General features: G+C 36.9%; 1 long non-coding RNA gene across 1 annotated transcript; it reads left to right on the forward strand.

Moving 5' to 3' along the window:
* Positions 1 to 7,156: 7,156 nt before the first annotated feature.
* Positions 7,157 to 48,177, forward strand: LOC132028005 (uncharacterized). Its single transcript, XR_009407309.1, has 4 exons — positions 7,157 to 7,169; positions 36,907 to 37,001; positions 47,518 to 47,673; positions 48,036 to 48,177. It is a non-coding gene; the product is annotated as an uncharacterized LOC132028005 (long non-coding RNA).
* Positions 48,178 to 72,089: the final 23,912 nt, after the last annotated feature.

Below are 72,089 nucleotides of genomic sequence, written 5' to 3' on the forward strand. Positions count from 1 at the left end.
CCTATTGGTGAGTTGTATGGGGGTTTCTGGCCATCTTCTAGACTGTGTTTGAAATGTCCAGCTTACCTTAACAGAACATTTAGCACATCTGTTTTGGAAAGTGTAAATGCAGAATTTAGGTTCTTCTAAGAGCAACTGGCCGACACTTATGGCTTAGATCAGGAAGACCTCAAGAGAGAGCTGACTGGGAAGCTGGCCGAGACTGTGAGTCCACTAGTTGGCCACAACTGACAATAACTGAGATAATTAGGCAGAAACAAGTGGAGATTTTGCCTTTTAGTGTCTGGTAATGAGCCAGACATAACCCCAATCAGGTCCTAAACTAGACAAAAACACCATGCTCCATCATTCAAATGAGGAAGTACAAACATAAGTCTTAATTGTACTCTCATGCTGGTGTTGCTTTTAGAAATTTCAGTGCTCTTTCAGGCGTGCCTGGGTGGCTCAGTTGGTTAAGCAAGTGCTCAGATCATGATCCTGGAGTCCCAGGATTGTCTCCCTGCTCAGCAGAGTCTGTTTTTCCCTCTGACCCTCCCCCTCTCTCAAATAAATAAATAAATAAATAAAATCTTTAAAAAAAAAAAAGTGCTTTCTCTAAATACAATGCCCTAGCTGGGTGGGGGATGGAGTAATTGAGGGATGGGCTTTAAAGAGGGCACCCGATGTGATGAGCACTGGGTGTTGTATGCAACTGATGAATTATTGAACTCTATATCTGAAACTAATGATATAATATATGTTGGCTAATTGAATTTTGAATTTAAAAAAAAAGAAGAAAAATGCAATGCCCTATACTATGGCACTACTTAGTTATTTCTTTCTTTGGGATTAGGAAATTCTGGAAGACTTTCTTTATTCACTCCAACCCCTTAGGCCATCTGCAAAATCATCACCCTAGATTGGTGAAATGCTTGAATCTTTTCAGAGACCACATCACAATCTTGGTAGATGCATTCGCCAAAATGGCAGACCAGCAAGAGCATTTTCTCTGTACTGAACCTCCAGTTCCCCTAGTCATTGTCATATGATTTATTAAGAAAAAGTACCCAGCACTGATATCCTGTCATTGAGCCCATTTCTCCTCATGCTTCCAGCAGTCACTGCTCAAAGTTCTATATCTCTGTATCCATTTGCCTGTCATCTACCATCTTGGACCAATTACTGCTCCAGCTATGTTTTAGATTATTTCCAATGCATTTACTATGCAGACCCAAGGCATAATCTGCTACAGTGTAATTTTCAAAAAGTGTATTGTTCTACCCATTCAGCTAATCACCACATTCATGCCATCAAAGCTTCCCTCTCTTTCCCCCTATATCCTGCCTTCCCAAGAACAAGCCCTCTTGGTTACCTGGATGAGCTGCTCAAGGAAACCTACAGGATCCCTGCTTCTGTTGGACATTTAATGTTTTAGCTTGGCCAGGATGTTCTCCTTTCTCATGGTAAAGACATGAGGTTTTTTTTGTTTTTTCTTTTTTTTAAGGCATTGCTTCTCTTCCATTGTCAATTCACTTTATTAGGTTGGGACTGATCCTCCCCCAGATTTGGTCCAGGAGTGATTCTGTGATCCGGTTGGAGAATCACATTAGTCTAGCCATAGTGCTTGGGCCATGGATAACTACACAATAGAAGACAAGAGGATAAATTCTGAGCTATATTTGAAATTGTTGGGGGGCAGAAAAGCTTCCTTTACAACAGATTTAAACCAGTATTAAAAATCTTGAGCTGTTGTTGACAATTTTGCTACTGTGTGTGGAGAGCCTGCCTAAGGAGAGCCTATCTAAGATTGAAATTAATGCAGAATAAAATAGAATCAATATATGGCTAGATGATATTAATTGAACAATTAATTAAACAATTAATTGAACAATTAATTGGTGTTAATTAACCATACAACTAGTTGTTTAGTCTACAATAGCCATTAGAAGCAGGGTAAATATTTATTATCCCCAATCCAGAAATGAAGTAAAGGAAGCTAAATGTTTTGCCCAAAGTTTCACAGCTAGTGGTAAAGCCGAGACTTGAACCTCAACAATCTGGGTCTAGAACTTGTGTTCATTACCAGTATGTTACAGTGGTAATTAGGTGTCACTAATAAATACATAGACTTCAGAAACAAAGAAAGAGAGAGACCCAGTCATTTGTCTTTAAGCTCCCAAATCTGGTCATGCCTGAAATCATAAACTTCTTGCTTTTTTTTCAATTAAACAAGCAAAGAGATTTCTTTCTCCTTTCAATCCCTTCTTCAGAAGCTGGTTTAAATCTTAAAACTGGAAAACCTGAGTAATCTACTCTCCAGTGGGGAAGGAGCAATATAAAGTTTATGCAAACCTGTATCACACATCCAAGCAGACAGACCACGTGGAAAACACTGGATAGCTTTCCCTAACATATAGGCATTTACATTTGTACTTGTTTGAGGATAATTCATGAGGTCTTTAAGATAATTCACCGAGGGAATCAACCCTTTAGTATACACCCCTCCCAATATGGATACCTGTTTCTTCATGTTATTTTTTATTTCATGCCAAACCTGGCTAACATACACACTGCTCTACATCTAGGACCTATAGCTTCAGCTGGAGAATCCTAGTATATAGTGAAAGTAGTGTTCTGCTGAGCTGGTATGCTGCAATTGTCCTCATATGGAGATTGCCTCTGAATATGCATACCTGTTTTCCTTAGGTCATTCCAAAGAAACTTAGACTGAACCCTGTTTGGCAGAAGGGATCTGAGTCATATGTAGTATCCATTTCAACTCTGTAGCCTTAAATAATCCCAATACATCCACATACCATGAACCTAAAGGTGCCTGACTTGCCCTGAACATGCCATGAACCTAAAGGTGACTGACTTGCCCTTGCTCACTTGTTCTTTTTTCTGTGTCGCTTTGATCCTGTCCTTAACTGACTCCTGATTCTTCAAAACACCTCTTATTTATCCTTCCAAAGAAATGCAATGATTTCTTAATCAGTATTACAAAGTGTATTAACTATAAAGAAAAGATTGGCAAATATTGACAAAGTAGATGATATTAAAATTAGGAACTTTTATTCATCAAAAGCTACCATAGAAGAGTGAAAGGGCAAGGTATAAATAGGAAAAAAATTTGCAATGCTTATAACAAAGTAACCCTACAAATTAATAAGAAAGGTAATGATAGTAAAAAGAACAAGAAACTTGGATAGACATGTCATAGGATATAATATCCAAATTTTCAATAAATATATGAAAAGACACTCAACATCATTAGTTAATAGGGAAGTGAAAATTAAAACTCTAATGAGTTAACATTAGCCAGTGCCCAGAATGGTTAAATTAAAAATATCAGTACTAAAAGTTGATGAGGATTTGGATATCATGTGTTGGTATTGTTCTAGAACTCTCATGCCCTTTAAAAGAAGTATAATTGGTATAATTTTGGGAAAATGATATTACCTACTAAAATTAAACATATGTACCCTCAGTGAACAGGAATTTCAGTCTTAGATATATACTCAACAGAAATAAACACACATAAACATCAAAACTACACTGGAAATTTATAACAATATTACTTCCTATGACTACAAACAGGAATCCAGATGGAATTAGATGGAATCCAGATGGAATTAGAATGGATAAATAAAAAGAAAACATGGTGTGTGTGTGTGGTATGTGTGTGTGTGTGTTTGTGTGTGTGTGTGTATGTGTGTGTGTGTGTGTGTGTGTGTGTGTAGTGGAATACTATTCAACCTTAAAAAAAAGAAAATTCTGCATTTTATGACAACATGAATGGACCTTGAGAACATTATGCTATATGAAGTAAACTAGATACAGAAAGACAAGTACTTTGTAATTTCACTTATATGCAGTATCTAAAATCATCAAATTCATAAAGATGGGAATGGTGTTTACCAGAGGCTGGGTGGAAAAAGAAACAGTGAGTTAATTAATCAACAGGCATAAACTCTAGAGATCTGTTCCACACCATTGTACTTATAGTCAGAAATAATATGCACTTAAAATTTGTTTAAAAGATAGATCTTGTGTTAAGCGTTCTTACCACAATAAAATAATAATAATCAATGGATAAATAATGGGTGGTACATTCATAAAATGGAAGGGAAAGTGACATACTTTATTTCCATTTACACAATATGGAGGGATCTCAAAGATATAATGTTGGCTGAAATAAACTAGACATTAAATAATATAATTGCATGGTTCCATTAATATAACATTCAGAAACTAAATTTCAGAAATTAAAATAGTGGTTACCTTTGAACAGGAATTTCAGTCTTAGACATATACTCAACAGAAATGAGCTGATAGCTCCATCTTGCTCCAGAACACCTCTTGTAATATATATATATTAATATGGCTAACTATTTAGTGGGTAATTCTACCCACTATCCCAAGTGGTGCTCTAGAACACTGACAGGTTCCCCCATCTGTCCACCTGTTTCCCAATCATCCACCAGTGGAAGTGGTGGTCGCTGGCAACTCAAATTTTCCCAAATGTCTCATGTATATAACTTCCTATTTGTTCGTACTGTTTCCTCTGCCTATCATAAAATTCCCCCTTCTCTTCCAGCTGAGAAACCAATACTTGTGATTCAAAACAAAGATGGTACGACCCGAGACCAGAGAAAGAGGCAAAAATGTATTAGAATCAAACCTACCTTTGACTTTTGGCTTGCCACTTTCAAGTTGTATGCACTTGGCTATCATGTAACTTTTTGGCTTTAGTTTCACATCTATGAAATGAGAGTAATGATATTTAGCTCACAGGCTGTTTGGGGGACTATATAAGATGATACGGTAGGAGCTCATTATATATAATTTTTCTTTACTTTCCCTTCCCTTGCAGTATTACTTGCTTTTTGCTATCTACTCCTCTAGGACCTGTTTGGAATAATTTTAAAGCCATTAGCTTAAAAAGTGTATTTAATATAGCTGAACTTGGTACTAAGAGTGAGAGTAAGATGTAATTCACCAAGAAATTACTACTTTGGTTAGCAATAGAAGGTTATTGATTGAAAAAATGATCTAATGTAATTATTTTAGAAAAAGTAAGAAGGCCATTATGTACAGAAAATGGAAGTTTTAGAGAGAGGAAGAACAATTAGGAATCTACAGTAGTCATGCTGATCCAAAGTTATCAATAACTAGCCCACTAGGATGTGTGAAAGGAAATCAGAAAGGAGACATAATACATGAGTCATTAAGATAAAAGAAGTGGGGGTGCCTGGGTGGCTCAGTCATTAAGTGCTTGCCTTTGGCTCAGGTCATGATTCCAGGGTCCTGGGATTGAGCCCCACATCAGGCTCCTGCTTGGCGGGAGGCCTGTTTCTCCCACTCCCACTCTGTCTGCTTGTGTTCTCTCTCTCTAATGGATGGATTAAAATCTTAAAAAAAAAAAGTCTAAAAAAATCAAAGAACCATTTAGAAACATTTTTTCTAATACATATTGTTCATAAAAATAATACAATAAGAAACTATTCTGAAGCTTCATGGTTAGGAATAGTATTTGTTGATTCTGAAAACAAAATTTACCAATGTTTTATCAATATAATTGTATATGCTCCCATTGGATTAGATGAATCACAAATATTCAAAAACAAACCAACCCCCCACACTTTAATAATAGTAAAATTCATCAAATAGATGTCTAGTCACATTAAACATAAGTTTTATGAAACATCCTGATTGTAATTATTAAGAGATGATGAGAATTCTGTTATTATTTTGTCAGAAAAGGATATCTCTCTTGAAAGGAAGAAAATAAGATGCTAGAAAACATGGAATGGAAATTGTTACTACAAAGCAGGAAGACTGCCCATGTTGCAACTATTAGAGAACCATTTTGATGCTCCATGGCTTCAAGTGAGTACTGACTCTATAAAGGGACATAAATCCTGAAAATACACAGAACTTGAAACTTGTTGCTATTATTATGAGCTTGTTTAAATTACAAAGTTTCACTTTGACATTTAAATAGAATCTCTAATATGCGATTTGCTTAAGATATACTTTGTTGCCTATTAACGACTATAAAATAAACTTCTACTATAGCAATGGAATGTAAGTTATAAAGACATTTCTGCACAGCAGAACTAAACTGATTCCTTTAAGGTTAAATGTGAACTGCTTGGAGGAAAAAAAAAAATAAAGGGAAAAGGACATATTAACAAAGAGCCCTAAGGTGGTCTGGGAAGATTTATCACAAAATAGTGTTTCATAGAGCAGATCGTATAGTGATGCTACTGTTATTAAGCACTGAACTAAGATTCCTAAAGAGAGACTAAAAGTTTGTGATATAAAGATTAGGTTACATATTTACAATTGTGGATATATCAAAAACCAGTTTGAAAAAAATGCTTCTAGAAGAATCAGGGCTTGCTAAAAACCAAAACTAATTCTAGAGTTTTCATCAGTGACAGATACGTGGGAGTTGGTTTTAAAGAGAGAGCAATCATACTAGAGAAGATAGATTCAGAAGAAATTTTAAAAAATTCCTTAAGTAAAACCATGTAAAATCACAATAACTATTTAATAGGAACCAATATTCTAAGTATTAAATTCCGGGATATTGCTCATCTGAAAGGAGAATATAGGACATTATTTTTATGCTTACACAAATATTTGGAATATAACTTCATCCCGAACAATATTAGCACCCTGAACATTTGTTATTTGTAATCTTGTGTAATTTCGTTATGGATTTACATTGCCCATTGGGAGTAACCTAAAACCAAGCACCATTCCTGAATAGTTAAGATGTCATATATCAGACTTAGGGAAAGTATAAGGAAACCCAGTCTAGAAACAGGGGAAGAGTGTGGGAAACGAAGCCAGAGGTGAATAATTCCACTTGGAAGAGAGTTGACGAATTATTGACAAACTTGGGGTTTGGTAAATGCAGAACATATTGGATTAAATGATTTCTTATTTTACTCTTACCTCAGAGTTCTGCAATTTTAAGCATCAGAAGATAGGAGTCTTTTCTCGTAGTGAAAATTAATTAATTGATTGATACTGATTCTTTGTATTAATTAAGTTGTAATGTTAGCTGCTCTAATAGTTAAACACCAAATTTCAGTGGCCTAACATAGTGTGTTTATTTCTCATTCTTTCAATAGTCCTGTTTTCTAACTCTGGTTTGGATGCCTTCCGAATATTTTGGGGTGAGTCCAGAATCTGCCCTATTTCTGGGTCCTCCAAGACCTCTTCAATCAGGTAGCAGATAAAAGACTTTACATGAGAAGTTTTTTGTGTGTGTCAGGCTTATTGTGGCTTATATCATTTGTGCACATATTTCACTGGCTAGAACTCAGTCTTTTTTTTTTCTTTCTTTTTAAAAAATTAATATATAATGTACTATTTGCTTCAAGGATACAGGTCTATGAGTCATCAGTCTTAAACAAGTCACAGCACTCACCATAGTATATACCCTCCCCAGTGTCCATAACCCAGCCACCCTGTTCCTCCCCTCCCATTCCCCAGCAACCCTTAGTTTGTTTCCTAGGACTAAGACTCTCTTATGTTTCTCTCCCTCCCATTCCCATCTTGTTTCATTTTTGCCCTCCCTACCTCCCATGAGCCTCCTGCCCTGCTTCTCAAATGCCTAATATTAGAGAGATCATATGATGGTTATATTTCTCTGATTGACCAATTTTGCTTAGCATAATACTCTAGTTGCACCCATGTCATTGTAAAGGCTAAGATTTCATTTTTGATGGCTGCATACTATTCCATTGCATGCATTTTATTTATATATATATATATATATATACACACACACACACATACATACATATGTACATACCACATCTTCTTTATCCATTCATCTGTTAATGGACATCTAGGTTCTTTCCATAGTTTGGCTATTGTAGACATTGCTGCTGTAAACATTCGGGTTCATGTGTGCCCCTTCGGATCACTACTATTTGTATCTTTAGGGTACATACTCAGTAGTGCAATTGACATCATAGGGTAGCTCTATTTTCAACTTTTTGAGGAACCTCTGTACTGTTTTCCAGAGTGGCTGCACCACCTCACATTCCCATTCCTATTTCCTGACTCATTAATTTTAGCCATTTTGACTGGTGTGAGGTGGTAGCTCATTGTAGTTTTGATTTATATTTCCCTGATGCTGAGTGATGTTAAGCACTTTTTCATGTGGCTGTTGGCCATTTGGATGTCTTCTTTGCCAAAATATCTGTTCATGTCTTCTGCCCATTTCTTGATTGGATTATTTATTCTTTGGGTGTTGAGTTTGATAAGTTCTTTTAGATTTTGGATACTAGCCCTTTACCTGATATGTCATTTGCAAATATCTTTTCCATTCTGTCAGTTGTCTTTTGGTTTTGTTGACTGTTTCCTTTGCTGTGCAAAAGCTTTTGATCTTGATGAGGTCCCAATAGTTCATTTTTGCCCTTGTTTCCCTTGGCTTTGGCGACGTTTCTACGAAGAAGTTGCTGCAGGTGAGGTTGCTGCCTGTGTTCTCCTCAAGGATTTTGATGGATTCCTTTCTCACATTGATTTATTTCATCCATTTTGAGTTTATTTTTGTGTGTGGTATAAGGAAATGGTCCAGTTTCAATCTTCTGCATGGGGCCATCGAGTTTTCCTAACACCATTTGTTGAAGGGACTGTCTTATTTTCATTGGACATTCTTTCCTGCTTTGTTGAAGATTAGTTGACCGTAGAATTGAGGGTCCATTTCTGGGCTCTCTGTTCTGTTCCATTGATTTATGAGTCTGTTTTTGTGCCAGTACCATACTGTCTTAATGATTACAGCTTTAATAGGAGCTTGAAGCCTGGAATTGTGATGACACCAACTTTAGTTTTCCTTTTCAACATTCCTCTCTGGCTCTTTGGGGACTTTTTAGGTTCCATTTAAATTTTAGGATTATTTGTTCCATTTCTTTGAAAAAAATTGATAGTATTTTGATAAGGATTGCATTAAATGTGTAGATTGTTTTAGGTAGCATGGACATTTTCACAATACTTTTTCTTCCAATTCATGAGCATGAAACATTTTTCCATTTCTTTGCGTCTTCCTCAATTTCCTTCCTGATTATCGTTTTCTGAGTACAGATTCTTTGTTTCTTAGGTTATGTTTATTCCTAGCTATCTTATGGTTTTGGGTGCAATTGTAAATGGGGTCAACCGCTTAATTTCTCTTTCTTCTGTCTTGCTGTTGGTGTTTAGAAATGAACTGATTTCTGTGCATTTATTTTATATCTGACACTTTACTGAATTCCTGTACAAGTTTTAGCGTGAAATCTTTTGGGTTTTCCACATAAAGTTTCATATCATCTGCAAAGAGTGAGAGTTTGACGACTTCTTTGCCAATTTGGATGCCTTTAATTTCTTTTTGTTATCTGATTGCTGACGCTAGGACTTCTAGTACTATGTTGAAGAGCAGTGGTAATAGTGCACAGCCCTGCTGTGTTCCTGATCTTAGCAGGAAAGCTCTCAGTTTTCCCCCATTGAGAATGAAATTCACTGTGGGTTTCTCATTGATGGCTTTGATGATATTGAGGAATGCACCCTCTATCTCTACACTGTGAAGAGTTTTGATCAAGAAAGGATGCTGTACTTTGTCAAATGTTTTTTCAGCATCTGTTGAGAGTATCATATGGTTCTTGTTCTTTTATTAATGTATTGTATCACATTGATTGATTTGCAGATGTTGAACCAACCTTACAGTCCAGGAATAAATCCCACGTGGTCGTGGTGAATAATCCTTTTAATGTACTGTTAGATCCTACTGGCTAGTATTTTGGTGAGAATATTTGTATCCTTGTGCATCAAGTATATTGTCTGTAGTTCTCCTATTTGATGGGGTCTTTGTCTCGTTTTTGGATCAAGGTAATGCTGGCCTCATAAAATGAGTTTGTAAGTTTTCCTTCCATTTCTATTTTTTGGAACAGTTTCAGGACAATAGGTATTAATTCTTCTTTAAATGTTTGGTAGAATTCTGCTGGAAAGCCATCTGGCCCCAGGCTCTTGTTTGTTGGGAGATTTTTGATGACTGCTTCAAGCTCCTTACTGGTTATGGGTCTGTTCAAGTTTTCGATTTCTTCTTAGTTCAGTTTTGGTAGTTTATATTTCTCTAGGAATGACTCCATTTCTTCCAGATTGTCAAATTTGCTGATGTATAGTTGCTCATAATATGTTCTTATAATTGTTTGTGTTTCTTTGGTGATAGTTGTGATCTTTCCTCTTTCATTCATGATTTTATTAATTTGGGCTCTTTCTCTTTTCTTTTTGATAAGTCTGGCAAGGGGTTTATCAATCTTATTAATTCTTTCAAAGAACCAGCTCCTAGTTTCTTTGATTTGTTCTACTGTTCTTTTGGTTCCTATTTCATTGATTTCTGCTCTGATCTGTATGATTTCTCTTTTCCTACTGGGTTTAGGCTTTCTTTGCTATTCTTTCTCTAACTCCTTTAGGTGTAGAATTAGGTTGTGTACTTGGAACCTTTCTTGTTACTTGAGAAAGGCTTGTATTACTACATACTTTCCTCTAAGGACCACCTTTGCTGTGTCCCAAAGATTTTGAACAATTGTGTGTTTTTTTTTTTTTAAGATTTTATTTATTTATTTGACAGAGAGAGATTACAAGTAGGCAGAGAGGCAGGCAGAGAGAGAGAGGAGGAAGCAGGCTCCCTGCTGAGCAGAGAGCCCGATGCGGGACTTGATCCCAGGACCCTGAGATCATGACCTGAGCCGAAGGCAGCGTCTTAACCCACTGAGCCACCCAGGCGCCCCGAACAATTGTGTTTTTATTTTCATTTGTTTCAGTGAATTTTTTCAATTCTTCTTTAATTTTCTGGTTGACTCATTCATTCTGTGGTAAGATGCTCTTTAGCCTCCCTGTATTTGAGTTCTTTCCAACTCTCTTCTTGTGGTTGAGTTCTATTTTCAGAGCATTGTAGTCTTAAAATATGCAGGGAATGATCCTAATCTTTTGGTACCAGTTGAGACCTGGTTTGGACCCAGGATGTGATCTATTCTGGAGAATGTTCCATGTACACTGGAGAAGAATGTGTATTCTGTTTCTTTGGGATGGAATGTTCTGAATAGATCTGTGATGTCCATGGTCCAGTGTGTCATTTAAAGCCTTTATTTCCTTGTTGATCTTTTGCTTAGATGATCTGTCCATTTCAGTGAGGGGGGTGTTAAAGTTCCACTACTATTGTTGTATTATTTTTGAGGTGTTTCTTTGATTTTGTTATTAATTGGTTTATGTAATTGGCTGCTCCCAGGTTAGGGGCATAGATATTTAAAATTGTTAGATCTTCTTGTTGGACAGACCCTTTGAGTATGATATAGTGTCCTTCCTCATCTCTTATTAAAGTCTTTGGCTTCAAATCTAATTTACATGATATAAGGATTGCCACCCTAGCTTTCTTTTGATGTCCATTAGCATGGAAAATTGTTTTCTGCCCCCTCACTGTAAATCTGGAGGTGTCTTTGGGTCTAAAATGAGTCTCTTACAGACAGTATATCAATGAGTCTTGTTTTTTTAATCCTTTCTGATACCCTATGTCTTTTTATTGGGGCATTTAGCTCATTTACATTCAAATAACTATTGAAAGATATGAATTCAGTGCCATTGTATTGCCTGTAAGGTGACTGTTACTGTACGTTGTCTCTGTGCCTTTCTGGTATGTTACTTTTAGGTTCTTTCTTTGCTTAAAAGACCCCTTTTAATATTTCCTGTGGGGCTGGTTTGGTGTTTGCAAATTCTTTTTTTTTTTTTTTTTAAGATTTTATTTATTTATTTGACAGACAGAGATCGCAAGTAGGCAGAAAGGCAGGCAGAGAGAGAGAGAGAGAGAAGCAGGCTCCCGGCTGTGCAGAGAGCCCGACGTGGGGCTCGATCCCAGGACTCTGGGATCGTGACCTGAGCCGAAGGCTGAGGCTTTAACCCACTGAGCCACCCAGGCGTCCCTGCAAATTCTTTTAGTTTTTGTTTGTCCTGGAGGCTTTTTAATCTCCCCTTCTGTTTTCAATGGCAGTGTAGCTGGATATAATATTCTTGGTTGCATATTTTTCTCATTTAGTGCTCTGAATATATTATGCCAGTCCTTTCTGGCCTGCCAGGTCTCTGTGGATAGATCTGCTGCCAATCTAATATTTCTACCATTGTATGTTACAGACCTCTAGTCCCGAGCTACTTTCAGGGTTTTCTCTTTGTCACTGAGACTTGTAATTTTTACTATTAGATGATGGGGTGTGGACCTATTTATATTGACTTTCAGGAGGGTTCTCTGTGTCTCCTGGATTTTGATGCTTGTTCCCTTAGCCAAATGAGGGTAATTCTTTGCTATAATTTGCTCCAATGTACCTTCTGCCCCTCACTCTATTTCTTCTTCTTCCGAGATCCCAGTAATTCAATATTGTTTTTTCCTATGGTATCACTTATCTCTTGAATTCTCCCCTCGTGGTCCAGTAGTTGTACTCTTTCTGTTTCTCAGATTCTTTATTCTCCACCATTTAGACTTCTATATCACTATTCTCTCTTCTGGCCCATTTATCCTAGCAGTAAGAGCCTCCATTTTGATTGCACCTCATTAATAGCTTTTTAAATTTTTACTTGGTTAGCTTTTAGTTCTTTTATTTTTTTTAAGATTTGATTTATTTTTTATTTGACAGAGAGAGAGATCACAAGTAGGCAGAGAAAGAGGGGAAGCAGGCTCCCTGCTGAGCAGAGAGTTCAATGTGTGGCTCAGTCCCAGGACCCTAAGATCAGGACCTGAGCTGATAGCAGAGGCTTAACCCACTGAGCCAGCCCGGCACCCCCCAGTTCTTTTATTTCTCCAGAAAGAGATTTTATTTCTCCAGAAAGGGATTCTCTATTATCTTCCATGCTTTTTTCAAGCCCAGCTAGCACCTTGATAATTGTCATTCTGAACTCCACATCTGACATCTTATTAATGTCCATATTGATTACAATTCTAGCCATCAGCACTGCTCTTGTTCTTTTTCTTTCTTTCTTTCTTTCTTTTTTTTTTTGAGGTGAGTTTTTCTACCTTGTCATTTTAGCCAGATAAGAGTAGATGAATGAGAGAACAAAATACTAAAAGGGTAGCCACAACCCCAGAAAAATATACACTAACCAAATCGGAAGAGACCTGAAACTGGGAGAAGAAAGGGGGGGGAGTGTGTGTGTGTGTGTGTGTATTTATGACTGGTGTCAGGAACAGAGCCATACACTTGATTTTGGGTGTGTTTTGGTCTGTTAGAATAAACTGCCTCCCAAAACTTTAAAGGAAGAAAAAGTTATGTATATACAAAAATAAGGGTAAACACAATGAAGGGATAGAATATGACTGTAAAGATGAAACTTAAAAAGATTCTTAAAAAGGAATTGGTAAGAAGTTGGTTGAAGAATGAAAAAAAAAAAAAAGGAAAGAATGTGATCAGGTAGGAGACTAGAACAAAGCCATGGGGTGGATTTAGGGTATATTTTGATCTGTTAGAAGAATCTGTATCCCAAAACTTTAAAGAAAAAAAAAACTATACGTATACAAAATATAAGGCTAAATACAATGAAGTATAAATACAATGTATAAAGAATAAATATAATGTACTAAATACAATAATTACATATAGAATATGACTATAACAATGAAAATTAGAAAAGATTTTTAAAAAGGTATTGATATAAAATAGTTAAAAAACATTATCAGAATATTAAAGAAAATGGAATAAGAAAAAATAAAATTTTAAAAATTTAACTTTGAAAGACTAAAGAATCATGGGGAAAAAATGCCATGAATTCCATATGCTGTATTCCTGTATTTCTGAAGTTTTGCAGTTCTCATTGATTGGTGAACTTCGTCTTGGCTGGATGTTCTTGCTCATCTTCTGGGGGAGGGGCCTGTTGCAGTGATTCTCAAATGTCTTTGCCTGAGGCAGAATAGCATTGCCTTTGCCAGGGGCCAGGCTAAGTAATCTGCTTTGGTTTGATCTCAGTAGCTTTTGTTCCCTGAGTGCTTTCTGTACAGCTTTGGAGGATGGGAATGAAGATGGTGGCCTCTCAATCTCTGGCCCCATAGGAGCTGATAGCTCAGGACCCCACTCCTCAGTTTGCCCTCAGAGAAAAACATTCAGTCCCTCCTGTCTCCCTGGTCTCCTGCTGTACTCCGTGCTCACCCAGTGTGTGACTGAGCATTTCTGTCTCTGGCCCACGGCCCTTTTTGGAGTCTCCAAACCCAGCAGATTCCTGCAGCAGAATCTGCAGGTGCAGGAATCTTCCTTCCCAGAGTAGGAAAGAGGTTGTTTCCTCAGATCTGCCAATTTTGGGGTCCCTGCTCCAAGAGTGGTGGCTTGACTGTGCCTTGGATCATGGTTTAAGGTAACCCCAAGGTGAGAGCCCCTCCTTGGCTCCATAACTGCTGGCTGCCCCGCTCAGAAATGTGGGAGCTCTGCCACACTCAGGCACCCCTGGTTTTTCTGTGACCCTGCGGGTGCTGAGACCACACTGTCCCTACAAGGACTCCAACCCTGCTTAGCCTCTGGAGTGATGTCCCTCAGTGGAGCAGACTTCTAAAAGTTCTGATTTTGTGCTCTGCTGCTCTACCACTTGCCAGCATCTGGCCCCTCCCCACCGCGGTCTCTCTTCCCATATGTCACCTCAGATTCACTTCTCCGCATGTCCTACCTTCCAGAAAGTGGTTGATTTTCTGTTCTCAGAATTGCTGCTCTTCTATTTAATCTCCAGTTGAGTTTGTAGGTGTTTGGAATGGTTTGCTATTAGAACTATCTAGCTGCACTCCTGGGACCTGATGATATTAGGTCTCCTACTCTGTCACCATCTTCTCCAGCTAGACCTCAATCTTATCACACATGTAATTGCAACAGAGGATGGGAAATATCATCTCTCTGTGTGGTTGGGCAAAGATATGAGTTTGTGGGCATGTAGATGCTGTCTACCCTACTTTTTGAGGTAGGCAACAATTTTAGAGAATATTGAGTTTCGGCCATAAGTAAGAAAATTTAACAAAGAAAGATCTAGAAAATTTCCTTTGGTCTCTATTGTTGAGTACTCTGTTAAAAGTACTTTTTATTTCTCCTTCAGAACCACTGGCTGGTAATAATATTAAAGTATTTCTTTCAGAACAAGTTTCATGCAATCCATCTGGTCGACAGTGGTGAGAGAACCCAGGTATGGTGGTCTTAAGCTGTGACAAAGATACCATCAGGAACTGCTTCTTCCTAGCCTACTGCATCCTCATATGCTCACTTTATTTTGTGTCATTCAGGATGCAGAACTTAGATCTTCCATATGTACATTAGTGAGAAATCTGGGCTTCATTTGAGCTATTGTAGAGGACAAGGAAGAATGGCTTGCATTCCACAGTTCATATTCTTGCTAGACATCACTGATTTCTTAAGTTATTTCTTAGATATCATGCTCAAAGGGGTTTATTCTCACTGGCCCTTCTCTCATATATCCATCAACTTAGCTCACTTTCTTCCCCTCTCAATTATTCCCCCAAAGCTCAAATTCCTCTGCTTCTATTATAAAGAGTTGATTTTCTCTTCCTTTGAAGTGTTCATGCCAGCTAATACCCAGACTCTCAGGACCCCAGTTACTTCCCTTGGCTTTAAGAAAAGTATTTTCCAAATAAAGATAGCTCTCCCTCAGTAAAAGGAATTTTCACATTCACTCCTAAGATAATACAAATCTCTCCACCTTTACAACGAGTGTATATTTTGTAAAAGCTGAACTTGAACTGACTATGTTTTGGTATACAATTGAGGACCAAAGGGTTGTAATGTCTGGGGCTGAGCACAGCCTTGAATAAAAGATAATTTGTCGATTAGAATTAACCTGTCCACCACTACTTGATATTGCAGCATGGCTGCAGGATAATTAATATAGAGGAATACCCTTCAAAGACATTAGAAGGTCAAAAGTTGTTTTAGTAGTCTTTTGGACTTCACAGTCAATGAGTTACCTGAGGGACATGAGAGGCAACATAACAAAACACTGATCCTAAATTCAGTCCTTGGTTCAGGAATCCACATTGCATTTGGTGCCATGTGGGTACCCTGGAGTTCTTTCAATCTTACTAGGTATAAAAGTTAACTGCTTGTTGGCAGGAAGTAACATTTATGAAGTTGGAGGATGCCCCAGGGAAGGACTTTCTTCAGTTAATCTTTTCAGACACAGCATCAGTTCCCTAAGCATAAAATTTGATACCCAAACTTTGGAAGAACAGAGTTCATGAATATTTATGCCTAAACTTGGATTCTCTTGAGAGTGGTGACTCGTTTGTGTGGGCATGTCTTTAGTTGGTATCATAATCCCATCTCTGGGGTATGCTATGACTCACAAATTAAGGTAGAACCTGGTAGACATAACTCCTGTTTTGTTATTGCATGTGCATATCTGGAGATAGTTGAATTTTCCCGGAGCATTTGCAAATCCTGATCATGGTAGATTCCCAAGCATTAGGAATCACATCTGCTGGGGTGCCTGGGTAACTCAGTGGGTTAAAGGCTCTTCCTTTGGCTCTAGTCATGATCCCAGGGTCCTGGGATCGAGCCCCACATCTGGCTCTCTGCTTAGCAGGGAGCCTGCTTTCCTCTATCTCTCTCTGCCTGCCTCTCTGCCTATTTGTGATCTTTGTCTGTCAAATAAATAAATAAAATCTTTAAAAATTTTTAATTAAAAAAAAAAAAGAAAGAAATCACATCTGTTGTGGTCTAGGACACCGAGCCCAGACTGAACATGCCTAAGTGTTGCTCTATTCAAGGTAGAAACCACTGAGAACATACCACAGGAATTCTTTATTTATGGGTCATAGCACAGACATAGTCACATGGAAAATGCTACATAATGTTAGCTAATGTAGTAGACAGAGCTCCCTCACTCTTTAATAGAGCTTTGCCACTAGACTTGATGCATGAAATATGAGCAGAAGTGATGCATATCATTTTCAGGCAGAGTTAGTGAAAAGGCCATTCGCAATTCTTCATCCTCTTTCCCTCCTGGTCTTGAAGAAGGCCTCAGGTTGAGATGAGAGAGGCAACCCATCAGAGCAATCTGGATCACTGGAAAGTCCTTGTAACGCAGCTGCCCCAGAGCAACTCCTGAACCTGCAGTGAATTTTATATAAAAGGAGAAATTAACTTTTGTTTGAGACTTGACTTTTTTTCCCCTCTTTCTTTTCTTTCCTTAAAGCTGCACAACCCAGACTTTCCTGACTAATATAGCTATTATTGTTGTTATTATTCATAAAGATGCTCTCATTTAACAAGTGCTTAATTTAATTTTTTTGAAATGATGTTTTATAATAAGGAATTTATAATTTGGAGTAATCATTGATTTTTCTTTTTTATATGCTCACCCAGTTACCAGTTCTTTTAGAATTCTCCTTCAAAAGATAGCCCAATCCCAATTTTTAAACCATCTTAATCTTTTATCTGGATTACTACAATAGCCTTTTTTTTCTAGAAAAGGGAAATTTATTAGGTTTTTAATTTCAATTCCAGTATAGTTAACATACAGTGTTATATTAGTTTCAGGTGTGCAGTATTGTAATTCAACAGTATTCTACAGAAAATTCAGGTAAGTGTACTCTTAATCCCCTTCACCTATTTCATCTCTTCCCCCCAACTCCCTTCTGGTAGCCATCCGTTTATTCTCTGTAGTTGGGTCTTTTGGGGGGAGTGGTTTGTCTCTCTCTTTTTTTCCCTTTGTTCATTTCTTTTATTTCTTAAATTCCACATATAAGTGAAATCAGATGGTATTTGTCTTTTCTCTAACTTATTTTGCTTAGTGTTATACTCTCTAACTCCATCCATGTTGTTGCAAATGACAAGATTTCATTCTTTTCTTGTGGCTGAATAATATTATATATATAGACCACATATATATATATACATATATATACACACATATACCATATTTTTATATTTATTATATATATAAATATATATTTATTAAAATATATTAATATATATTTATCATTATATATTATATTATATATTTCTATATATACCATATATAAACCATATTTATATATATACACCATATTTTATAAACACACATGCACACATACCATATTTTCTCTATCCATTCATTGATCAATGGGCACTTGGGCTGTTTCCATAATTTGTCTATCACTACAGTAGCCTCTTAACTAATCTTCTACATTCTACCACGCTGCAATCTCTCAGCACTACCCCCCCCCCCATTCTATGATAAACACAGCAGGTAGGGATCCTTTCAAAAGGTGAGTCAGATTGTGTCACTTCTTTTCAAACTTCCAAAAATTTTCTATTTCACCGACTGTAATACTTAAAGTCTCTACAAATGTCTGCAAGCCCTACCAATAGCTTTTTGGTGAGGTCTATTTTGAGCATCCTATTTAAAATTTAAAACTACCTTCTGTGTTCCCACATATCCCCCACCTATTCTATCTCTCTTCCCTGCTTTATTTTGAGCCCTTGTCACTAGTTGAAAAACTTAGTCATTAATTACTTATTAATTTTATTATTGTCTATCTCCCTCTACTGTAATATAAGCTCCATAGGGTTATGTTGTTTATTGCTCTATTTCTAGCATCTAGAATAGTGCCAGGCATATTTAGCACTCAATAAATATTTTTTAAATGAAGAAATAAAGATTTCTATCGAGTTAGAGCAAAGTAATTTCATTTGCATATTCATTATAAATGAAGAGGGATATGTAATTATTTAAAAAGTGTATGTCCTTGGTTGTTAAAAAAAGGGGCAACTTAAAAACATGTGCCGTTAGGACTGCAGATTAAGTTTCATAATTAATTATCATTGTAGAACCTCATAATGTGTTTTATATCCTTTTGGGATCTCTTAGTAGAGAGAGGAGTTTTATTATAATTTTTTGTGGCCTAATTTGTCATATAAAACTGCTCTAATGAGAGGAGTTATAGATTTTTATTTAAAGCTTTAGTCAGTCATTCTGCTGAAATGTTAAATATATCACTGTTCCTGCTAATATAAATTACATGAGATAAGAAAGATGTTTTCTAATGGGACACAGGTAAATTATGTCAGGAGTTTACATGGACTTTTAAACATTTGTTTGTATTTAATTAAATATAAGAATAATTCAGATATTCTGTTGGGCATAAAACTTTTCCCTTAGTTACTTGTTATTGTGATTAAAAAGTTGTCCTGTTATGCCTACTATGAGAAAGTCAATCCTTAAAAAAATATCAAGCTTATAAATATTAAACAATAAAAGTGATTTAATAGCATTATGTCAAAAATTCTTAATTTTGTATACTGAATTTAATATTGCTCCTTCTCATCTCTTGGTTTTCTAAAATGTATTAGGACATCAAAAAGAGATGCATGGGTAACTTCTTCTTTAGCTCCATGGTTTTCCCAGTAAAATGAGAGTCTGTTGAAAGTCATTGACCGGTGAGCATATTCCTTATGCATTTCATAAAAACTTATAATTACATAGTGTGATTTGGGGTAGAAAAAAGGGAAGAAACTCCGAGTATTGCATTCTTGATAAAAACTCGATGAATTCCAGTGATAGTGTGAATTTGTGCCAGAAATCATGTTACACATTTTAGTTTTTATTACATAGCTTTTTTCATTAATTCCTATAGACTATCCCTAAAATTTGGGTTTGACATAAAAACTGTTGTGTAATATTATTGATTTTTTTAAAAAGATTTTATTTATTTATTTGACAGAGAGAGATCACAAGTAGACAGAGAGGCAGGCAGAGAGAGAGGAGGAAGCAGGCTCCCCACTGAGCAGAGAGCCAGATGTGGGACTCCATCCAGGACCCTGAAATCATGACCTGAGCCGAAGGCAGAGGCTTTAACCCACTGAGCCACCCAGGCGCCCCTGTGTAATATTATTGAGATGTCTTACTGACTGAAAATATTATTAAATAACAAAAGTTAAAGTGCAAAAAAAAAAGAAAAAGAAAAAACTTTCCAAAAATCCTATGTAGGTATTTAAGGCTGTTTCTAGAATTACAGTTTACTTGTACTCTGAGAAGGCTATATCATCACGTAGTACCTACGTATTATTTCCTAGGTACTACAGAATATCATCTGGTAATGTGATGCCATTTCTTTTCCCCTGGAAATAAAATAATAAGATCCCATGAAGCAACTACAAAAATGCATTCAGCTACAAATTTCAAAAACCTTAATAGTAGCCATCTTATTCCATGTAGTTGGGACTCAGAATTGTTTGGGTCACACCAAAAAGTCAATTAAGATTAGAAATTATATATAAAATTATATTTGAAACATGACATAAACATATCTTAAACATTTCATCTTAACTTAATACATGCATGCTCATTAATTTGTGATTTTCTTTGAGTACAAGTCTGCTATGATTTTTTGCTGGCATGAAAAAATAGTCAAAATGTCATGATAGAATAACACAAATTACATCATTTCTGATTTCCAGTTTCTGTTTCTTTAAAGTGAAATAGGAGTTAATGACACTTATTAAGCAACTTGAATGCAGCCTCTTTTGACTTTTAAGACTACCCCCCCTTTAATATTTACAGTTGCCTTGAACACTCTAATTTGAGAGCAACCTTTTAAAAATGACTCACTTTTATTGAGTCTTTACAAGGCATTAAATTTAGTTATAGGTATAAACTGTCCTTTTACATTCATATTTCTTATACTTTGAATTTTACTGTTATAATTTGGTATTTATTTATAATATAATAAAATGAAAAATATTGTATTAAATTTAAGAGTAGTTTATTAAAGCAGTATTTATAATTTAATAAAAATAAATATTTTATTAAATACTGATACTGATAAGCACTTACTCAAGTTGGGGAACACATATATAACTCTTAACTTACAACTCCTCTGGGAGAGTAGAATACTCAGAGGCACTAGAAAGGAACCTTAGAGCAAGATTCATCCAACCGTGGGCTTCAGTGAGTGGGAGTGAGGAGTTAAGTGAGTGTCAGTTAAGAGAGCTACCGTGAGGACTGATTTTATGGAATACTACTGAGGTTTTATATACCAGCTCCATTCCCATATTTAATGCTTCTGAATATCTGACACCCACAGCAACTAATCTTTTCAGAGTGATATTAGTACATTTAATTAATATTAATAAAACTATTCTAGCTCTTGGTAGATGGTCAATGCTATGACTCCCAGTTTTGTATTACGCTTAGGCAAATTTGCTTTCCTTTTTCTCTGTGTCTGCATCCTTACACACTTTTCTAATGCCCATCTGTCACTCCTGGCCACTTTCTCATAAGTTCACATACTAATCTGGGTTCTTGATTGCATATAGATGGTAAGAAGAGGTTAGGAAGAACTTCCCCAAGCAAAAGTATATCACAAGCAAACAAAAATGTTCATCCTGAAGACCGAGAAGAGCTCAAATAACCTCTTAGACCACTTCTCCCATACAGTCTTCAAAAAGGCAAAGGAAGGGACGCCTAGGCAGCCTAGTTGGTTAGGTATCTGCCTTCAGCTCAGGTAATGATCTCAAGATCCTGGGATCGAATCTCGCATTGGGATTGGTGAGGAGCGTACTTTTCCTATCTGCCACTTCCCCTGCTTGTGCTTGCTTGCTCTCTTCTCTGACATATAAATAAAATCTTAAAAAAAAAAAAAAAAGGCTAAGGAAGTTGGCTAATTGAATTTAAATTAAAAAAAAATAAAATAAAAAGGCAAAGGAAGAGATATAAGAAAAGGAGAAACCACCTTCCCAATTAGGAAGAGCCCTGAGGCCATCTGTCACTTATCCATGACAGAGGCAACTTTCCTAAAGAAAAATTGAGTGATGAAAAGCCACATATAGGGACGCCTAGGTGGCTCAGTGAGTTAAGCTGCTGCCTTTGGCTCAGGTCATGATTTCAGGGTCCTGGGATCAAGTCCCACATCGGGCTCCTTCCTCAGCAGGGAGCCTGCTTCTCTCTCTGCCTCTGCCTGCCTCTCTGCCTGCTTGTGCTTGCGCTCTCTCTCTCTCTCTCTGACAAACAAATAAATAAATAATTAAAATCTTAAAAAAAAAAAAAAAAGAAAGAAAGAAAAGAAAAGCCACAAATAGTGCCAAATGTATTCATGGGACTTTAAATGGTGCCTCCCAAAAGAAAGGGTCAGAAGTATGTCTTTGGGGCAGGGAGTAGGATGGAAGCTGGACAGTCAAGACCCCAGGCCAGTTACCTCAGGCAGTGACATAAACTGAAACCAGCTGAGAAAGTACTGTTTTAGTCTTTTCATTTGCTACATTAAAAACTCCTATCACCAGCAATGTTACCTACTTTTGTTTTTACCTTGTCTTCTTTTGGATGTGAAGTACAGCAAGAACTACCTTAAGTTCCCTCAGGTATATAGCCCGTAGTAGCCCATATTTTATTCTCCTCCTGTTGGCCCAAATTATCTTAAAACTCAGGCCTTGGGGTGCTGCTATTTCTTTCAAGGGAGATTGCAGTATATTGGAAATGCCCGTAACTGCACATAATCCTCACCACAGCTCCCATCACCTGGACATGGGCCAAACACCTCCCCAGTGCCTGGAGTTTCCCTCAGAAACATCTGAAATAGGAAGGGACAGTACTTTAACTGAGGTGACACATGGCTATTCTATAAACTGTATGTGTGGCCAACTGAGAGGTTGGGGTAATCTGACTCAAAGGGATTTTTTATATTTGGCTAGCAATTTTGATAAAAACTGAACTTGAATGTTTTTTGGCTGGACTCGCTTACTATAATTTGAAAAAGGCAACTCTTTCTTTGATATTCTATTATTCCCTATTTAATTTCCCTCTCACCTCATCTCCCAGTATATGTGATATGTATATTTGTGCAACTTCCCTGTTCTTTGCAAGCATTTGGCCTTGCTCATTCCAATTGCTGTCTGCAGGAGACAAAGAAATCTCCTTCCTTTCCTTTCCTCATTTTAAAGTATATTCATTGGACATACTTAGCCCAAGTTCCAGAGGGTCAACAGGAATATGAGATTATTACAACAGCTGCTCCCACCCACAAAATTTAGAAAAACAGAAAGCATTCTGTAATTAAACACGAGCAGTGCAGCAGGAACACCTTAAGCTAGGATATGTCAAAAGGATGGTCAGAGGACTTCCTGTATCAGAATCTTCTAGGGAACCGGTCGAAAATACAAATTCATTGTTTGAATCCCTATTATAATAGTTGGAATCTTCCTGGGAGGGTTGAAGCAAGAGTGGCGTTTTCTTATGTTTCCCAGTTGGTTTTTAAACAAACTAAATTTAGGACCCTGAGTTAAGTGCTAATTCCCTTCTATTTAATATGTACACACCAAAAGAGCACTACCCCCAGAACCAATACATTTCACTGTCTAGGTATGCACTGTCCAGTAAAAATGTGGTGCAAGCTACATATGTGATTTTGAATTTTCTAGTAGTTAAATTAAAAGGATATAAAGAAACTGGTGAATTAATTTTAGCAGTGTATTTATTTAAACCACTTTATCCAAATACTACCTTTCAACATGTGACTAATAGAAAAATTAATGAGATATGTCAAATTCTTTTTTTGTATTGAGTTTTGAAATTCATAGTTATTTTATATCAAAGAAAACTCTCAACTTAAACTAGCCACATTTCAAATAGTCCATAGCCATAGATGGTTAGTATGTTCTAGACTGGACATAGCAGGTCTCAACATTGCTGTTACCAGCCATAGACCAAAAGAATATTGGTGTTTTCTGGGGTGAGGGGTGAGACAGAAGAAAAATAAAATAATAAAATATAATAAAATATAAAATCAAATCAAATAAAAATAAAATAAAACATAAAGGTTTTTTGGTTCCAAACCCACCAAGAGACCAATCAGTTTCTGTCAGTTCTTCAGGAGTCTACTTCCAGTGACTGCAAGGTTTGCATCACCATGATACAGGCTTTCCTGAGATCCTCCTCTTCTTTGTTTTCTGAATCCTTATGATATCCCCTAAGGTTCCTATTGTTTTGGCCCATATTCCTGAGTTCAGGGTGACCTGTGCTCAGTAGCCTAGCCCATTGTAAACTGCTTTGCTCCTAGTGGAACCCCTGCTTCCTTTGCTCGTACCACTGTTCTAAGTTCTTCCTAACACTATATGCACAGGAGCTCCTTAAGAAGTCCCTCTGCCATGTCTCATTCTCCACATCTATTTTGTTAGCATTGAAATCCCGCAGTCTGTGATTATTCTTCATACAGAGATGTAATCATTCTATTCGGCCTCCTGTTTTCCTGGTCAAGCAGGGGTTGCTCTATTTTCTCTGGAGTTGCACATTACTCCTTCTGCCTTGGCTGAAGAATAGGGTGAAGAGGAGAACAGATCCTGGAGCGGAGGACACAGAGTGGTTCAGCAATGTGATTGGCATTGCAAAGTCACAAGTTTACATAGTGAGGCTCTGCCTTGAGGCTATCCTGATACTCGAGAACTAAATCTTTGTCTTCTTCACCAAGTCTGTAGTCTACTTGATCCTGTCCTGGTGGAATACCCGTGTTCTTCTTGTGGGGATTTACCTATGAATAATACAATAGCCCTTCAAGTCTGAGGTTCTTGAGTGATCTGACTTCCCAAACTTTAGCTATGTACTCACTTTGGTCATCTTAACTACACCAGATGTTGGTGATCGAAATTAAAAAAAAATTTTTTTTAAAAGATTTTGTTTATTTGACAGACAGAAATCACAAGTAGGCAGAGAGGTAGGAAGAGAGAGAGGGGGAAGCAGGCTCCCTGCTGAGCAGAGAGCCCGATGTGGGGCTCTATCCCAGGACCCTGAAATCATGACCTGAACTGAAGGCAGAGGCTTTAACCCACTGAGCCACCCAGGTGCCCCGGTGATCAGAATTTTAAACTCTGAATTACAGGTTATTAGATTGGGCTTTGGCCTCCTGTCCTCATGTACTCTACTCATGATTGACTCAGGACCATGTGAGCCCCCAAAGATTTATCTTGTAGAGGTTAGAGGCAGACTAAGAGACCATTTTCTGAGACCTGTACGCCAAACCTGAACCTTCAAATTATACTACTTGAGTAAATCGAAAGGCAAGAAAAATGAATACAAAGAAATACATGAACACAGAAACCAAAGGCATTTCTTTCAGAGGCCTAAACTTGAGTTGGTATAAATCTAACCTCCTAAGATTTCTTAGGGCTGCAGTTATGCTGTAGCTAGTCTGCGGAATGAGAGCTGTATGAGAAGGACTCTTCCAATCACTATGCCATGTTAAAGGTTAACATTCCAAGTATGCAGACTCAAAGTAACACCAGGCCACTGCTAGAGTTTTAAAACTGGCCATCACTCCAAAAATGTCACCCAAGGAAAAAAAAAAACAAAGCAAAAAAACAACTTAGTGAAAAATAGGAAGACATCCAGGACAATTTCTGAATATCTTTCTAAGTGGTGGTACCAATGTCCAGATAAACAATGGAAAAGAGAAAGCCATTCTGTGAAGCATGTGACGAGTTTAGTTTTGGCTTGTAGTGTTTGAATTGTGTGTGATGTCCAGGGACAAATGGGTCATAGACTGTTGAATATACTGGTCTGAAGCTCAAATTACAGGGTTCTGGGGTAGGGAAAAAGATGTCTGAGGCAGAAGAAAAAGGTTTGTATTTGAAAGTTGAAGGGCGTTAACTAGTGCAGGAAAGGAAAGGGGAGTGGGTATTGCTACGATGATTCTGATGTGAAAGTCCTCATGAGCTTCTTTTGTGCCTGGGCAGATGTCCTACTTGACTTTTAGTTTTTTTTTTTTTTTTTTTTTTTTTTTTAGGAATATGTCTCATAATGAATTTGAGAACATATTCATCACAATATTGAAATGACAATTAAAAAATTAAAATTTCTAAGTTCCTTTCAAACCTGTCATAATATCTCAAACTATTTTTTAAGAATCTCTGGCTCGAGGGGGGTGCCTGGGTGGCTCAGTGGGTTAAGCGTCTGCCTTCAGCTCAGATCAGGATCCCAGGGTCCTGGGATCGAGCTCTTCATCAGGCTCCCTGCTCAGCCATGTGTCTGCTTCTCCCTCTCCCTTTGCCCCCCTACCTCCCCCTTCTGTGCTTTTTCTCTCCTGCTCTTTCTCTTTATCTCTCGCTCAAGCTCTCTCATTCTCTCTCTCTCTCGAATAAATAAATAAAATCTTTAAATAAAGAAAGAATTTCTGGCTTGATAGCTCTGATTCCACTGAAGGTAACAATTGATATAACCACCTTTGAAGAAATTCTCAAGATTTAGTGTGTTTATCAGCTGCCTGGATGCTTGTTAAGAATATAGATTCAGCAGGTCTAGGAAAAGGCCAAGAGATTTGCATTTTTAATCAACATTCTATAACTGTGATCACCTGAGAAATAATATTGAGTTATTGAGAAATATTGAGTTATTGAGAAATAATATTAAGTATTTGGCTATCTGAGTGATCCCAAGATAGATGTAGAATGGGGTTTCTTTTTTGTTTTGTTTTGTATCCCTTTTTTTAAAAGTTTAATTAATATACAATGTTATATCAGTTTCTGGTGTTCAACATACTGATTTGACAATTCTGTACATTACTCAGTGTTTACCATGGTTAAGTGTAGGCACCATCTATCGCCAATGTTACATCATTTTTACAATACTATCGACTACATTCCATATGCTGTACTTTTTATCTATGTGACTTATTTATTTCATAACTGGACATTTGTACCACTTAATCCTCTTTATCCATTTTGCCCATCTCCCTATCTACCTCCTCACTAGTGTGTTCTCTATATTGAAGATTCTGTTTTTATTTGTTCATTTTTTTTTAATATTACACATGTAAGTAAAGTCATATGGCATTTGTCTTTTTCTGCCTGACTTATTCACTTCATGTAATACCGTCTTAGTGTGTTCATGTTGGCACAAATAACAAGATGTCATCATTTTTATGGCTACATAATATTCCATTATATATACATATATATACACATATATGTATACACATACATATGTACATATACATATGTGTATATGTGTATATATATATACACCATATGTATGTATACATACCATATACATATACCATATACATGTATATGTATATATATACCATATCTTCTTTACTCATTCAACTATTATTGGACAGTTAGGCTGCTTCCATATATTGGCTATTGTAAATAATGGTGCAATAAACATAGGAGTGCACATACCTTTTTGAATTAGTATTTTTTTTCCTTTGAGTTAATATCCAGTAGTGGAATTACTGGGTTATATGGTATTTCTATTTTTAATTTTTTTGAGGAAACTCCATACTGTTTTCCATAGATGCTGCACTAGTTTGCTTTCCCACCAACAGTGCCCAAAGCTTTCCTTTTCTCTACATCCTCACCAACATTTGTTATTTCTTGTCTTTTTGATATTGGCCACAGGACAATTTCTTTTTCTTTTTTTTTTTTTTTTTTTAAGATTTTATTTATTTATTTAACAGAAGGAGAGAGAGAGAGAGCAAGCGAGAGCACAGGCAGAGGGAGTGGCAGGCAGAGGGAGAAGCAGAATCCCCACTGAGCAGGGAGCCCAACGTGGGGCTTGATCCCAGAACTCTGAGATTATGACCTGAGACAAAGGCAGAGGCTTAACTGACTGAGCCACCCAGGAGCCCCCTAGACAGAGTTTCTTAACCTGAAATTCATATACCCCAAGGAACCCATAATTAAAATTTAGAGTGTCCACAAATTTAGAAGGGAAAAAATGCATTTTTATTTTCAGTTATTTCCAACTAAACCTCAGCATTAAAAAAATTGTAAATGTAAGCAAGGAGCCATAGAAATAAGAGTGGTTCCTCTAACCTTATCATCAGTAGAAAACATATATTTTCATATCACATTAGAATTGTTGCAAATATCTTGAAATAATTGTTTATAACCATCACTACTCTGAAATTATGGTAGTTATTAGATTGCCATTAGATCTTATTTGATGAAGAAAAATACATACTACTCTAAAATTAAATTAAAAAAACATTTTGATAACTATGCCTCAATAAAATTTGGTTCTTTCAAGATTTTACATATTTTTAATGCATTTAAAAATTATTATGAGAGAAATTCCATAATTACACTAAAATGTGAAAAAGTGCATGGCACAAAATTTAAGAACCTTAGTGTACAGAAGTCTGCTTATTGAGACATAGTAGAGGTATATTGCTCAATTCTGTGAAGAAGAAAAGTGCACAAGTACTTACACAATAAGAGACTCTTGGCCCAGCCCCCACACCTCATTTTCACCTAAGTATTTCTTCTCATTTTCTCCACATGTCTGATTTGTTTACTACTCCTTAATGATTGAATGACTCTATTTTCCATCAAGGAAAACAGATTTTAATCTCAGATCTCAAGCCCATTATGAACATTAATTAATGCCTGACATCTCTTAATTAAGTAGGTAGAAACTACAATCATTTCATAGATGGGAAAATCGGGTCTAGGCAAGTTTGTTGACTCTATCTTAGGCCATCCAAGGAATTGCTGCTAATTTCTAGAATCATTGATTCTTCTTCTCATATGCAAACTGTTTTTTTACTCATCATATACCAATATGTTGTAGAATCAAACAATGTATTTTGTAAAATATTTCATTGATATAGGTATAGAAATAATCTTAAGGTAGAAACATTTGCTGGTATCAGTCATACTATACCAATACCAATAATTTATTTGTTGGGTTGTTTTTTGAAAACTAATAGATGGGGGCACCTGGGTGGCTCAGTGGGTTAAAGCCTCTGCCTTCGGCTCAGGTCATGATCCCAGGGTTCTTGGATCGAGCCCCACATTGGGCTTTTTGCTCAGCAGGGAGCCTGCTTCCTCCTCTCTCTCTGCCTGCTTCTCTGCCTACTTGTGATCTCTGTCTGTCAAATAAATAAAATCTTAAAAAAAAGAAAACTAATAGATGTCCTGGTAGGAAAGAAAAAGTCCCAACCCCAAAAAACTGTTAAGAACTACTATCCATTTTGTAATGAAACAGTTTGTTTTTTCTTCTGTCTAGAAGTTTAGCAGTAAGAGAAACAGAGAAAAACAAAATGAACATCAGTCAACAAAAAGCATTAACTTGGGGCCCTTGGGCATCCAACTCTTGGATTTGGCTCAGGTCAGGATCTCTTGGGTTATGAGATTGAGCCCCTCATTGGGATCTGTGCTCAGCAGGGAGTTTGCTTGAAGTTTCTCTCCCTCTGCCCTTCCCCTCACCCCAAGTAAGTAAATAAATCATTTTAAAAAATGCATTGACTTAACTTTTGCTCTTAAGACACCACACACTCGGTGAGTAAGGACATTTTTTTTTTGTCTTTTCGTGGTCAATTCTTTTCTTGTGGATTCATGTTGCTTTGATCAATGGTGTTTGCATGTCTGATCTTAATCTAACCTTTTTGTTGTTTGACTAGTCCTTCTGGTTTGACAGGATACTGTAAAAAGTTTGGAGATTCTTTGTGAATCATCTTTTTTTAAGTGATACTTAGTTTTATCTTTTGCTTTCCTAAATTCCTCTTGGCCTGGCAAGGAAGGGAAACAGAAGGACATACAAGTGAAAATGAAGGACACAGGTCAATACATAAATAACTGAGAGAGAAGAGATAGTTTCTCCTTATTAAAAAAAATTCCCTTTTTGTATGTGTAGAGGGAATGAGGTTAAATCTAATATCTTTATTAAAACAAACACCTTAGTGCTAATTATCATAGCCAAAAAACATTGAAGGATGCTAAAATTAGTGGACAAAATTTGAGAAACAGGATATTTGCATGATCTTCAAACTATCTCCCCTAAGACATTTATTAATGACAAGAGAAAGGGAATGATTACATAGAGAAATTTGGCAGATACCAACCACAACATCTCCTGGTATGTACTAAGAAGGGCACAATGCTGTTTCTGTCCTATTCCTGCCCAAAATGCAAAACCTTGATATAAAGCATCAGACAAACCCAAATTGAGGGATATCTGATAAAATAAGTTCTCCAGGACTCTTCCAGAGTGTCAAAGTCATGAAAGTTAAGGAAAGACCAAGGAACTGTGACAGATTGAATACTGAGTAGACATGACAACTAAATGCACTGTGGATCCTGGATTAGATATGGAGCAGAAAATGGACTATAGTAGAAAAATGGTCACCAGTTTAAAATCTATAGTTTAGTCCCAGTAGTGTACCAGTATTAACTACCTGGTTTTGATGACTATACTATAGTATGCAAAATGTTAACATGGAGGAAGCTGGATGAATAATTTGGTCATTTTCTGTCATTCTGAAATTATTTTATTTTAAGATTTTATTTATTTATTTATTTGACAGAGAGAGAGACAGCGAGAGAGGGAACACAAGCAGGGGGAGTGGGAGAGGGAGAAGCAGGTTTCCTGCTGAGCAGGGAGCCCGATGTAGGGCTGGATTCCAGGACCCACTTAATGACTGAGCCACCCAGGTGCCCCTGAAATTATTTTAAATTAAAATTTTAAAAATCAAGAAGTCTTGTGTGGTAGTTTTCTAAATAACTCTCCTTTGGTGATGGGGAAAAAAGAAGATTGTGGTACCCTTGAAATATCTGGGTGTCTCCACAACTTAGTCCTGGGTTAGATAGGCAGTAACGCCTTTTCTGTGCATATACAGTTTGATAACTTTACTTCCTTCATTGCATAGAAGATTATAGCTTTTTCCTCTATGAAGTCCTCTACTTTTTTCTTGAATGGCACTCAAAAAATAGTTATATAAGATGGGAATAATGATTGTTGTCCTGTTTACCGTGCTGAACTTACAGGGTTGTCATAAAGCATAAAAACAGATAAAGGAAATGGAAAGTATTTGCTAAGTCGTAAACATTATATAAATGTAAGATGTTATTTTGATTATTGATGGAAAATTGTCTAAGGTATTCTTATGATTTGTATATACATTGAGTCAGTTTCTCCTCTTGCCTTCCCTGTACTCTAATGATATCCTACTTGTTTATCAGGCTTATGAATTCAAAATTGCCCTTGAAAATGAGAACTGAAGGAGAGGGAGATGGGTATCAGTTACCCATGACTCCAGCTAGCATCTTAAAACATGTTCTTCACTTTTGTACCAGGCTTTTATTTTTTGTTTAAGATTATTTATTTATTTTAAAGAGAATGTGTGTGAGCTGGGGGAAGGGCAGAAGAAGAGAGAGAAAGAGAATCCTCAAGAATCCTCAAGCAGCCCCCCAGCTGAGCACAAAGCCTGACATGGGGCTTGATTCCTGGACCCTGAGATCATGACCTGAGCCAAAATCTAGAGCCTGCTGCTTGACTGGGCCACCCAGGTCTACATGTCCCACACTTTTATTCTCTTCTATGACATATGAAATTGTAGACCAAAAAAGAGGAAATTTTAGAGCAGAATTTATTTTTAAAGGTTTTATTTATTTATTTGCCAGAGAGAGAAAGAGAGAGAGAGAGCGAGTGTACTAGCAGGGACAGCAGCAGACAGACAGAGAAGCAGGCTCCTCATGGAGCCAGAATTCTGACAGATGGACTTGATCCCAGGATCCTGGGATCGTGACCTGAGCTTAAGAGATGCTGAACAGATGCTTAACTGATGCTATACAGACTGAGCCATGCAGGTGTCCCTAGAATCTCTCTCTATATATTTTTTAAGATTTTATTTATTTATTTGACAGAGATCACAAGTAGGCAGAGAGACGGGGAGAGAGAGAGAGGAGGAAGTAGGCACTCTGCTGAGCAGAGAGCCCGATGTGGGGCTCGATCCCAGGATTCTGAGATCATGACCTGAGCTAAAGTCAGAGGTTTAACCCACTGAGCCACCCAGGCGCCCCACTAGAATCTATATTTTAAATATGCATTTCACCCGGTTATTATTGACAGGCAAATTTAGAAGCACTCTTTCTTTATAGATGAATTGAGAGAAAATGACCAAATTTACGTAAAAAATTTATACCCTATCTTTGGTAAATATTGATTTGGGGGATATAGTCTAGAATAGGAAGCAATGATATAAACATTGTGGTATATACTTTATTAGGGGACTAAACAAAGCTGAATCAGGGAGAGTACATCAAAATCAACATATTATCTCTCATGTACTAGGATAGACATTATATATATAAATATTATATATATATATATATATATATATATAAAAGACAAGTGATGATGAGGATGTGGAAAAATTGGAACATTTGTACACTATTGATGGGAGTGTAAAATGGTCCAGCCACTATTGAATGCAGGATGGAGTTCCTCAGAAGAATTAAAAGTATAATCTATTATGACCCAGCAATCCCACTTATTTATCCAAAAGAATTAAAAACAGGATCTCCAAGAGATGTTTTCATTCCTGTGTTCTTTGCAGTTATTCTCAGCAGCCAAGAGGTGAAAACAACCTGAATGTCCATTGATGAATGAGTGGGTAAAGAGAATGTAATACACACACACAAACACACACACATATGCAGAGGACTTTTTTTTCAGCTTTAGAAGAGAAGTAAATAGTATGATATCCTGTAATATGGATAAACCTTAAAAAATTATGCTCACTGAAGTGACTCAGTCACAGGACAAATACTGCAGTATTCCACTCATATAAGGTATCTAAAGTAATCAAACTCAGAGAAACAGAAAGTGGAATGCTGTTTGCCAGGGGACAAAGAAGGGGAAGTGGGAGTTGCTATTCAATCCTGTATTTTCTATTTCCATTTAAATGATAACAATTAGCCACTTTATTGAACTTAAACTCAGAATAATCTTTGACCTATTCTTCAAGATTTTCCCTTCCTTCCTTCTTTTCTTTCTTCCTTCCTACTTTCCCATAATTATTGCCAGGCATTGTATTAGTCATTGACAGTACTAGTGAGAAAGCTGGCACAGCTCCCATCTCTCATGGAGCTTATAATATAGTGGGGAATACATATAATAAACATAATAAATGAATAAATAATTAACCAAGTAATGTGATAAAAATTTACTTAGATAGAGGGGTTGGAGGAGCCAATTCAGCTAGGCCTCCTGAAACTGAGACCCAAAGGATGAGAAAGTCAATGTCAAATTCTGCTAAAAGGTGAGCATTTATAAACATTAAAGTGTTTCATTCTGTAGCAGTCATTTTTAGGAGATGGGAGGCAAGTCCACTGACTGAGCCACCCAGACACCCCTCAGTTACACTTCTTTTTAAAACTATTTTTAGTTGTTGCCCTAGAATTTAAAATATAAATTAACAACTAATCCAAGTCCATTTTTAAATAACATTATACTGCTGTATGGGTAGTATGAATACCTTATAATAACAAAGTAATCCTAATTCCTTCCTCCCATTCCTCCTATCATTGCTGCCATTCATTTCACATATATAAGCAAACATAAGATATATTCATAGGAATACATAATAAAATTCATTGTTACTATTATTATTTTGAATTAACAGTTATCTGCCTAAACATTTAGGAATAAGAATAATGAGAGGCACCTGGGTGGCTCAACTAGTTAAGCAGCCAACCCTTGATAGGTCATGATCTCAAGGTTGTGAGATTGAGCCCTCTGTTGTTGACTCTACCTCAAGCATGGATCTCTACTAAAAAAAAGAAAGAAAGAAAGAATAAGAGAAATGAATTTTTATTTTACCTTCACTTATTTCTTCTTCAGAACTTTTCCTTTCTTTACGTGGATCTGAGATTCTGACCCATATTATTTACCTTCTCTCTAAAAAACTTCTTTTAACATTTCTTGCAAATCAGGTCTACTGACAACATAATATCTTAGTTTTTGTTTGCCTGAGAAAGTGTTTATTTCTCTTTAATATTTGAAGGATAATTTAACAAGGTATAGAATTCTAGGTTGGTGGTTTTTTCCCCTTTGAACACTTAAATAAATATTTTACTCTAGTCTCTTTTTGCTTGTATGGTTTCCAAGAGGTTGGATATAATTCTTATCTTGGCTCCTGTATAGGTAAGGTGTTTTAATGATCTGGCTTTTTTCAGGATTTTTCCTCTATCTCTGATTTTCTATAATCTGACTATGATAGACTAAGTGTAGTGATTGATTGATTGATTTAATACTGCTTGGTATTCTCTGAGCTCTCTAGATCTGTGGTTTTGGGTCTGACATTAATTTGGGAAAATTAATTTGGGGAAATTCTTGATCATTATTGTTTCAAATATTTCTTCTGTTCCTTTCTCTTTCTACTCTTTCTGGTACTCCTATTATGTGTATGTTACACCTTTTGTAGTTAGGTCATAGTCCTTGGATATTCTGTTCCTTCCCCTGCCCTACCCCCACCCCACTCCCCCACCCCCATCTTTGTTCTTTTTCAAAGATTCTGTTGATATAGCCTCTGGCTCAGAGATTCTTTTCCTTAGCTATGTCCAGGGTACTAATCAGTCACCAAAGATGTTCTTCATTTCTGTACAGTGATTTTCATCTCTAGCATTTCCTTTGATCCTTACTTATAATTTCCATCTATCTGTTATATTATCCATCTGTTCTTCTTGCATTCTATCTCCTTTATCCATTAGATCCCTTAGTCTATTAGTCATAATAGTTTTACATCCTCAGTCTGATAATTCTAATATTCCATTGTCTGGTTTTGATATTTGCTCTGTCCCTTCAAATATGCTTTTTGCCTTTTACTTTTATGCCTGGTAATTTTTCTTGATATTTGGACATAATGTACTCGATAAAATGAACTGTTATAAATAGGCCTTTAGTGATGTGGTGTTGAGGTGTGGGCAGAGGAAAAACATTCTATAGTCCTGTGATTAAGTCTCAATCTTTTGGTGAGATTGTGTTTCTGGACTATGAACTTCTCAAGATTTTCTCAGTTTTTAATCAGCCCCCTTAGGTGAGTCAAGACAGCTAGAGTGGGCAGGAGTTGGGTATTTCCCTTCCCATAGGTCAGTTAGGTTCTGCTAATACTCCAACAGACTAAGCTCTGTTCAACTAGTTTCCCCTAAGGGCAGGCTCTGTTTAAAAGAACAGAATGCTCTAGAGTTACTTAAAAATGGTTCTTTTTTCCCTTTCCCTGCCAGAAACACAAGGGGATTTTAATCAGATACTTAGTGTGAGAAACGAGATAAATCTCACAATATTTGTTTTTAACTCTCAGAGTTGTCCATTTTGGGCCTCTAGCAATTTGTCAGTTGCAGTTCAGAGATTCTTTCCTGTTCTTTCAATGGTTCCCAGGCAGTTTCTTCTCTTGAGTTTCTGGCCTACTAAGGAGCTGCGCCCTACATTCACCTGTCTCTCTCATCTTGGGGGCAGCAATTTGCTCTGTGTTCTCTCTTCTCTATATAGCCAAAAAGAGTTGTCAGTTTTTCAGTTTGTTGAGCTTTTTATTGTCATTAAGATGGAGTGGCAACTTCTAAGCTCCTTACATGCAGAATTGGAAATTTGAAGTAAAACCATGTAAATTTTTTAAAAACCAAAAAAGATAAGTGTCAACACAAAGCTTTTGGATTTTTTAGCTTATATATATCATTAGTGACTGAGAAGTTTTGATAAAGTCTGGCTCATTGAATCCAAATTACTTTATGTTTAAGAGGAAATGAGGTGAGTAAATATAAAATGTCATGTGGATAACATAAGAAGCTGTGTTATAAAGGGAAAAAAGAAGGTAGCTGGATGAGAATATGAGTCCATAAAAGTTTTAAATTTATTATGTGAGACCAATTAGAAATAAAACTAATAAAAATGTATAAGTCTTCTACTGATAAAATTATAGAATTTAATAAAAGATATAAAATATCCAAATAAGTAGCTATATCATGTTCACTGATGTGATAACTTGATGTCATATAAAAGTTTCAATGTTCCCTGAATTAATTTATAAATCCAAACAATCTCAATAATAATGCTAATAGATTTTTTGTATGTGGGCTTTGCAAAATGGATTCCAAAATTCATTAAGACAAGCAAATGTATAAGACTGCCAAAATAATCTCTGAAGAAATTGGGAATTGCCTCATTAGTTTTCAAGACACATTATGAAGCTGTATTGATAGAAACAGTTTCGTACTGGTGTAGAAATAGAAATTGGCCTGAGTGGTAGAGGAATTTTATAAACTTAATCAGGCGGTGATCCTAAATGCTGCTACTTTTATCAATATAGTCTCCTTACTGAAGCAAACATCACAATTTCTGACAAGTGGTATGTAGCTAGTGCACTGGCAAATGTTTTCTTCTCTCTGTATCAATCAAGAAGCAATTTGCTTTTGATGGCTGCATAGTATTCCATTGTGTATATAAACCACATCTTCTTTTTTTTTTTTTATTAAAGATTTTATTTTTTTAACAGAGAGATTACAAGTAGGCAGAGAGGGGAGGAAGCAGGCTCCCTGCCGAGCAGAGAGCCCAATGTGGGGCTCGATCCCAGGACCCTGAGATCATGACCTGAGCCGAAGGCAGAGGCTTAACCCACTGAGCCACCCAGGTGCCCCACCACATCTTCTTTATCCATTCATCTGTTGATGGAAATCTAGGTTCTTTCCATAGTTTGGCTATTGTGGACATTGCTGCTAGAAATCTTGCCATTTGCGACAACGTGGATGGAACTAGAGCGTATCATGCTTAGCGAAATAAGTCAAGCGGAGAAAGACAACTATCATATGATCTCCCTGATATGAGAAAGTGGTGATGCAACATGGGGGCTTAAGTGGGTAGGAGAAGAATAAATGAAACAAGATGGGATTGGGAGGGAGACAAACCATAAGAGACTCTTAATCTCACAAAACAAACTGAGGATTGCTGGGGTAGGGGGTTTGGGAGAAGAGGGGTGGGGTTATGGACATTGGGGAGGGTATGTGCTTTGGTGAGTGCTGTAAAGTGTGTAAACCTGGTGATTCACAGACCTGTACCCCTGGGGATAAAAATATATGTTTATAAAAAATAAAAAATTAAAAAAAAAGAAGCAATTTGCTTTCACATGGTCAAATCAACAAAAAATACTCACTTTTTTGCTTTCAGCACTAGCGCTCTCTGTCATAATCCAGACTACAGCATCTATGAAATCTTGCTAAGAGATCTATTGGACAGGATGTAGCAAATTTTTGCACCAGAAGGTAAGAGATAAACCCCATGGAAACTTGGGGGTGGTGGTTCTAGGTCTCTAGAGATTCCAAATGTATTGAGATCTTTCCTTTAAAGTAAAAGTTAAGTTGATCTATCTCCTACCAACTAATGGTAAGAAAGAGATCTAATGCTTTGTGGGCTTCCTTGGGTTCTGGGGCCAGTATGTGCTTCATCTGAATGACTTAATTTGCATATTTACTGAGTTTCACATGGGGCTCAGAGAAAAAGAAGGCTCTGAAACTGGTCTAGGGCACAGTACATGCTCATCTACCAATTAGACCATATGAATTAGCGGGTCTATGGCTTTGAGACCTGTTCAATGAAGCTTCTGGCAAACCTTGTAAGAGAATGACAATGCATGCACATAGAAGGAAAAACCATGCAGATATCCATTGTCTTTTTGAGAAATGGTACCTTTCTTACTACTAGTACCACTTCGTACTAGCTGGGACTAAATACCTAATCATGCATGGGATACCAAGTGACCAGGCAATCAGAGATGACTGTTATGAGCTGGATATTATCTAATCCACAAAGCCCTAAAGCTGAATATGAACAGCAGTACTCCATCATAGTGGTGAGAGACCAAATTCGAAGAAATACGAAATACGTAATTTGCATCAGCTGAGGTTCAGACCCTCATGGCACTTTCTCCTACTGCTCCTTCAACTCACATCTGTGACGTCTTTGGAAGTTCCCTGAGACCAGATGACTGAGGAAGAAGAAATTCAGGCCCAGTTTACAGATGATTCTTCATGATATAGTACCATAGATGGAAGTGAATTACAGCATAATTATGGCCCAGTTCAGGGGTGGTCTGAACAGAGAGTAAGGAAATGAAATACTTTCACTGAGCAGAGCTTCAGGCTGTATATATGCTTACCCACTGTGCCTGAAAGAAGAGATGGCCAGAAGTGTGGATCACATGAATAGTGTGGCTCATGCTTGTTGGTGGATATTCAACAACTTGTGAAATACAAGATCAGAGGATTGGAGACAAAGATATCTGGGCAAGAAGAATGTAGATGTACCCTTTAGAATGAGGACAGAATAGGAAGGTTTGTCACATGTGAATTCCTATGTAAAGTCACAAACTGGAGTCTGGCAATTGCTAGCTAGGCATAATGATTGATTATGTGGATAACTCTTAGCTACTATCTTCAGCCACCCAGCGCTTACTTAAGAACTTACAAACAAAGTGGCCTGATAGCAGGGATGGGAATTATACATGGGCTCAACATCATAATCTTTTTTTTTTTTTAAAGATTTTATTTATTTATCAGAGAGAGAGAGGGAGAGCGAGCGAGCACAGGCAGACAGAATGGCAGACAGAGGCAGAGGGAGAAGCAGGCTTCCTGCCGAGCAAGGAGCTCAAAGTGGGTCTCGATCCCAGGACGCTGGGATCATGACCCGAGCCAAAGGCAGCTGCTTAACCAACTGAGCTACTCAGGCGTCCCTCAACATCATAATCTTACTCTCATCAAAGCTCATCTGCGTACCACGATTGCTGAGTGCTTGACTGGCCAATAGCATAGATCATCACCAAACCTCTGAAATGGCAAAGTTCCCAGGGAAGAGCAGCTAGAAATTTCATAGCAGGTTGATTACCTTAAATATACCCTTATTTGGGATAAATTTGGTTAAATTTCCAAAAGTTACCTTCCCTACCTGAAATCTCTCTGTCAGCAGCACAATCAATGAACCTAGTAATACTATATTCACTATTGCAGTACAAGAGGATTTCTGAAGGTGTAGCCCATGGAAACTTAGGTATCTCCAAGACTCCTTCCAGAAGACTGTGAGATCAAACCTGTATTTTAATAGAACAAAGACATAATTTGTCATTTTTTTCATGTTCATTTATACTGATAGTGCAAAAGCAATAGTTGGCAAAACCTTTGGCCCCTTCGCATACATCAGGAAAGGGGCATCAAATAGGACTAAGAGTCTAAGATAATTCACTATGAGGCACTCCCGGAAAAAAATTTTCACAGAATGTATTGAGGAGGTAGTAAAAATAATTCAGTGTATTAAAACTTGACCCTTTAGGTTATGTCTTCTTAATATTCTGTGTGCCAAACAAGAAGTCTTGCATATAGCACTTCTGCTACATATCAAAATACTATGTTTGTCTTGTGTGATTGTATACGTTGCAAGCTGAACTAGTTGCTTTTTCTCATGGAGACACCATTTTCACTTGAAAGAGCTGGTGACAGACATATTGGGGTTATTCAGATTTGCCTATTGGGCAGATATTTTCTCAAAAATGAATGAAGTGAGCTGGTCACCTCAAGGAAAATAATTGGCAGTCCTTTGTTTCCTATGAAAAAACTGAAGCTTCCAACTAAATTAGAATTTTGGAAAACATCCACCCCGTGAGCTTAAAAGCTTTGTAATAAACATTCAAAAAATGCTATCAATGGTGATATTAATGAATGTGATTTTTTTAAATATTGTATAATGAAATGTGTCACTGTTTGGAAGGTCTGAGTTACTTAGTGAACCAACAGTTTCCAAATGATCAAAGCATGAAGTTACAAAAATCATGCATGGTCAAAATTTGCTTAAAGTGCAAGATAGACCAATAGTTTTAATATAACACAGTATATTAAATAACAAATTCAAATAAAAGGCAAAAGACAAATTGAGAAAACTATTTCCAATACATATTAACACTGTCAGAAGTAAAAAGTACTTTATACTAATGAGTATAACAGATCATTGATCCATCTCTACTTGTTTGGATATAAAAATGAAGATGTTTTAAAAAATTATTGCTTGGAGGTGTGCTGTGTGGAATTTTCTTTTTCATCCCTTAACACTTTCTTAAACAGATTCCGAAACCTTCTAGCCACTTTGTTATCAAACAGGTCCCAAGTAGTTAAAAACCACATCTTCATATCCCCATCTTTAGTACCACCAGAAGCTGTTTCTCTGGCTAGTGGGAATGACTTCAGGAATGGGTGTAAGGGTTTGAGGAAATACTACGAACACTGTACAGTGTCCAAATAATCAAAAATGATTATTTTGAATCCTGTTCTGTGCTCTCTGGTGCTGGGTTTTTTTGTTTTGATTTGTTTTGTTTTTAAGATTTATTTATTTGTTAGGGAGAGAGAAAGAGCAAGCACAAGCAGAGGGAGAAGCAGTCTCCCCACTTAGCAAGGAACCTGATGTGGGACTTGATCCCAGGACTTGATCCCAGGACCCTGGGATCATGACCCAAGCTGAAGGCAGATGCCTAACTGACTGATTCACCCATGCATCCCTCCAGTGTCATGTTTTATCTGGGTTGGCAGATAGGGAGTGTGAGGAGGCTGGGAGAAATAAGGTGGTTTTGGCTGCCTCTTTGTAAACTTTGCAAATATGGGAACGGTCTGGTCACAATTTTTGGTGGCATTTTGATGTTTCTCTTTAGCATGTAGGATGCTTTGCATCTCTGAAACTCAACTTTAAACCTGAGCCTAGATTCTAGATAGTAAGCATCTTATTCTAGAAGAAACGTACTGGGGTTCCCGGGTGTTTCAGTCCGTTAAGTGTCTGACTTTTCATCCCAGCTCAGGTCCTAATCTCAGGGTTGTGAGATTGAGTCCCACATTGGGCTTTGTGCTGAGCATGGAATCTGCTTGAAAGTCTCTCTCTCTCTCCCTCTGCCCCTACCTCCCACCCCGCTTGCATTCTCTCTCTAAAGAAAAAAAATAAAGAAAAATGCTAATGCCACAATAGAAACATGACCAAGAACTTAAACAGAAAATTCATAGGAATATAAATGAACAATAACACTTTTTGTCTAATAACAATTTTACATATTATATTATCATTAAAAATTATAATACCAACATGTTTCAAGGTTGTGATGTGATAGTGCTTTTCATACACTGCTGATGAGACTTTAAACCAGAATAGCAGGTCTAAAGAACAATTTAATGATTTGTGTTGAGAATCACAGATGTCTTCATACTCACTGATCTACAAGTTCTTTTTCCAGTAATGTGCACAAGAAAATGATTTTAGATGCTATCAAAGATATATGAGCAAAAATAATCTCCATGAAATTATGAGAGTAAAACTACAACCATTTAATTAGCCATAAAGAGGAAAATTGTTAAAAATGATGTAACTATACGACTGTAATATTATATAACTATATTAGGGTTTTCCAGAGAAACAGAGAAAATTTTATATACACACATATTCCTCATACCTGATGCTCTTTTTCTCTTTGTAAATATATATATTTGTGTAATAAAATCATATATATGAATATAATAAATTCATTATGAATTATGAATAAATTAATATATGAATTTATTATAGGGATTGGCTCATGCAGTTTTGGGGTAAAGAAGTCCCATGATCTGCCATCTGCAAGACAGAGAATGAAGAAAGTTAGTGGTATGATTCAGTATGAAACCAAAGGCCTGACAACTAGGAGCCTGTAGTGTGAGTCCCAGAGTCTGAAGGTCCAAGACCAAGAGCTGGATTCCCAGCTCAAGGAGAGAGAATTAGCCATTTTAGAGCCTTTTTGTTCTATTCAACCCCCTCAAAAGAGTGGATGATACGGTCAGTGGTCAGGAGACCACAACGTAAGAAATCCTGTTCCAATGACAAATTGGCTTCATGCGTTTGTGGTCTTCCCTGCTCGAGTTTTATTTGGGGTCGGTCACTTTGTACTTACGAAAGGGTGCACAGAGCTTGGAGCAAATGTAGATGAAGCACGTTGACAGGTACAGCCACTCCTGCTCAGAAGTCACCAGGTCCTGCCAGAAGGAAGAGAATGCATCTGTATCTCTAGGATAAGGAGGGTTTTTACAGAGCTGGGTAGATACTAAATGTAATACCCACGCACATTGGTGAGGCCTGATCTTCTTTACTCAGCCTACTGAGTCAAATGCTAATCTCTTCCAGAAACACTCTCACAGACATACCCAGAAATAATATCTTACCAGCTATCTAGGCATCCCTTAGCCTGGTCAAGTTAACACATAAAATTAACCATCACAATAACCAAATAAAAATAATAAAATAATATTATTTTATAATATAAAAATATAAAAATAACGCTTTTAAATAATCTCAGAGTACAATATTAAATAAATTAAGTTGGAATTAAAGAATGAGTGCACATTACGATTCTAAGTTTAGGTTTTAAACAGCATATGTGTATAAAAATGGAGGGACAAAGTTTTATGATCGTATATTAAATGAATATTAAGTAAAGTGAAATATAAATTTGAATATATATAAGTGAGTCTAAGTTTGCTTTTTAACAACACAAAAATATAAAAATGATGGGAAGAAAAATAATACACCACTGGGTGTATTATTTATGTAACTAAAGTACATGAAAATCATTCTTTGAATGATATAGTCATTTGTGTTCGCCGTATTTCACTGAGTTAGTTAAGTGTATAAACATCATGTCACTAAAAATATTCATTGAGTCCTTTTATATAAATCATTACTATGTAAGAAATACCAAAAGATGAGGCATAGTCACTGTTCAGAGTCTAGTATAAGGAAAAGAACATATACATCCAAGTTAAATACCGATAGAAGTAATAACTTTCCAGTGTTAAGAACACAGGAAATGGTCCAGGAGTTCTACTTCCAAGGAATGATTATTTTTACAAGGGACAGTGGCAATAGATGAAGTAAGATATAGTTAGGCTTCTATAAAACGATATAATTTTTTGAAGAAGAAGAAAGAAATAGAAGCAAAATAAATAATATTAAGAGAAACTTGAAATTGCTTGACAGTTTTAGTAGTTTCCTAGGGCTCTCATAACAAAGTACTAAAAACTGGTGGCTTAAAACAATACAAGTTTATTATCTCACAGTTTTGGAAGCTAAAAATCTGAAATTGTTGTTGTTGGCAGGGCCATACTCTCTCCGAAACCTCGAGGGGAACCCATCCTTGCCTCTTCTTAGCTTCTGGTGGTTTGCCAGCGATCCTTAGTATTCTTTTGCCTATAGACACATTACTTCAATCTTCCATCTTTATGTGGTGTTCTGCCTGTGTCTTCATATCATCTTCCTTCTGTTCATGTCTGTCTCTGTGTCTAAAGTTCACCCTTTTATAAGGACACCCATCATATTGGGTTGGGCCCATCATAATTTTAAGTTGATTCCTCTGTAAAAACTGTATTTCCAAATAAGATCACATTCTGAGGTAGGTTCAGACTGTGACGTATCTTTTGGGAGGACACAACTGAACTCATACCAGCAGTTTTATGGAATGATTTGGAATTGGCATAGTAAGTTTGTAGAGAGGGGCAGGAATACTAGACTGAGGAAACGAATTTTGTTTTAAGTAGATAATAAAGGGCCCCTGAAAATGTTCAAGACCTCGCTTCCCTGTCAAGCTCCCACTGAAATGACAGGAAACTTTTATTTGTTTATTTGTTTTGTTTTATTGGTTTGTTTGTTTTGGTCATGAAACCATAGCATCACTCTTCAGTAAGTAAGATAGGAAGGATACATGGAAGGTGGATAGCAAATGATGTCAGATGAACAACAACAACAACAAAGAAACCAGAAGGAACAGCAACCTGGGATGGTGGAGGGAAGCTATTCTCCCTAAGAGAGTTCTGGACAAGCTCTGCACTGAATCCATGCAAAACAAAACAAAACAAAACATGTGGGACATGGAAAAATCTGAAATGTCTTATGTATAAAAGTTGCCAAAATTTCTATGAACTGGAAAGTCTATTCAAAATTTGCACTGTTGACACTGTTCAGTGACTAACTGTGGTGAGTCATCGCATAAAATCTATAATGAGTTTAATTTTCACAGACCACATGTTGAGTAATTGTTCTTGATATATGTATGGCTTTATTGTGACATCATTCTCATTTAAAAACAACTTTATTTCTGGAAAACTTCACTGTAAAAATCATTTATCTATGTCCATTTTGCATTAAATGAGTGCAAAAGTCCCTCATGAAAATATTAAAAGCTTTGTTAGAGACTCTATCACTGCAAATCCAACTTAACGTTCTCAAAGTTTGAATTCCGGCTGCAAGCTCACACTTGAGAGGGCAAGGTACAGAGTTGAGTTTTTATAGTCTTAACAGTTCTCCCACAGGAGACGTAAACAGTCAGGATTCCAACTTTCTACACTTATCTCTGAAGCAGATAGCGTAAGTTGACTTTCAAGGGTCAACTTATAACTAAAACTAACTTAAATGTGATATTGGATACATTTTTATTTATTGGAAAAAATCTCTCCTTCCCTTTTGGTCTCAAGAACTTCAGATTATTCATTAGAAATATCACAAAATTTGGGGGTGGGGGGAACAGGCATTGAGGAAAATATTCAATTTGTAGTCAATTGCTGAGATCTTATACAAACAGAAAACTGCTATGTATGTCCTTACTCTTTGCCTTGGGATTTATTTCTCTGTAGTAACTTAATTTCAGGAAAGGAAGACTTACTCAGATGCATATTTATTTGGCAGTCTGTCAGTAGCGGAAAGAAGGAAAATCTGTTTGAGTAATTAATTGTTGTGACTCATATTTGCTTTCAGGTTTTAATTGAATCTGAATTTAGCTGCCCTTTCTTCCCCTCCTCATCCCTCCCGTCAACTGAAAGCTTGAGCATTGGGGTGCCTGGGTGGCACAGTTGGTTAAGTGTCCAGTTCTTGGTTTTGACTCAGGTGGTGATCTCACAGTCTTGAGATCGAGCTCTGTGCTGGGCTCCATGCTCAGTGGGGAGTCTGCTTGAGTTTCTCCCTCCTTCTCCTTCTGCCCTTCCCCCTATGCTGTCCCCTGCTCTCTAAAATAAATGAATACTTTTTTTTCAAAGAAAGCTTGAAGAGAGTAAATATAATTCTGTTTTATTCTAGATCATTTCAAAGTCATGAAGAGAATGGATTCAATGACAGATCAGCATTGAAGAGATTAATATATGGCAAAAATCTCAAGATAGTGGGCCTCAGGTCCAGGCTAGATGTATTTCCAGAAATAATTCTATAGTAAAAGAGCCCAGCGGACAGCTGAGGATTCTTGATAGTCTGCTTCATATATGACAATTTAAATATTCTCTAGATTGGCCTAATTGATCTAGGACCTGATCTGTTATTTGGATACAATCTAAAGAAGACCTAATCTACTTGTAAATTTCAGAATTTACAGAAATTTCCTCCCTAGGCAGCAGCCTAAGCTATTGAGAAAATCAAAGCCAAAGAGATGTAGTTTTTTCCCCCCACTGTGAATTAAAAAAGGAAGAATTATGCATTTCCTTTCCCCAAACAGGAGAGGAGTAGCCAGCAACTTATTTCTCAAGACCTGAGTTAGAACTTCGCTTCCTGCCCATATTTTGTCAGGAAGAGAGTAAGGTGAATCATGGTAAAAGTTCTCCACGTCCATAATTACCACGAAGGGAGAGGGTTGCTGGTCTTTAGAGGACATCACAGATTTAGACAATGACAGAATGCAAAGTAGAGTACTTTTCCAAGTTATATGGGTGGCATCAACCTACCTCAGGGGTTGAACTTGAAGAATATATACACCTCAGGGAGGACTTTCTCACTTGCCTCCCAGTGATAACTAATACCTGCTGATTTTATTTCCTATTCAAGTAGGGGATGACCACAAAGTTAATTTGGTTTAGGAAAATAAAGCAATGTGATGCTTCCCACACCTGGATATGTAGAAGACATTTGCCTCCCAGAAGTCCAGGAAGGTTGTCCTAAGATTAGATCCCCATCCAGAGCTGCCCCCCAAATTTTCAAAGTTATTCTGGGATGTTCATGCGAGAGGCATTAAGTGAAGTCAATGCTGGATTAAGTTTGTGCAAATAATCTGATGATAAAATTCTAGGAGGATGGGTGATCACTCAGGAGAGCCTAAAATTTGCTGTCATGAACTATATTAATACACCTTTCTTCTATGTTCACCTACCATTCTCTTTTATCTACTGCATTTATTTTGTTACTTTGTTTTCTTTTTTATTATTAATCTTTCTCTATTCTGGTTGAAAAGTCAAGTATCTAAAGCCAGAAAAGTAATATAAAATAGTGAATGGGCTGTGTTGAAAGATGATAAAGGGTAATTGGCTCTTGAATTCAGTGTTAGGGAAGAATATGGACTTGCGTGTTTGGAGTGGGGGGGCACAATATTGAGTACACATGCCCTGTGTAAGGAGACTAGTCACCAGTCAGTTGTTAACCATCTGGGAATTGTCAGATTTCAGAATTTTTAAAAGAGAAATTGGAAATCCTGCCTTTCTTTCATGAAATAACCTGCATTTAAAAATGCTGGATATCCAACAAAGACTCTATATTCCACCTAGAGATTGTCCAAAGTCAAATGATGTCAAATAGGGGGCCACCTGGGTGGCTCAGTGGGTTAAGCCTCTGGCTTCGGCTCAGGTCATGGTCTCAGAGTCCTGGGATCAAGCCCCGCATCGGGCTCTCTGCTCGGCACGGAGCCTGCTTCCCTTCCTCTCTCTCTCTGCCTCCCTCTCTGCCTACTTGTGATCTCTGTCTGTCAAATAAATAAAAATAAAATCTTAAAAAAAAATGATGTCAAATAAGGAAATAGATGCTCTCATATACTGCTGGGGAAAACAGGAGTTGAAACTACTACTATGTACAACATTTTAGCAGTGCTTGTCAAAATTAAGTATATGCAAATGCACCACATATCTTTGAGTCAGCAATTCTACTTTTATTTTTTTTTAATTTTATTTATTTTTTTTTAAGATTTTTATTTATTTATTTGACAGGCAGAGATCACAAGTAGGCAGAGAGGTAGGCAGATAGAGACAGAGGTGGAAGCAGGCTCCCCGCTGAGCAGAGACCCTGATGTGGGGCTCGATCCTAGCACCCTGGGATCATGACCTGAGCTGAAGGCAGAGGCTTTAACCCACTGAGCCACCCAGGTGCCCCTTCTACTTTTATTTTTTAATTTTTATTTCATTTTTATATTTTTATTTTTATTTATTCATTTAAGAGAGAGGGAGAGGGAGAAAGTGTGCATGCATGGGTGCATGCAAGAGCTTGGGGAGGGACAGAGAAGGAGGGAGAGGCAGAGAATCTCAAGCAGACTCCAATACAGAGCCTGAGAGGGCCATCAATCCCCTGATTCTGAATCATCACCTCAGCCAAAACCAAGGGCCTGAAACTCAACCCCCTGAGCCAACAAGGTGCCCCTTAGCAATTCTACTTTTAGAAATTTGCCTTACAAACATACTTGGACACTTGCAAAATGATAGGTGTGTAAGGATACTCACTGCAACACTTTTCTAATAGTAAAATATGGGAAACATCCTCAGTGTCCATCAAAAGATATCTGAAACAACTTATGGTACATGAATACAATGGAATGTTATGTAGCCATTTGGATGAATAAGGCAGCCCATAAGTACCAACATCATATGCATTCTTAGAAAGGAAAGAAGATGTAAAATAGTTTATATGCTGAATGCCACCATTTGTGTTTGTATTTTTTTTTAAATAACATGCATATATGTTATTAAAAGATTTTATTTATTTATTTGACAGAGAGAGACACAGCGAGGAAGGGAACACAAGCAGGGAGAGTGGAAGAGGAGGAAGCAGGCTTCCCGCTGAGCAGGGAGCCCAATGCTGGGTTCATTTCCAGGACCTTGGGATCATGACCTGAGCCGAAAGCAGAAGCTTAATGACTGAGCCACCCAGGTGCCCCAATAACATGTATATTCTTGAACTCGAAGAATATATACAGCATATACTGCACATGCTTATATGATATATACAATACATATGTACGTATTATATATATTTAAAGAGTATCTGTGGAAGAATATGAAAAAAACTGAAAATGAGGCTTGTCTCAGTGATGGGGGAGGTGGTGGTTGGGAACAGAGAGAGCTGGAAAAGTTACTTACTTTTCACTGTACATCCTCTGTTACTTTTTGAAATTTGTTTCATGCGCATATATCCTTTATCCTTTGAAAACAAATAATGGAAAAATTTAAAAAGCTGGTGAGCAGGCCAGAATTGGGTGGCCCACTGATTTGCAACCTGTCCTTGGCCTTCAGGTCTTCAAGCTTGCCATCTCTGCTCCCGCCTGAGCTCTTTGAGGCATTTGCCTTTTCCTTCCTGTGCCACGGTTTAGCACAGCGCCTTCCTCAAAGTGATCGCTCTGTCAACATTCTTACGTGAGTAGATCTTTGTCACCTGATGTTTCACTTTTCTTGCTTCATTATCTTTTTTTTCTGTTTCCGTCCACCACAGCCCCAAACCAGTCTCCCCGCCTCCTGCCCCCCCCCCCCCCCCCCCCCCGGGATCTCTCGTTCTTAATTATCCACTCTCTTCCTGCCACCAGCCAGAGTAAGAATGTGCGGGAGCCAAATGGCGGCCTCAGCCTTGGTGTCTGACAGGGAGGTGTGAATTCAGAGGCCGACTAGCATATGTAGGTGGCATAAATGTTTCCTACCTTCTGAACCTGCTTTCCCTTCTGAAAACTACAGACAAGAATGGCTACTTGACAGGTTTACTAAGAGACTTTTAAAAAGTAATCTACCAGAGGTGCCTTTAAAAAAGTGTCCTGGGGGGCACCTGGGTGGTTTAGTGGGTTAAAACCACTGTCTTCAGCTCAGGTCAGGATCTCAGGGTCCTGGGATCGAGCCCCACATCAGGCTTTCTGCTTCAGGGGGAGCCTGCTTCCTCCTCTCTCTCTGTCTGCCTCTCTGCCTACTTGTGATCTCTCTCTCTCTCTCTCTCTCTCTGTCAAAAATAAATAAATAAATAGATAGATAGATAGATAAATAAATAAATAAATAAAATAAAAGAGATAAAAAAGTGTCCTGGGGTGCCTGGGAAGCTCAGTGGGGTAAGCCTCTGCCAGGTCCCAGGGTCCTGGGATCGAGCCCCACATCGGGTGCTCTGCTCAGCAGGGAGCCTGCTTCCCACCCCCACCCCCACCTGCTTCTCTGCCTACTTGTGATCTCTGTCAAATAAATAAATAAATAAATCAAAAAAAAAAAAAAAACTCTGGAAAAAAAAATTGATGTCCAGATTCTTTCATTACAATAGAGTGTAAACATTAATAATAGTGCAAAAACCATTTTAATTTTAGTGGAAATTAAACCATGAAGCCAAAAGAATAAAGTTCAAATGAATAGCTTTTAAGTATTAACTAAAAGAGAGAGTGTGTTTGTTGTGTGGGAGAGAGGCTGGGTTAAGAGTTTGGAAAGAGAAGTAGTATTTCCAGGGAGTCCCCTTGTGCCTTCTGGCTCTCCTGGGAAAGGCATAAAAGCTGTGGCACTATGTGACTACTTAAGTTAAATATTGTTAATTAAGGCCATGCATCCCCAGGGGAAAAAAACAATATGGACACAAAACTACCTCTAGAGAATTTCTGAAATACACTGAGGATTTCAGAACCAGTCCTGAGGATAGAATCTGAGAATCCCAGATTTTGAGATATCTCCCGTGCCTGCCAGTTGCTATCATTTTCATATAGGTAGAGGATATGTATTTATTTAGCATTTTTTAAAATTAACATAGAGTCTATTATTTGTTTCAGGAGTACAGTCTGTGATTCATGAATCTTACACAATTCACAGTGCTCACCATAGCACATACCCTCCCCGGTGTCCATCACCCAGCCATCCCTTCCCTTCCACACCCCACCCCTCCAGGAACCCTCAGTTTGTTTCCTGAGATGAAGAGTCTCTTATGGTTTGTCTCCCTCTCTGGTTTCGTCTTGTTTCATTTTTCCCTCCCTTCCCTTATGATCCTCTGTCTTGTTTCTCAAATTAGGTAGAAGATATTTAAACACTATCTTTTCATTACAGGTAAAGCTACATTTAAGCCTTGAGGGAAACAGAACATTCCAGAAGATCCAGAGATGGCTTTACCTGAGTAGAGGGAGATCTTACTAAAATATATTGAGTTGGTGGAGAGAATGTAAGAGAGGGAAGAATTTGTGAGGATTAAAAAAATGACTTATTTTAACATAAGTTGGCAGTCAAAGGCTATAGAGCTAAAATCATTCTAACAAGTTTGCATTTTAGTGACTTCAGAATGAGAGGCCCAGAATACCCATTGTAAATTGTTGTGCCCTGCAAATTCTTCACCCATATATCACCGTATGCAAATTCTTCACCCATATATCACAGAGTTGGAGCAGGGTTCTAACAATGCCTTTCAAGTTGATGATTTTAGAGTACATCATTATCTTCCAAGATAATTAGAACACTTTTCAGGCATCGCTGAGTATACGACTTTGTACCACTTGGGAAAAAGTCAGTAGTCCTGAGATTTCCGTTTTCCAGGTATGAAATGAGAGGATTGGACTGCTAATTCCCGGCAGCTGAATTCTCGCTTCCGGTCTACTGAGTATTTTGTAGAGAAAGACCTTAGCCCTGGAAAATAGAAGAAATGTGCCTAAATTTGCTTAGAAAGTGCTGACAGAGCGAGGAGTTTCACCGCATTTCCGGTCTCAAAAACAAGTTCTCACTTTAGTCTTCAATAAAGTAAAACAGGGATCAGAAACTGTTACTGTTTGTTCAAAAGCAGAAGCTACAATCATTTCAAAGAAAGGGAGAGCAAGATTGAAACTGAAACTCTACTTCAACCTATCTGCAGCGCTGGGGGAGTATATCCGTCAGGGGTTTCTGCTCCCTTACTGCAAGAGAAATTATTAACCACAGAGGTGTCTTTCACTGAAGTCCTCAATCAGGACATATATGACTGTTTTCAGTAGTAACCAAGACATCTTATGGGTATCCCAAAATAGTTTTTTTGTGGCTTTATGAAAAGTCTTGCTTCTTTCCCTTTCTACAGCGTGTGTACTCATCGATCTCACTTCTGAGAGCTTTAGTCTGAATGGGTAATTAGAATAATTTCCACCATTAACCAAAATGCTCGTGAAATAACCCAAACCCCAGAGAAGAGAACTACACCGTATGCAGATGCTTACTTCTTCTTCTTTTTTTTTTTTTTTCCAAAACGATTCCAAATCTTGGCATCCAGAATCAGATTGAAGGAAGTGGTTAGCCCCCAGACAAGCTTTTATCGGGGGTTCCATTCATTCTTCATGACTGTGATAGGCCCCTCAATATTTTAATATATTTTGAAGTTTCAGAGGCAATCCAAAAAAAAAGGAAAAACAGGGAGAATTGTCACGGTGTCATGCATGTTAAGAGTTTATGTGAGGAGGTCTTACAGAGGAGGCTAAAAATGCCGAGAGGCTAATACGTAAAGGACTTGATAACTCCCTCAGCCATTTTTGCCTAAAGTGCTTTTTGTATTTCTAAGTGATCTTCTCCTTCATCAAGGCTCACTTCAAATAATATTTCCTGTCAGAAACTCTCTTCGATCTGTCCCCAAACCTCACATTTACTGGATTTCTTTCTTGTGCTCTGTAGACATTTCTTAATGCATCATATTATCAGTTTTTATTTTTGTAGCTTTATCCCGTGATAGACTCGGAGTTCCTCAAGCATAGAAGACATTTAACTTTGCAACTCTTGCAGTATGTACATTAGTTGGTAATTAGATAATAAAAATCTATTGAAAGGAAAAAATTGGGGAAAAGGGATTTAGTAGCAGAAAATGACCTAAAATGCTCTCTCCTTTCATTTTAGCCCACACATGCCTCCATTTCTCTGGATATGTCTGTCACTGCTTAGATGATGCATGATCAGACACCCCATCTATTAAGCCATCTTTTAAATGTCAAACTTCCATTTCTAACACGGCTACACAATTGTGTTATTTTAAGCTTTTCAAACCTCTTTTGCATGTTACCTTATTTAGTCCTTGCAACAATTCTACAAGGTTCCAGATGAGAAAACTCAAACTTAAGCATTGATGACTTGGATTAGAACTCAGATCTTTTGAGCCCTCCGTATATTCCATTTGATCCAGAGCAGAGCATAATTATTTTTAAAAAAATTATAATAGTTTGAAATTTAAGAAAAATTTCAAGAATAGTGCAAAGAACACCTGTATACTTCACTTACATTCATTTAATGTTATTTAGCCACTTTTGATGTCTCTCCCTTATCTATTTATCCATATCTGTACCTACCTGATTTACTTTTTCTTTTTTTATGATGTTATTTATTTAGAGAGATAGAGAGAGAGAGAGCACAAGTGGGAGGGGCAGAGGGAGAAGGAGAGAGAGAATCTCAAGCAGACTCCATGCTGAGCACAGAGCCCAATGTGGGGCTTGATCCCAGCACCCTAAGATCATGACCTGAGTCAAAATCAAGAATCGGCATTTAATCAACTGCACCACCCAGATACCCTACTATCCACCTTATTTCCTAAACCACTTGAAAATAAGTTGCAAACATCATTATCTTTTACCCCCAAATATGTCAGTGTATATTTTTAAGAATATTCACTTACATACCATAGTAAAATTATCCAAATTAGAGAGCTTAGCATTGATATAATAGTTTAATCAACAGACTTATTAAAAGTTTGTAAATTTTTGTAGTTTTTTTTTAATAACTTTTTTCTCTTTTAAGATTCAACATGATCACATATTGTATTTGATATTTTAAAATCTTTTTGTCTTCCTCACTGTATTTCAAATTTAAGAGTTTAGGGCATTTATTTTGTAAAATGTACCTTAATTTCAGTTTGTCTGATGTTTCCTCATGATTAGATGTAGGTGACACATGTTGGCAGAATCCTACATAAGAGTAACAGTGTTTCCTTCTCAGTGTATCACACCAGGAGGTGTGTGATGTCATCTAGTCCCATTGTTGGTGGAGTCTGCCAGGTTCCCTTCTCTATAAAGTTTTCTTTATAAAGTTGTTATTTTTTTTCCATTTCTACTTCTGCCCAGGCTTTAAAAATTTTTTTAAATTCCTAGTAGGGTTAATTGCTGTAGAGGCAACTGGGGTGCCCCAACTCATAGTCTTATCCCAGCCATCACTGAGGCAGTCATCCTCAGCTAGGTGGAAACTGACATCAATCTCCTCAGCTCTCCACTGGAGTCCCATTGCTACTCTCTACCCAGCAGCAGGGATGCCTGTGGCAAATAACATACCTCCTTCACATGTTACACAGAGAGAATTAATGCATATTGGTGCTACTTGTGACCTAGGAAGTTAGACCCTGATGGATAAATGATACCCTCTTCTATCCGTTGGATTTGCAGTTCAGAGGCTCATTCTACATGGCTCCTTAGAGGGTCCCAGTGGTTCATGCCCTGGTTGCCTGGGGTCATGTCCAGCTTGAGAACATCTCATGCACTGTTTTCTTGTTTTCTGTTTTGTTCTCCTCAGTCTTTCCATCTCTGATCCCTGAGCTCATTTCTCAAATAATCCCTTGCATATAAGTCCTTGTCTCATATTCTTTTCTCTTTCTGAAGGGACCAAGACTAAAATGGTCATGCCCACAGGTTACTATAGTCTGTGGACTAAAGGGGTTATAAGTTAGAATACAGTGATACAAGTAGAATTATGCCTCCTTCTTAGGTACTGTCATATCCACAACTTCCTTGCTTTCCCCAAAACAAAGCACACCCTCTTCCACATTAATGCCACTCTGTTTAGGATCTGATTATGCCATTGACATTCCTCTCCAGGCCAATGTTTCTCCCCTGCCCACTTCCCTGACCAGGGCCATGCCTTAATCCCTGAGGGCATTGCAAGAGAAGGAAAAGTGGACAGATGGCTCTGCTTAACTACACAGTGCTCTTCCACCTTCTTCTCAAGGTCCTGTCCTGCACCTTTGCTTTCTGTTTCCACTAATAATTTTCAGTTTTTTCTTGCTCATTTCTTTCTGATAGGCAACTGATCCTCCTGTGGAAAGAAAACAAAACAGAGAAAAGATAAGACTATTTTGTAATCCTGTTAGTAGGGAAAAAAAAAAACCCACAATACTGTGTGTGTGTGTGTGTGTGTGTGTGTGTGTGTATGTGTATGATTTCTAGAAGAAAACAGCACCATGATGAAGCACACAGCAAATACTTTGGGATGTTAATTAAATCAAGGCAGACCCCATGATTGGTCTGTGGAATGAAAAGTTTTGAGAATTGGAGAATTCCCTGTCTTGGACATTAGGAAGACTGATAATTATTTCAATTCTGATTCAATTCTATGGCATAGATCAAAATTTAAAACTTTCATAATCAATTCCCTCTTTTTTCAATTAAAGAATGTAGTAGGTATATTTAGCTATCATAGAATTGAATAGAAATCAGAGATAGTGAGATAATATGATGATAACATGTTTTCAGGCAAATCAAGAATCATTCTCAATAGCATGGAAACAATTTTTCTTCTCTGCTTTCATAATCACGCAGGTCTGTGGCTTGCTTTATTTGTGTACTTGTTGTGTTATATTCTGTCACATCTCCCTTAAGATAATAAAGCTGGATTGTAGGTCTGGAGCATACTTTTGCCCTTGGATTGTTGACAAACACTGCAATTTGATTAAGTTGATATTTTGAACAGAAACCCTCAAAGCTGGAAGAGACCAAAGAGAATGCTTCACCCAACCTTCTGGCCAGTGTAGGAATTCTCCACAGCATACCTAACAAATGGCTTTTTCAGCCCAATGATTTCAACCACTGTGTGTGAGTTGTGAAGAATACACAAGTATTTTGTTGCAAAGCTATTAGTCTGACTACACTTTCTTACTCTTCTCACAGATGAAACTATGAACACCATGTAATACAGTCTTGTAGTTGAGTTGTCCTGTCAGTCATAGAGGTGAAAATGCAGCAATTCAACAACACTGTCCTTGCAGAGATAAGGCATATTTTTAGAGACTGAGCCCAGGAAAGGAGAATAAGTCTAGGGCACATGGTATGCAAGTAAGCTAACCAGCTCAGATACTTTCAAAGGAAAGTTGAACAGGAAGTCACAGCAGATAATGCCACTCTCTTTACTGGTAATTACTGGCCTTACAATTTTAATACATGGCTGCTACAGATTAAAAGGTAGGTGGCAATTTATGCAACAGATCATTGTTTCGGAATCAGCGGTAAAGAAGGGTGGCGCTAAGCAATAGAATTTTTTTAAACCTGTGAGGTAAGCTAGTAAAGATATTATTAATAGACTAAGATTAAAAGAGTGATGTCTTAATTATGGTCTCTTTTTTCTGATTCTCTCTTAAAGATGATTTTCTTGCCAGTGAAGGCCTAGAAAGAAAGAATTAGGGTTAGGCTGGTAATACAGGGAACAGTAATTGTTGAGTTCAATCTAAGAAACTTCCAAGATCTTGGTTGCTCAGAGTAACAGTGGTCAGATATTTTTCCATGGAAACAATAGAGAATAGGTAGCTCAAAAAATGGAAGAAGAAAAACAAAAAAGGACGACTCAGGAAGTCCATGACTTAACAGACTAGGTTAAACTCAACTGCAGAATTCAACCAACAGGCTGACATTTTCTCTGCAAGAGCCCCACCAAGTGGTCACCCACCCTGTGGGTGAAAGTCACAGAGAAACAGATTAGAAATCCTTTTAAGGAAGAATAATAGGACAGAAGACGGATGAACACGAATCTTCCATTTGTAGAGAGATTCAGATTTAGGCTTCATGTTTAAGTAAGACATCTGCTTCTCTCCACCAGTCATGTCTGGTAACTTTCTTGCCCTTGCTTGAACTATGCTTGCTCTTTGGCCTCATGACCCCATGAGCTTTGAGTCCTCCGTTTCCCCCTAATCAATCAGCTCCCCCTCTGTCTTCCCATTTTCTCCCTTCCAGCCCCAGACACTGGTGACCACCACTTAAATCATGCTTTCAGTATTACTTTCAGCTCTAATATAGCCATCCTGTCTCTTTGGCACTGGAACTGAGCAGGTGAGAGTTTCTGGAGAAAAATACGTAGTGACAATTGATGTCGCTACCTATCACTGCTTTCCAAGATTGAGGCCTCAGTTAGGGTCAGCGTGTGTCTGATCACCTGACACTAATTATTCTAAATCTTTTTTTTTTTTTTTTCCTCTCAAATCCCCTTCCTGCCATCAACCCTTCTCAGACTCAGCAGATCATGGTTCTGCCATTTCTCTGAGAAAAACCAAAGGCATGAAATGAGATGTATCTTCCTCTTAATTATAAGCATATTGGCATCTCTACCTCCCCTATGAGCCCAACTAAAGGCTCATTTCTCAACCTGGGGCTTGGACTCCGTCCCCTCCTACTCAGTAAATTCATTGTATCAATGCCCACTCACCCCCAACCCCTGCCCTCTGGCTTTATCTCAGGAAACAACACTTTATCTCACCAAAAAAAAAAAAAAACAAAAAAAACATAAAGCAAGAGTACTTTATCAACTTGGGGTTTTTAACTATAAGCAAAAGAAACCAACTCAGAATAACTTAAAAACATGGAATTCATTGGAAAGATACTGGTGTAATTTGTAGCAAAGAAGAAAATGCTAAACAACCAAGCCTCCTAAGGGCAGAAAGCTTAGGACCATAAAAAGTGGAATGTGGACCTTCATGGTTACATATGCATACAAACTCAGGTTCAACTGACTTCTCTCCCTGTGTGTCAAACTCAATATTCAGCTCCTAGGAAGGGATCACTTAATTAGCTTAGTGCACTAGAAACATGTGTAGAAGAGACATTATTGATACATTCATCATTGACCTCCATATGGTCAGTGGACATGATTTTCCCTGGTTTCCCTGGTTTCTCTGTGGCATAAGACATGGACAAATATTTTCTCCTTCCCAAACCCTTCTTTTTCTTTAGTTTCTGTGACACTATTCTCTCTATGAAAAAAGTTGACGAACTTTCTAGTCTTTAACATAGGTTTCTTTTTTTCTACCTAAGCATTAAATATTGCGTTCACCACAGCTTTATGGCTCTTCTCAGATGCATGGCTTCAAATTCCACTACTGTTACAGCACAGACTATACCTCATGTCAAAACCTTCTCTTGAGTCGTGGACTGAATTATATACCTGAATATCCAGTAAAACTCAGCATATCTCAAAGAGAACTTCCTTCTCTGACCCACATCTGCTCTTCCATTTTATTGAATGGCACATGTCTTATCAGTGTCCCAATTCATTTCCCTGGAGTCTTCCCAGGTCACTCACATCTAACAACTCCTAATCAATCACTAATCAGTCACTAAACCCTGTGGCATTTACTTCCTAAATATTTCTTGTTCTCCTCTTTCCCTTACTTATAACCACTCTTTGGATGAAAGTCTTCACTATTTCTTACTGAGATTACCACATTAGCTGCCTCAAGACCCTTTTTTTCTCTCCCCCCATATCACACTCCATTTTCCCCAAGGTGTTCTTTCTGAAATGCTAATCTAATCTGCAAGATTGGATTCAGTCCTTTATCTTTCAGGGTAAAAGCTCGAAGCTTATTCCACTCATTCTGTCCTTGGCCACTTTCTAAGGCTTGTTGGTGGCCTGTTCCTTACCTCTTTACTTAAAACCACCGGGCTTCCAGTTGAAGAGACTAGAATTATGTTTTGTTTTGTTTTTTTTTTTTTAAAGATTTTATTTATTTATCTGATAGAGATCCCAAGTAGGCAGAGAGGCAGGCAGAGAAAAAGAGGGGAAGCAGGCTCTCTGCTCAGCAGGGCTTGATCCCAAGCCCCTGAGATCACGATCTGTGCCAAAGGCAGAGTCTTAACCCACTGAGCCACCCAGGTGCCCCAAGGGACTAGGATTGTTTTGAAGCCTTAGTTGTAAGTAAGAGTTTCCTGAGGGTGCTGTTAACAGTAGATTTTTGGCTTGGTCCTACTCAGTGAATTGGAACCTCCAGGGTTGGGACTTAGGAATCCGATTCTTAGGAGGGAGCCAGTTTATGAAATACTACCTGAATGTTTTTAGGCAGTTGTTCTACTTAGGTTGTGTCTTCACTCTGCAATGCCCTTCCCTTTTGTCCTTCAGAACTGTAGTTAGTATCACTAAACCAGTGACCTTCATTTTGATTTAGCTATCCCTTTTCTTTCTTCCTTCCTTTCTTTTTTCCTTCCTTCCTAACTTTCTCTCTTTCTTCTTTCTTCGATATCCCTTTTCTGTGTTCCTATACTGCCTAGTATCTCTGTCATAGCACCTAGCATGCAGAAAAACAACATTTGGCTGACTTTTCCATATTGCGACCAGTCCAAGAACGTTTTGTTTACCTTTGTTTTCCTAGCACATAAGAAATAGTAGACATCTGACAAAAATGTCTTTGGTATGTAAAAATATATAAAAAGCTCAATGTGTTTTTTTTTGTTGTTATAGATTTTTTTCTATTGCTTTACCTCTAAAGATAGGCATAAGTTGAACAGTGGCTACTTTCTTTCTTTTTTTTTTTAAGATTTTATTTATTTATTTATTATTATTATTTTATTATTTTTTAAAAGATTATTATTATTTTATTATTTTTAAAAAAGATTTTATTTATTTATTTATTTATTATTATTATTTTATTATTTATTTATTTATTTATTTTAGAGGGGGAGAAAAGGAAGCTGATTCCCCATTGAGCAGGGAGCCATCCCCAATGATGCTCCATCATCCCAGGATCCTGAGATCATGAACCGAGCAGAAGTCAGATGCTTAACCTACTACGCCACTGCGGTGCCCCAGATACTTTAAAATATATTACTGTGATTCCTTTAGAATGATATGATAGGAAAATATTTTTTGATATGTGAAAGCATAATAATATATGGCTAGAGGAAAAACAAGCTAAGAAAATCTGCGTATTATATAAACTTTTTTGTTAAAAAAGGAGCAAATTAAATAAAAATATGTACATATGTAACATATTGGAAAGATATACAGATCAATTTCACTACTGTTATCTTCAGATCTTGGAAGATCTTCATCTGCTTTCTACCAGAAGTATATGAATTTCTAAATTAAAGTATTATCTAAAAAGCAAATACGCACCATCTTTCTCAGTCTCCTTGGAAGATAGTGTACACATGTGTGTGCATGTATACACAGATTCACTCCCCCCACTCCCCAACAAATAAACAAAAGAAAGTTTTGGATCTTTTAAGACTCGGCTTTTCTATAGAGAGCCAAAAACCATCCAGTAAAAATATAGTACTATACTGATCAGGAAGGCTTAGGAATACAATAAATATGTAACTATCATCTATTAATTAGAGAAAAAGGGCAGGTATGTTTGGAAACTTAATCATAATATACAATTCTTTGTGATTTGTGAGTGGATAGGACTCAGCAAAGCGAGAAACTTTTTCTAGGAGAATTGTTTTCTCATGGCGAGTGCTGGGTAGAGACTTGAATTTCTGGAGGGTTATAAACCAGTTAAGCACATGATATTCATCCTTGGGGCGATTTAGTCAACAGTGCAATTAACATCATCAGCTGCCAAAAGGAAGCAGTTTTCTGGAAGTAGATTAAAATAGGAAGGAAGAAGAGTCTAAAAAAAGAGTCAAGCTGAACAAAGTCTATTATCTACCTCTAAGTGGGTGATCTTGGAAGACTTTGCCTCCTTTTTTGTTTCTTGCCATAGTGTTTCATATTTATTAGTTTTCCTTAAATATTTCTGAAAATGTTAGGATTTGCTCTGTGGGGGAAAGAAACTTAGTAAAACAGGGATGATTGAATTGGTGGTGAGCCACTTTTGCTCTTTCTTAGCTCTGTCAAGGATATGTGGTCATTTCTCAAAGCATCATCCTTCACAGGAAGAAGCAGCAAGAATGGTAGTGATATTGGGTGAGAGGAGCTATATAAAGTTTTCTGCAGGTGGCCCAATCAATCCTCATTCTGCAAATGTTATAAGAAGAAACAAATGATTTTTCACTTGTAAATCTGACTCATAAGTCCACATAGAAGAGATAAGCAATACTAGTAAATTTAAATTCCCACTTGTTTGGCTGGAATAACAAGCCTTTTTAAAAGCTATGTACCGGGGCACCTGGGTGGCTCAGTGGGTTAAAAGCTATGTATCACCTTATTTAGAATTCCAGGTGCACTTGAAATATCCTTAAACATAAAGTAATATCTAAAAGCAAATACACGTTTAGTGTAAATGATTTTTCTTTTATATAAGATTTTTTTTCCAGTGTGTGTCTTAGATGCCATTATTTTAAGTAAGGGCTCTGGTGAAGTAATATATTCTACACATATTTGACGTTCATTCAGGCAACTTTTCAGGAGTAGGCCTATTACATGAAATGGGGTAAAAAAAAAAGTGTATTTAAACACCATGTAATTGGCTTCAAATTAAAATATGCAAAGTACAAACTATTTTATGCACAAAGGGTTAATGATAGAAAACATTAAAAGCCACAATGGTGGTTCTAATTATGACTAGGGGATTTTAAAACATGTCATCACTTTACTAGAAAGATGTGACATTTGACCTTTGATTTTTAAAATTATGTTGCTTACTCTGCAAGAGTGTCAAGTCCTGAAAGATCCAATAGTAAGCAGCTTCTTCCTTCTCTGCTTCCACAAAGCCGAGAATTATTGTGACAGGATTCAGTAACAGGAATGTGCTTTTGAACAAAAGACCTGAAATTTTTTTTTTCTTTTTTGGTCTTAGAGTTAGCATATAAATGACAAGCAATGATTTATGATCAATTAATTACATAGAACCAGAAATTCTATAAAACATTCATTGTTTTTTCACTTTGGTGGGAATTACAGGTTTAAATGGTTTCATGATTAGCTTCAGAGAACTAGCATAAATAAACTTTTGATGTTAAAAACGATAATCAGAATCTATTTTAGGGAGTATGATGTGCTTCGTAGGTAAAATAAAAAAAGCAAAGGATTTGTAATTTAACTAGTTGAAGTTAAACTAAGCACTAAACTTTCGATTGAAAGTAGATATCCAGATGTTATTTTATATTAAAAAACCAAATGAAAGAATAATCCATCATTTTTTGAAATTTCCTTTAAATTAGACAAAAGCAGAAGTTTTATGGTCTCAAGGTTTGTCTTTACATACTTTAAGATCATTGAGAATAATTCCTTGTCTGGTCAGTCCTTGCTTTTGTACTCAACACAGTGTTTACTGTGGGTAAACAGTGGGTAGCCGAAATTATTCTTTACTGCAGTCTATCAGACCCTATTTTCAGATTGACATAAGTTACATTGCTCCTTCACAATTCAGTTCTTTTGGTTGGTAGTTAACGACTTCCAATAGTTAAATGTGGGTGAAGACCATAGGTGTCTTTTCCTTCAACTCAGGTGTGAGGTGATACATTACAATATGAGAAATAAGGCAAGCCTCAGATTGAATTTTGACCTCAGCAAGCGCTGATTAACATCGACTAACCCCAACACAGTCACACCACCTGTATTTACAGTGAAGGCTAGCTCCTTTTGTGTTTGGGTCCTTGGCCCAGCAACTCACATAGGTTTACTGCAGGTTGATGCAACAGTATTAGAGCAATAGAATTCAGAACCAGTGTGCCTATCAATATTTCTAGCCAATCCATGTTCATTGAACACCAGTCCCTTCTCTAATGCAAAAATAATTTTTAGCATCCATTATGTTTATTAATAAACACTTCGGTGACTGGAGAAAAAGACAGCTGAAGCTAGGAGCAGCTACTTTTGAAGAGCTTTTGAATAGTCTTCCAAATGCTAACTAACTATACCTGGTAAATGTATTCTGCTTTTAGTTTGTACATTAAAGCTCATGGGTATGTGTCTATCTCATGGCCCTGATGTATTTTAATTTAAATAATGTAACATTCCATCCTAATTCTTCAATGTTTCTTTACAAATGAAAACATCTCACAGAGCTAAAATGACATGATCACAGCTAATAAAATTAATAATTCATTAATATCACCTAGAGACAATCCATATTTAAATCTCTTCTATTGTCCCTTTGCAGGTAGGTCTTTCTGAATTGAGATCTTATCCAAACACACCTTGGTAAATCCCTTGAGTCTCATTCGTTCTTCCACAGTACCTTTTGGGATACATTCTGACGTGCTGAAGTCTTTTGTCCGATGCCTGGTGGTGTTTTACTTGTTCTTTCATTCCCACTAATCTCTAATCTAGGAGTAAAATCTACAGGCTTTACCAAATTCAAGTTACACCTTTTTGTCAAAGTTAAAATCAGAGGGGATGTTCAGTATTTTCCGTTGGATCACACCAGGAATCACAAATGTCTGGTATTTCCACCAATGGTGATTTTAAATGTGGCCCTCGGATTGAGAGGTTTGAGAGGCTGATTCTTCTATTGAGAAGTTATATTTCTCAGCTTGTGACCAATTTTTATTTTTGGCTGGGACTGTGTAAATAGCCAGGTTACCAACAGTCACTTGCCCTTTAACACCAAATGATAGGACTTGGTTGCATCAGTAATCTCATTAGGGTTTACAGAGTAGTTATATTTATAATTCTCTCATTTATTTCACAGTTATTAGATGGCTTTCTTCTGGCAAGTAGACTTTCTGTCTTCAACTAGGGCTATTTAATTATTCTAGATGGCAGTTCTTTCTGGAAAGGTAGAATAAATGTTGACTTTTTCCTTTGCCTCTAAAATTTGGAGGTAATATACCAAACAGATACCTGCTGCGAGGAGTCTAAACAACACTGTATCCCATGGCCGCTTTCTAAAGCATAGTCTACTAATCTCTATATATTATACATATATGTATAATATATATTATATATAATACTAATATTATATAATAATGTATATATATGTATACATTATGTATACATAATGTTTAATGTATGTACACATATGTATACATAATGTATAATATTAATACTATATATGATATATAGTATTACATATGTTATATATATATTAGACTATATATATATATATATATTTATAAAATTCTCATTGTGCTTGTTCCTAAATGGCCATCTGAGAGCACTTTTTATGGCATATTGCATTTCCTATTTGTTTCTTGTTGTTATGTAAAGTTCCTTTAGTATCTGAAAAAGTAGTAGTTCACTGTTCTTATTCTCTCCATTATATTTCCTTGTAAGGGAAAATATTCATTTTCTGAACATTTCTTGATTCATTTACTGTCATCTTTTTCCGCCAGGGTATTCCTATGGTGTTTCACGATTTCTGTTGTTTTGATGATTTCATTTGTAACATTTATTTGATGCTGAGTGGATTCCCACCAACTGCTCATGCTCCCATGCTGACGTCCTCTTCCTTTCCATTCTGCCATCCCTAACACTCTTCTTGGGTATCTAAACAGATTGTGGAACTCTCTTACAGGTGGTCTTGGAAACAATTCATATGGCAAATATTTGTTAAATGATAAATACAAAAGATCTAGCACATCAGGCAGGAAGCATCTCTTGAAAACTTTGGTTAATTGTGAGACTGGCTTAGGTTTGTCAATACATACATTTGTCGCTATGGGATCCCACTAGCTTGTCTTCTGGGGTTGTGCTGAAAACGGAAATAATTTGTTAGACTAGTTAGGCTAAGGTAACACATGAGATATTGTGTGGTTTGAGAGATAAGGGACCCTGTGAAAGAAAATTACCTCGCTTTCCATGTTGAAGAATGTTAAAATAAATCACAGAAAATATAATTGAACCTCTGTGAGAGCTAGTATAAGTGCTGAATCCCCAGGGTGAAGCCTCACATGTGATAGAAACTGAAAAAACTTTTGTTGAATGAATTAATTTCATTTCTGTGGGACTTAAGAATCTCCCAAAGCAACACAGATGAGTGTGGAAATATCCTGTTGAGATCTCCTCTCTTGGCAGAGATTCTGTATTTCCTGTAGGAAAGGGTATCAAAGCTCTTTTGACTTTTCTGAAGAAGTATTTTTTTGTTTTTATGTTTTTGTTTTTATTGTTGTTGTTTTGATTTTTTTTTTAGAGGTAGAGAGAAAGCACAAGTAAGCAGGGTGGCAGACAGAGTGAGAGAGGAGGAAGCAGGCTCCTTGCTGAGCAGAGAGCCCAAAGCGGGGCTCGATCCTAGGACCCTGGAATCATGACCTGAACCGAAGGCAGCCTCTTCACCAACTGAGCCACTCAGGCGTCCCTGAAGAAGTTTTATAACACTAAAAAAAGATCTGTTTCTCACTCTTCAACATCAGTTTCATACCAGTATTATTACTAAACTTCAAGGTCACTTTAGAAATAAATAAAATAAAAGCATTACTTTAAGAAGCATTCCTTTATCTACCATGCCTCAGGTTCTCTTTTTCATGTTCACATATCCAAATACTCAGAAACATAATTTTTCCTCATCACTAAGCATACTTAACCACGTACACTCACTAAAACTAGGAGAGACTGACGTATCAATCAGATTGTCAAGAGAAATATATCTGCCAAAGGAACAGAGTATTACTGAGGAGTCAATGTGGCTCCTTTCTCCCTTCCCCCAGCCAAAATCTACAGATTAGTTTTCATGAGCAGGACAACTAGATCATTTAAATGGCTTATGCCACCCTCATAAACTGGTACTCAATATATCCATTTCCAGAATGGCAGTTTAACTGTCAAATTAACACACTGTTCTATGGTTGTCAGAACCCTCTGTGCTAGAGAGAGTGCTAGAAACTGAGAAAACCAAAATAAGACCTTTGAACTTCCCTTTCATATATAATAAGCACACCATTTTTTTCTTATTTACATATTCTTTTCTTTAAAAAAGGTTAATGTCCAAAGAACTGATTGGATTTAAGCCTCCCACTTACTTAATCATTTAATCCTATCATCTTTGAGCTTTTATCTGGGTCACTTTATTTGAATATTAGCTCCCTACCAAAAGATGTCTAATCTTATTCTTTACTTTTTTCCTCCTGCTATATATACTGGGAGGAGGGGAGAAGAGTAAAATACTGTTTTTACAGCATTTTATTTTGAAAATAAAAAAAAAAAAATCACAGTAATGTTTAAAGAGTACAATAAATTCTTGTGTATCTCTTAGATTTATCAATTCTTAATAGTTTGTGAAACCAGCTTTATTTCCTCTCTTTCTCTTAATTTCTCTCTTTTCCTCCACTTTATAGACCATGACTTTTTTTTTTCAGTGCATAATAATTCATTAGCACTATTATTATTTTGATATTAAATTGTCTTAAATTTAGACTATTCCCTTCAGACTATTCCTTTATGCTTCTGACAAGATCATATTCATTTATTATATTTCAGTTCTGCTTGATTTCATGTCTCGGAAGATTTAACCTTCCAATTTGCTACTGTTTTGCTATCTGTCATGTGCATCTCCTACAGATATGAATGCTTCGGTAATCTGAAATAAGTACTTGATATATTCACTGTTTTTAGGGCAAGATTTAAAATATAAATATATGTATATATAGTTTGATATTCTTATATTCCATGATAAATTATATCTTTTTAAGAAAAAGTTCCTATATTAAGTTCAAAGACCAATGTTAGAGATGCGAAAAATATACCTTAAACTGGCATTTGCCTCTTGGTGTAACTTCATCTGCAACATTTTACTCAATATCCTTTTTTTTTTTAGTGTTTTCTGTCTTATGATATTGTTTATTATGAATTTTTACTTTAGATCATATGAAATCTAATATACCTTCAGAATTCTGAATTAAATTCAGAGATTAAATATTCAAAATACCACAGGGACTTTCAGATGAACAACCCAGTATTGTTCAGAACTGTTAAAATACAGGACTTCATTAGAGACTTTTCCTGATGGTGAAGAGTACTTTAAAGTGCATGCACCATCCAAGTTTTGCCATTCTTTATGGGGTGCCTGAATGTGTGTTACTTCTTGTGGAACCTATCACTTCTTTATAGTTCTTTCAAATATTTTCTATATGTGTCAGTAATACTTTCACTTTGAAATGGAGAAAAATATTCTCCAGATGTGGGTTATTCTCATGACATAAAGAATTTTTTAATTCTTTTATCCCATAGAATATAGTTTATTTCAGAGGCAAGATTTAGCTAAAACGTGCACTGTCACTCTGAGGTTTAAGTATGATTTCCCAAGATATCCAGGTTTTGCTCTCATATCGCTGAAGAAGTATTAAGTTTTTTTTTTTTAAGATTTTATTTATTTATTTGCCAGAGAGAGAGAGAGAGAGAGCACAAGTAGGTAGAGTAAGTAGCAGGCAGACATAAAGGGAGAAGCAGGCGCCCCACTGAGCAGAGAGCCAGATGTGGGACTTGATCCCAGGACCCATGACCTGAACCAAAGGCAGACATTAAACCAACTGAGCCACCCAGGTGCCCCAGAAGTTTTAGGTTTTATTTCTAGTCCCAGTTCTTTTGTTTACCAAGTCTATTGTGTTAGCTTAGTCAACTAAGGAACCACTATGGGTTTCCTTTCTCTATATGAAAAACGAGACTTCAACTATATGGTTTCTAAAACCATCTCCCATTCTAAATTTCTGAAAATCTCTGGTAACAGATTTAACATTTTATTAACTGAAGAAAAGTTCTAAAGGAAATACTTCCTTGTATTTGGGGGAAACTGCAGATTCCCTTTGGAAAAACCTTTTGCTAGAGATGGAGGTAAGAGACAGCCCCTGGGACCACAGGACAGATATAATGCCCTTCTGCTAGCTCTTTCCTTAGCCGTTTCTTACTCATATATTGCAAACACAGAGTACGGCATATGCACCGCTTTGCTGTGAAATCTACATACTCTGGTACAAATGTCGAGAAGAGGATGGATGGGTGGTCAGGCAACAGTTCTTTTTTTTCCTTCCAAATTTTAAACATGCATTAATGCTATTCATACCGCTCTCCACATAGTAGTGACATTAGGACAAATACATTCATTTGAGAGACATTACAGGTCCTGTATCGCTAAGAATCATCTCTGCGATCCTATCTTTCGACCTGTCAAGTTTTACCACATCCAATTACTTTCTAAAGCATTGTGAAGGATTCAATATACTAATGACAGTAAGCTATCTCCTTGGAGCAGTCTCATCTGCCTTCAATAAATTACTGGAGAAAATTTATTCCATTTAAAGGAGCAGTATTTCTTACAAACTTTCTGGAAGATAGTCCTCAAAATGTTCTAACTTAGACACCTACTTATTGCTGGCTTAATGATCAAAAGGATTTAGAGAGCACAAAGCATTTTGAAGCTGGAGTGATTTAAAGGCTGTTTTTGCCATATCCCTTGTTCCTGAATGTGTTCACTCACTTGCTGAATTTATAGAACCAATTTGGGAGAAGAACAATGTTTCTGCCTCCCCTAAGAAATTCCTCAAATTCCTTGCCAGGACAATCAAAAGAAAATCTGAGTTGCTCTTTGTGGGGACATTTCTTACATACTCAGCAGCAGTAAAAGTCTTGATTGTTCAGGTTTCAGAAAGAAAACCACGAAATTTCCTTATTCCTTCTACCTTTGAAAGCATAGAGTGCCACAATAGATCAAAAAAAAAAAATAAATAAAACAGCAAAAACCAAAAACAAACAAAGACCCCATCATTAACTACAGGTAGGTTATGGACAGCATGAGCTTTATAATCAGACAGACTTGACTTCAAGTATTATTAGCTCAGACATTTGCCAGCTCTATGACTTTGTATATTCCTTTTAAGGAATCCGAATCTCACTTTTCTCTATAAAACAAGACCCGGTGTTTAGTGTTATAAATTTTAAACAAGATAATATATGCCATATACTTAGCACAGTCTTTGGGATATACAAAATGTGCAGTAAATACTAGCCATTATTAGCTGGTTACTAACATTTTAATTTTATTTCTTAAAGTTGAAGAGAATTTTAAACATGCAACTAAAATACTATTATAACTCTGCAAAGAAATGCAAGATTCCTTGCTATCATTAAATGCCCAGTCAGTGTTCACATTTCTCCAGTGGTTTTATTCAAATTAGGATCTTAAACAACACCAACATATTAAATTTGGGTGAACTTTTCCCTAACAGTGTTTAACCTATTGATTTCTCCCCATCTCTCTCTTTCTCTCTTTCTTTTGTCTTTTCTTTTCTCTCATGCTTTTTATTTGTTGAAGCCATCAGATCATTAGTTCTGTAGTCATACATTCTTAATTGCTTGGTTACATCTGCGGTAATATTAAGGAAAATGGTAACTTGAAAAAATTCAAACTTTAACATTTAACACTAACTGAAATTAGATAGGTAATTTAGCTAGACTTGACTAATTTGTAAATTCCATGAGGTCATGCTTTATTACTCTTTTGGATCTTTGTGGGGCCTGATGATATGGTAGTAGGCAAATAAATTCTTGTTGCTTGATCAATTACTGAGAGTAATAGCCTGCCTTTGACTCATTTATGTTGACATTTATATTAGGGAAGAAGTAAGAATTGGGAATTTAAGAATTAGGTCTCGCCTTACCATCCTTTTGCTGTTTGACACTGGAAAAAAAAAATCATTAACTATTTCTGAGCCTCAAAGGTGAGGGTCTCTAAAAGAGGGATGTTCCACCTTATGTATTTGTTGTGGAATAAGAAAATACATGAGTGGAAATATGAACGCTGGTTGAATAATAAATGTTATTCTTTTGGCATAAAAAGCATCACCACTGATATTTAATTTTAACATCAGCAGTTGAATAAAAGTCTGAATGGACTTACTGATTGAAAAGCCAGCCTTATATTTAAAAAATGGAAAATGATTTTTCCTACTTACCTTCCACTTCCCTCTTGGCCGTTATCATGCGGTTTTACATGCCATGTTATGAGTGGAAAATGAACTTTCTCTTGATCTTTTCATCAAGTGAAAACCCAGCTGAAATAATGATTGGCTTAGTTGGCAAATGAGACAAGAAAATTTGGTTTAGACAACCAGAGCTGCCAATTAACACCAGAGCTTCTCTGAAAGCAATGAGGACAAATCTGTCTAAAAGGGCAATTGAAGAATCCTCAACTAATTTTTAACCAACGGCAAACTAAAGTGAAATATCCCATAGAAGTAAATAGTAATGCATGTGATTACAAATGTTATTACAAAAAGTATCTTTTCAATGACTATTAGATATATTTGCAATGAGGGTCATTTGAAGTAAAAACAGTGTCCACATTTCAGTTTTGATAAAGGCTCCCCAAATGCCAGTATCTGGGCACCTACTATGTTTAATCATTTAAAAAACAGCTTTTAAATTTAGTTAAGGTTGATTTATGAGAATTTTGACTCACAATTAAGATATGGATCGTGGTGGAGAACTATAGTGAATGACTAGGAAACAGGGTAGTTGCAGAACTGTGGGAACACTGAACGTACAAGGCTGACGCTCTGCTTGTAAATTTAACTGAAGGTTTGCATCTATCTGGTCTCTTTGGTTTGGATTGGAGATGTTTTTAGTAAAGGAATTACATGTCCCATATGCTATACAAACAAGCCAGAGTAGCAGTTTTCATCCAAGGAAGACCATTTAAAAATACTAATACCGGGATGCCTTGGGTGGCTGTGTCCTTAACCATCTGCCTTCAGCTCAGGTCATGATCCCAGAGTCCTGGGATCGAGCTGTACATCAGGCTCCCTGCTCAGCAGGAAGCTTATTCCTCCCTCTCCCATTCCCCCTGATTGTGTTCCCTCTCTCGCTGTGTCTCTCTCTGTCAAATAAATAAATAGAATCTTAAAAAAAAAATACTAATACCAAGGTTCACTCAAGATCAATGACAAATCAATTTCTGAAGGTAAGGCTGAGGCATTTACTGCTGCTAGGTCAAAAAGCTGGAACTGGCTCCTTTTAATTTTGTCCTCAGTTAAAAATGGGAAGCTGGTGATAAAATTAATTTTGGGAAAGTGTATAACATTCGAAAATTACAATAGGTCAGGAAGGAAGCAAAATGAGGTAGCTGTTATATTTGTGCCTTCTGTGAGCACAATTACAAACCCCAGATCGAGCTACTGTTTAGGGTTTCAGCTTCTTGAAATTATTTCCGGTACTTACTCTTCCTTTTCTCAGAGATTGATTATCTGCTCTCCAAGATTAGTCGACTTTAAACACGTATAGACAATTTAGGTTTTCTAACAAGGTTTCTTTCTCAAGACCTCTTTCATATGGGAAATAGCTTACAAGAGTCATTTTCTCAACCTAAAAAGACTGATAAAAGATTTTTTCCATGACTCATCATAATGAATATGTTTTCATGTAAAAAATAATCTGGCCCAAAATATCCATATGTTTTTGACAGATATTTCCCCCCACTTAATAACTGTTGAAAGAGTTTTAATGTATAATTTGCTAGAGAGGAAGTTTTGTTTGGAAAATGTTTAATTTTCAATAATGATTTATATTTGGAGGTGAAAGAGAAGGAAAGGGTCTTTGTGAAACTTACTTCAAACTCCTCTAAGCTGCTATGGTTTTCTGGAAGTTGGAATGTTTTTCTATTTATCTCACAGCTTTCGTTGGTTTGACTGTTTTAAGTCTCTTATCTTACTGCCAGTTTTGAAGTGAAAGCATGAATCAGTTGATGAGGAAAAACAAGTTTTGAAGTTGCAAATTTTTGAACTTGTGAATTTTTGAAAAGACTTGCAAATAAATATTCTATTAGTTAATCCTTCTGTGTTATTAAGTCATCATTAATCTTCAATTACTCTCTGAATGTTTCTACAGCAGTTGGTCAGTTTTGCTTTCTATTTCATTTACATTATGCCCCCAACAGTTTTTCATTTATTGGTTTTGACTTCACATAGTCTGTTGGAGAGCAGACAGATGACTTCCCAAGGTCCTTTCAGACTTATATTTAATGAACCTATGACTGAAATTAATCTTGGCCTCCGCAATGAGTTTATTTCTTGATTTGCATGGCAAGGCTCTAAGCACAATGTTGTCAGTTTCATTGCTGTTAAAAGTAACTATAAAAATGAAACATTTATTGACTGCTCTGAATTCAGTAGTATATGATCAGGTAATAGCTTTATTCTTCTATCACCATATGTCCCACCTGATTTTTAGGCTTTTCCTATTTTAGTATTTGATAGCATTTTAAGCAGATCTTATAGATTGTTGATCACTAACAGGTATTAAAAAGCCCCTTCTAAAGCAAAACTTTCTTCTTGCTTTCAATGTAAGGTTTTTTTGTTTGTTTTGTTTTGTTTTTCCTCATTAGCCCTGTGTTGTGACCTTGGTTATAATTTGATGGTTTCCTTATCTATGAAGGATTTTAACAACTTGATTTTCATAATAATTTATGGTTGTAAGGCTTACATATGTTAATATATATAAAGCATTTACTCAGTAATTGTTAGTTGTTCTGGATATTCCTGCTGGGTTTGTTAGTGTTTCGTATTGGTCTTCCTTCTGGGGCTGTGTTTTGAATGCTGATTGCTCTGGACCTTGGCAGGGAGGTTCTCCTCTGTGGGATGATTTGGGGGGCTCTGTGCCCTCCCTGCCCTCCACAGGGATCTCTGAACAGCAGTTTCCTGATGCTTGCAGTATACTTGCTGGCTGACACTTTGCAGTCCCTGGCCTGGCTTCTGCCCTAGCATTAGACTCACGAGGGTTTTTTTTTTTTTTTTTTTTTTTTTTTTATCCTGGGCAGGGAGCTAAGATTGAACATGGGAGAATTTGTGCATCCAGGCCCAGCTGATCGCTGGACTCCTGCTGGCTTCTCTTTCTGCCCCGCCATTATGGGCTGCCCCAGCTGTCTCCTGTCTATAGATTCCTTTAGGGCCTGGGGCCTGGCCCTAGTTTGTAACTTCATATATGCCTCCAAACACTTGGAGACAGATGTTAGCCTCTGTGCTCAGCAGCGTAGAGTAGAACCTTTTGTGAAGGTGGGAGCGTTCTGCAGTATGGCCGTTGAACCCTTGAAATGTGAGGCTGAGGAACTGCATTTTTAATTATATTTAATTTTAATTCATGAAAATTTAAATTTAAATAGCTGCGTGTAACTAGTGGCTACTGTGTTGAACAACTCACTTCTATCTTTACACAGACTTGGTTAAGTCAAAACTAATAATTTAAGAAATTTTTTTTCCTTTTGTAAGACTGATTTTTTTCTTTAAAAATAAAAATAGAATTATTAAATAATGTAGAAATAAATATGGATTTCTCTGCCTTAGATTGCCTATTTTGTTGAATAGAATAGTTTAAAAGAGAAGGTCAGCACTGTCATTTCGCTGTCAAAATGATCCTAGGCAATCACATTTTAGTGTTATTGACAAGGAGGCAGCATTCCTTTAGGGATCTCCTGTGACTTGTATTTGTGTAGTGATGTAGACTTCACAGCATTTTTTTTTTTTTGAGGATTTTATTTATTTATTTAGAGAGAGCATGAGCAGGAGCACAGGGAGAGGG

Source organism: Mustela nigripes, chromosome 12 (assembly GCF_022355385.1).
Source record: "Mustela nigripes isolate SB6536 chromosome 12, MUSNIG.SB6536, whole genome shotgun sequence".
NCBI classification, from domain to species: domain Eukaryota; kingdom Metazoa; phylum Chordata; class Mammalia; order Carnivora; family Mustelidae; genus Mustela; species Mustela nigripes.